The 57502-nt window shown below is 44.5% G+C and overlaps 1 long non-coding RNA gene across 1 annotated transcript; it reads left to right on the top strand.

The window, feature by feature from the left end:
* Window positions 1-6759: 6759 nt before the first annotated feature.
* On the top strand, window positions 6760-14644 carry LOC148054203 (uncharacterized). The gene is made up of 2 exons (XR_015707575.1): window positions 6760-7985; window positions 13824-14644. It is a non-coding gene; the product is annotated as an uncharacterized LOC148054203 (long non-coding RNA).
* The last annotated feature ends 42858 nt before the right edge of the window (window positions 14645-57502 follow it).

The raw sequence follows: 57502 nt of genomic DNA, 5'->3' as shown, positions 1-57502 counted from the left end.
CCAGGTCCTTTTACGCCAGGCAGCTCTCCAGCCACTCTTCCCCAAGCCTGTAGCATTGCCTGGGGTTGTTGTGACCCAAGTGCAGGATCCGGCACTGAGCCTTGTTGAACCTCATACAGTTGGCCTCAGCCCAACGATCCAGCCTGTCCAGATCCCTCTGTAGGGCCTTCCTACCCTCCAGCAGACCAACACTCCCACCCAGCTTGGTGTCATCTGCAAACTTACTGAGGGTGCAACTCAATCCCCTCATCCAGATCATTGATAAAGATATTGAACAGAACTGGCCCCACTACTGAGCCCTGGGGAACACCACTTGTGACCGGCTGCCAACTGGATTTAACTCCATTCACCACAACTCTTTGGGCCTGGCCATCCAGCCAGTTTTTTACCCAGCAAAGGGTACGCCCGTCCAAGCCATGAGCAGCCAGTTTCTCCAGGGGAATGCTGTGGGAAACGGTGTCAAAGGCCTTACTAAAGTCCAGGTAGACAACATCCACAGCCTTTCCCTCATCCACTAAGCGGGTCACCTTGTCATAGAAGGAGATCAGGTTAGTCAAGCAGGACCTGCCTTTCACAAACCCATGCTGACTGGGTCCGATCCCCTGGCTGTCCCGTACGTGCTGTGTGATGGTGCTCAGGATGATCTGCTCCATAACCTTCTCTAGAACTAAGGTGAGGCTGACAGGCCTGTAGTTTCCCAGATCCTCCTTCCAGCCCTTCTTGTAGAGGGGCATCACAGTTGCTAACCTCCAGTCGACTGAGACCTCCCAGGTTGGCCAGGACTGCTGATAGATGAGGGAAAGTGGCTTGGTCAGCACTTCCACCAGCTCCTTCAGTACCCTTGGGTGGATCCCATCCAGCCCCATAGACTTGTGTGTGTCTACATGGTGTAGCAGGTCGCTATCCATTTCCCCTTGGATTATGGGGGCTTCATTCTGCTCCCTGTCCCTGTCTTCCAGCTCAGGGGGCTGGGTACCCTGAGAACAACTGGTCTGACTATTAAAGACTGAGGCAAAGTCAGCATTAAGTACCTCAGCCTTTTCCTCACCCTTTGTCACTATGTTTCCCCCCGCATCCAATAAAGGATGGAGATTCTCCTTAGCCCTCCTTTTGTTGCTAATGTATTTGTAGAAACATTTTTTATTGTCTTTTACGGCAGTAGCCAGTTTATGTTCCAGCTGGGCTTTGGCTCTTTTAATTTTCTCCCTGCATGGCCTCACGACATCCTTGTAGTCCTCCTGAGTTGCCTGCCCCTTCTTCCAAAGGTCATAAACTCTCCTTTTATTCCTGAGTTCCTGCCAAAGCTCTCTGTTCAGCCAGGACAGTCTTCTTTCGTGCCAGCTCGTCTTTCGGCACATGCGGAAAGACTGCTCCTGCACCTTTAAGATTTCCTTCTTGAAGAATGTCCAGCCTTCCTGGACTCCCTTGCCCTTCAGGACTGCCTCCCAAGGGACTCTCTCAACCAGGCCCCTAAACAGGCCAAAGTCTGCCCTCCGGAAGTCCAAGGCAGCAGTTCTGCTAACTCCCCTCCTTACTTCTCTGAGAATCGAAAACTCTATCATTTCATGATCGCTGTGCCCAAGATGGCCTCCAGCCATCACATCACCCACCAGGCCTTCTCTGTTTGCAAACAACAAGTCCAGCGGGGCGCCTTCCCTAGTTGGCTCCCTCACCAGCTGTGTCAGGAAGTTATCGTCTTCCACACACTCCAGGAACCTCCTAGACTGTTTCCTCTCTGCTGTGTTGTATTTCTAGCAGGTATCTGGTAAGTTGAAGTCCCCCTCAAGAACAAGGGTTAGCGATCGTGAGACTTCTCCCAGCTGCTTAGAGAGTATTTCATCTGCCTCTTCATCCTGCTTGGGTGGTCTATAACAGACTCCCACCATGATATCTGCCTTGTTGGCCTTCCCCCTCATTCTTACCCATAAACACTCAACCCTGTCATCACCATTGTCAAGCTCTAGACAGTCAAAACAGTCCCTAACATACAGGGCTACCCCACTGCCTCTCCTTCCTTGCCTATCCCTTCTGAAGAGTTTATAGCCATCCATTGCAACACTCCATGTTTCCATGATTGCAACTATGTAATAGTTTTCCAGCTGCACAATGGCTTCCAGCTCCTCCTGTTTGTTGCCCATGCCGTGTTCATTGGCGTAGATGCACTTCAGTTGGGCTATTGATCCTGCCACCTTTTTTGAGGGAGAAGCCCTAATTCCCTATGTGACCATCCTCAGGTGCTTCCGTGGTTTCTAACACATCAATAACCCTTGCATCTTTGCTGCCACATGGATCTCCGTCCCCTCCCTCCACTGAGACAGCAGACCAAAGGACCTTGCTAGCACACCATCCCTCAAACATTGGTGTTCTGCTTATCTCTAGCAAGCCTGGTTTTCTCCCTTTCCCCCTTCACATCTAGTTTAAAGTTCTTTCAATGAGCCTGCTAACTCCTGTGCAAAGATCCTTTTCCCCCTTTGAGACAGGTGTACCCCGTCTGTCACCAGCAGACCTGGTGACGTGTAAACTGACCCATGATCAAAAACCCCAAAATTCTGCCGGTGACACCAGGCTCGGAGCCAGGTATTGATCTGCTGGCTCTTCCTGTTTCTTCCCTCATCATTCCCTGCAACTGGAAGGATAGAGGAGAGCACTACTTGTGCTCCTGATCCCTTAACCAGTCGTCCCAAGACCCTGAAGTCTCTCTTGATTGCCCTTGGACTTCTAGTTGCAACTTCATTGCTGCCTACCTGAATAACCAATAATGAATAATAATCCGAGGGCCTTACCAGGGTAGGAAGCTTTCTCTTCACATCTTTAACCTGGGCCCCAGGGAGGCAGCAGATTTCCCTAAGAAGTGGGTCCGGTCTGCATATTGGGCCTTCTGTTCCCCTCAGGAGAGAGTCTCCTATGACAATGACCCATCTTTTTTTCTTTATGGAAGCGGTTTTGATGCAGGGCGTAGGCTGACTTAACCTTGGTGACACCTCCGAGCTGGATGTACCATCGTCCCCTTACTTTATGTAAGGAGAGTAAGGTTTTAAAAAAGAGAAAGGCAGTATCAGTGAAAAGCTTTTTTATATCTTCTAAGGTATCCATTGTGAACAAATGGCATGTACATTGCCTGGTAAGTTGGCTGTATGTACATTTGCCTGAACTTAAATAAGCAGAACGCTCCCTAAGTCCTGTGTTTTTCTCCTTAACTGCCTGTAGAATATAAGGGGGAGATGATATCTCTCCCCAGTGTTGAGTGCCTCTGGATAATTTGAGGTGAAGGGCAGTCAGTTCCAAGGCCCCTACAAGGTTGGAAGATGTTCCTGATACAAAAGGGCAAACTGTGCCTGTGGGAAGAATCGGAGGGAAATAAATGGTATTTCCATGCTTGCTGTGTGGGTTTTTCCTGAAGATGGGAGTGCCAGAACTTGTAATTGTAAGCTTTGTAGACTGAAGACTTTCCTTGTATTGTGTCAGGCAGAACATAGCTTTGAAAAGCAGTATTCTGGAGCATTACCATAATGTATTTAGGGCCCCAAAATACAATATACCTATTATATTTAGACCTGTTTCAACTTTCCATGCTTTTAAAGCAGTGGATCTCCAGCCATACTGTCTCCACAGAGTATCTTGAGCTCTCAAGAACAGCTGTGTGGAAACTGCTATGCTACATTGTAGAACATGTCAGTAAGATGGTAAAGGCCATTTTGAGGCATGATGTCATCTGCTTTCAGTGCTCCTCTTTTTGTTCTCTTCTGAATACCTCCCCTCCACCCCTTTTAACTGTCAGACTTAAAAGTCCTTTCATCTCCTAGGATCCCAGCAGAAATTCTAATCAGAATGCAGAGCACTTTCAACCAGATCAAAGACCTGTAGTTTGCCTTACTTTGTCCTGTCTCACTCAGATGTCTTCTCACATCAGGGTGGTTTTTGGATGATAGAAACATTAGCATAATGGAGAGAGGTTTTGTGGTGAGGTAACTGCTGATTCTGTGTGTAGATTTTATGCCAATAAAGATTTTCAATGTGTTTGAATGCTATTGTGAAAGTTTTATGTTGAGATTCCTCGGGAAGTTTTTTTAATTGCATTAAACCCCTGACCACAGTGTAGAAAAAAGTATACACACTGTCTGTAAAATGTAAATGTTTGTGTGTGGATGTGCTCTCCAAATTCTTGCACAATCTACCTGGAATTTTTCATTGCCTTTCCTTCATTGCTAATTGTTTGTTGGAAATTGAGTTATTTCTGCAGATTTCAGTATTTATTGCCTGGGGTCAGTATTTGATTGTAATCACAAAATGGTACAATATCAAACTATTAGAAGTTCTTCTTAGATATGCTGTTATATCTTTCATGGCAGCAAGTTACATTTTTGAAGCCTGATTTCAGCCATTAAATCATTTTGGGACTATTGAGAAGTGAGCCTGTGTGAACCTCATGAGGTACAAGGTCCTGCACCTGGGTCAGGGCAATCCCCAGTATCGATACAGGCTGGGGGATGAAGGGATTGAGTGCAGCCCTGAGGAGAAGGACTTGGGGGTACTGGTAGATGAAAAGCTGGACATGAGCCAGCAATGTGCACTTGCAGCCCAGAAAGCCAACCGTATCTTGGGCTGCATCAAAAGAAGCGTGGCCAGCAGGTCAAGGGAGGTTATTCTGCCCCTCTCCTCTGCTCTGGTGAGACCCCACCTGGAGTACTGCGTCCAGCTCTGGGGTCCTCAGCACAGGAAGGACATGGACCTGTTGGAGCAGGTCCAGAGGAGGGCCACAAAAATGATCAGAGGGCTGGACCACCTCTGCTATGAGGAAAGGCTGAAAGAGCTGGGGTTGTTCAGCCTGGAGAAGAGAAGGCTGCGGGGAGTCCTTCTTGCAGCCTTTCGATACTTAAAGGGGGCCTACAAGAAAGCTGGGGATAGTCTTTTTAGCAAGGCCTGCTGCAACAGGACAAGGGGCAATGGTTTTAAACTAAAAGAGGGTAGATTCAGACTAAACACAATGAAAAAAATTTTCATGATGAGGTTGGTGAAACACTGGCACAGGTTGCCCAGAGAGGTGGCAGATGCCCCATCCTTGGAAACATTCAAGGTCAGGTTGGACGGGGCTCTGAGCAACCTGATCTAGTTGAAGATGTCCCTGCCCATTGCAGGGGGGATGGACTAGATGACCTTTAAAGGTTCCTTCCATCCCAAAGCATTCTATGATTCTATAGCGGTCTCCATATATATGAAATAATGCTTATTCCTTGCAATGCCAGTGTGTCAGTAGTTAGTCCAACATCACATGCAAAATAAGTTTCACCTGCACTGTATATCTGCATGTCTGTTTTTCAGGTGCAGAAGTTGCAGGTTTTGATATTTTCATGCCAATCAAGCAGTTTAACATTGTCTGAAAACGTTCAGTTACTCTAAAGTATTGCTTATAATAAATGATCACAACGGACCAAAAAAAATTTTGACTCCTAAAATATACTATGCATGTCTTTCATTCCAACTAATAAGATGATACCTTGTTTCTGTATATACATCTCCAAGATGTAATGAATGCCATTAACCTGTTCCAGCACAAATAGAAAAAGGAGAAGAAACATAGACACAATACTACAAGATGTTTAATTCTTCCTTTGAGGTGTTTTCATTGTCCTAAGGCTGTAGCTGACATAGACTTCATTAGTTCATCAGGTCTTGGCTTTTGCTCCCTCCACAGAAATATGTGGGTGAAAAAATAGATATATAGAAATAAATGAGTCAGAAATATCTGCCTATTATTCAAGTTATGTTTTGAAATTATATTGAGAAGTGGTGGAAGCGTCTGAGGGAAAAATACACTTTGTAGCCAGAATGATATGTTTTACCAGTCTGGACACCAGCCTCAGCTGAGCAATCAAAAATAACTTCATTTGCAAAAGATCTGAGCTGCTCTTTGGCAGGATGGGAGACACAAGGAAGGGAAGCACCAGAGAGGTTTACCTCATTAGAATGTTCAAGTGATTTGCAAGCGTGATATCCTACAGAAAGTGAAAATTTTCCACTGAGCAAAACTACGAACCACATGTGCTCTGGGAAAGGAATTTGGGAGGGAGCTAAAAGATATAAGAATAATTGTTTAATTAACGAACCGTGGAAAATCAACGACTATACCCTTGAAGAATTGCTACTGGACTGATAAAAGGGACCATCTTGGCACCAAAGAGTGGATGGTGGCCAGAGAAGCATGAAGTCTGATAAACCTGCAGTAACTGGGTGAAAGGTAAATGTGGCGAGGGGAGATGGTAACCACTGACTCAATTCAGGACCAAAAAGACTTGCCCCCACACACACCTGAAAGGAGCATGCGTGCTAATTTGCATAGCAAGTGAGGCTAATTTTAATATAGTAAACCAATAGTGTATGAAATGTTAATCACTAACCAATAAGTGTAAAATTAGGTGGGATTATACTAATCATGTAATAAAATAAATATGCTGTAGTTTTGTACGAAGGTGTGTTAGTTTTGTGGATTTACCACCTAGCACCCATCTCTGCGCAGACATGAAATAAAATACCACTGCTCTGTGTGTTAATTGGCGTCTGCGCGCCAGGCGAATGATCCTGCTTTTGGGACAACAAGCGAATGACAGAAATACCTGTTTTTAATGCCATTGCATTATGGTGGCCAGTGTGTGATGCTGCTTCATGGGAAGAACTGTTGGTCACTATCCAAGCCAGTGCTGTCAGGTGTAAGGGTTCTGGTCTTACAGACTCCACTGCTCTTCTGGCTCCAGCATTCACTCATTCCTGCACAGAGGGGCACACATGCTTACTCTCCCCATCATCTTTCATGGTTTGTCTGCTGTCATTGTCTGTCCATGGTTTGTCAGTCTGAGCTATAGGAATCTTTGGAGAAAATAACTAGCAACTACTCTTCAGAACCCAGAGCCAAAATTTCAGCAAGTCTAATCCTGTAACCATCTCTCATTTCAAGTAGGTGTATTCAGTCAGTGGAACTGCTCTGTCAAGTGGGGGAGAACCATCAATAAAAATATAACACTGAAAAGCATTCAGAAGGATCTCTTCCTGTAACACAGATCTTTTCAGTCATCTGCTTTTTATAGTTCATCTGTCCTTTTGTATAAGCTTTCCTTTAAGCTTGGCAGAAACTGGACAAGAATTTTCTGGGCACTGCATATAAAAGCAGAAAAAGCTGGAAGACTTTCCTTCAACACTAATCTTTTTTTCATGTTGGCAACACTAAAGGGATAAGCATTTGGATTTTTAAAACCTTTCATGTTTAAAACAAGGGGAAAAGAAAGATTCTTCTACAAACAGAACACATGTATCAACCTTAGGGGGTATCCTGGTTTCAGCTGGGACAGAGTTAATTTTCTTCCTAGTAGCTGGTAAAGTGCTGTGGTTTGGATTTAGGATGAGGATAACGTTGATAACACACTGATGTTTTGGTTGTTGCTGAGCAGAGTTTACACTAGTCAAGTGTAGCGTTCGTTACATACCAAGGTTATACCGGCAGGTCTCCAGCAGACCCGAGCTGGAGAAGGAACAATCAGCACGCACAGTGTGAGTGTTCAACTCCCACGTTTATTGCGCAGTAGTTTACCTTTATGCTCCCAGCAGTAGGCGTGTCATGTTATAAGGGGCGGAGACAAGGGAGGGTCGACCCTTAACTCCTTCCGTACAGCGCGTGATCTTCCGGTCGCCAGCCCTTATCTTACACCAGTCAAGGACTTTTCAGCTTCTCGCGCTCTGCCAGGTGCATAAGAAGCTGGGAGGGAGCACAGCCAGGACAGCTGACCCAGACTGGCCAAAGGGCTATTCCATACCATATGACGTCGTGCTCAGTATATAAGCTGGGGGAAGAAGAAGGAAGGGGGGGACGTTCGGAGCGATGGTGTTTGTCTTCCCAAGTAACCGTTATGCATGATGGAGCCCTGCTTTCCTGAGGATGGCTGAACACCTGCCTGCCGATGGGAAGTAGTGAATGAATTCCTTGTTTTGCTTTGTTTGTGCGTGCGGCTTTTGCTTTACCTATTAAACTGTCTTTATCTCAACCCACGAGTTTTCTCCCTTTTACCCTTCCGATTCTCTCCCCCATCCCATTGTTGGGGGAGTGAGCGAGCGGCTGCGTGGTGCTTAGTTGCTGGCTGGGTTTAAACCGTGACAGGGGGGAAAAAAACCCACAATATTTCTGGAGTAGATAGAAAGATAAAGCCAGACATTCAGAAATGGAAAGAACTGACTCAGTCTGCACCCTGTCTAGATGCATTTTTCATTTAGTATTGGGAGAAAGGCTTTCATTACCATTCTTGCAAAAAAAAGAATATTAGCAGAATTTTTGTATCTTTCAACCAGCATCTTTCTCGCCAACAGCTCAAAGCATTCTATATAGTAGATAGTATTGGAAATAGACTGAAGTACAATGTGAGTGGTAAGTATTTAGGACCAGATCTCAACAGAATGTTGTACTTCTTATATGTTGAAGGACAAAAGGCAGTTTTGTCTCAGGATTTGACTCATACTCACCTTAAAGTTAAATTTTGCTATATCCAGTGGCATTCTGAAGGTTGTTTCATAAGTTCCTGCACCAGCAAAAAGCCCGGCTGGAGACAGATCATGCATTATATTTTAGAAATATTGAAAGTCTAGACAGAGGTTAAGTTGCAGCCAAAAATGTAAAGAGTGAGCAGTTCATATGAATACAAATGAGCAGGATAGAGTAAAGCTTTTTATAAGTTTTAGAATTTAAAACACAAACATATGCAGATATTTTTATTCATTTTCTAGCTTTGATGACTAATAATTGTAAAGATACACTTGTGAATTAACCCCATTCAGCTTCCCCAGAAAGGAACTTCAGGTTCCACTATGGCCCCTGAGCAGTAATGGCAGTCAGCCAGGTGGCAGCTCCAAACCCATGTAAACAGAAGAAAAAAGCATATAAAGTTATCGTTTCGTTGAGTTCTCTCTGTTATAGCTTTCCTAAGTAGTGTGAACCAGTACAGCAATCTTTTCCCATTAAGTAATGTTGAAGATTGCAACTACTAGAAAAAAAACTGATTTTTTTTTTATTAGGCTTACGACCATACCCAGAGCTACCATGATCCCTTCATTTGGGAACTGCTAACTTTGTGGTTATTGTATCCGTCAACCTGAATCATTCCTTTATGGTGCAAGTATTTATTCCTTTTTGAATCAAAATAAACACAGCAGAAAAAATAATGATGAACTACATCTTTAAGGAATAATCTTGACATGCTGTAGACCATAGCTGTTTTACTACAGATAGGTTGATTATAATTAGAATTATTTGAATCGTTGAATTTGATCTCAGTTTAAATCAACAAGCAAGAAGCCTTAATTCAAATAAAATAATATTGTTTCATGTTTATAATTTTATTTATCTTTCTAAAGAAAGCCTTATTGTTGTTTTCTGGTAACCCTTTAAGCCATTTTGATTTTCTTTGGAATGATTATATGGAATTTGGAACCATTTTTTTGCTGACCAAGAAAACCATCATGTATGTACTTATAAGGTTAACAGGTATTTATTTACAGGTTTAATTTATATATTTGATTATCTTTTAAAAAAGAGAGAAGTGTTTGCCAGAGTACTATTTTTCACTGATGTACACAACTCTCTTGAGAAAGAAACTTGAATGAAAGTATTACTTTTCTGCAAATGTACACATTTTAATGATTTATGTAAATGTTAATTATATTAGATACAATATAGAAAGCATTTATCAGAACATGTTTTGCATTTAAAACTTATCAACTACAGGAAATCTTGTTTGCATTTGGTGAAATTAACAGATTCTCTATTTCAGGATTTTAGTATTTGTAGGTGCCAGTTTTTATTCCTCTTTTATTTAGAAGAGGTAAGCATGCATTCCTGCTGTTTTCAGTCACAAGTTACTCATTATTGAGCTGAACTAAACATAGCATAGGAGAATAAGGAATATATTATCATTGCAGCTGTAGAAGGGGCAACAGTCATTAAAAATTCTGGTTTCAGTTGCTTAGCTAGTAACTTTCTCTAGTCTATGGTATCCTGCTGGTAAAACTATCTGTAAAATACATGTTTCTCGAGGAAAGAAGATATTTAATACAAGCTGTTGAATTCAATTTTTTTGGTGAGCAATTTATTTCAAACAAATTCTGTTATTTTTTTATTAGCTTTAACTTACTGAGTCACACTACTCTAGCACAGGATTATGATGTGGGCAAAAGTGAAGTTAGCCATTGAAATGAAAAGGTTAGGCTACTTTAACTTTATCTTCATACATCATGTATAAAATAACAAAATAGGTTAAAATGAGAGAGGATTTATCCTTTAATAAAATATATTTTTGTGCCATTGCAACCAGTGTGTACTCAAAATGCTGAACAGTTTAAATGTCACAAGTTCAAAACAAAGAAATAAGTACAAAGTCAAAAGGTTTCCAGATCAGGCAGAAAATTTGCTGGGAATGTCAGTGGTTGTGAATAATTTACTGTATTCAGTAATAAAAGAGAGAGTGGAGGCAATTTATGAGATAAGTTATGGTGTTGATTCATTGCCATTAGCGATGGTTTTCTATGGGGTGAATCAGGGTGTTCATGGCTTTGGTAGAATATACAAGAAACTGTGGATGAGCTTCTCATAAGATGAGAACAAGTATTTTATTGAAAATGGATTTTTAAGAACAGGATGAATATTTAGAGCTTGGACATGTTTTTTTGACTCTGTCAATTTTATTCTGGAAAAATTTAAGTTAGGAGCTGGAAATGAAAGATACGCAGAAAGTAATGTTGGCTCTCTAATGTCCTGATGTTGGGTATAGGAGTTGCGTAGCCTGCCGCAGCTGTTAAGTTGAAAATACATGTTGGGTTGAGTGTACATGTGTGAGAAGGACAAAGTCACTAGAATCTTTTTTCCTGTGTTACCTCAGTCAACATATGAAATATAAGGCTCACGTGCACTTTTCAGTGAGAACTTCCCTTCTTTTTCTGTATACGAGGAAAAACCCATATGATCTTAATTTTAAATTTTAAGATTTGTTGGTAACGGCGAAGACATTCGGTTTAGTAATGAGATCCAATAGAGTATCTGTTGTGTTGTGCTCTGAGAATTTCTGTGGTTTTGATGTATGTTGCTGCATAGTATGTAGTAACAGATAGCAGATGTGATGCAGGTTCTAGAAGGTGAAAGCTTTTGGAAATGGAAAGAACATTAAGATGACCTTGATAAGGGATGAAATAATGCACTACAGGTATAGATCTGCTCTTCTTTTGCTCTGTTATACACTATTATAGACAAAATGGTTATAACAAAATCAAAATTAATGTGACGGGGAGGAGAGAGACCCACTTTAGCCTACATCTTTCTTTAGCATACAAATTATTGGGAATGTTCATTTTCAATAGCTGGCTGTTTTTATTTACAGAAATGGTTGTTTATGGTTTTGTAGGACTGAAAATGTTTGGTCAACAATCAGTTATTAAGATATTTCGAAAATTATCTGATTATATCCATCAGGCCATAGATTTCTTTTTGGTCCCAGTAGTAAAGAAATTTGAAAAGCAACTTATGTTGCTTCATTACGATGGTTCATTTTTTCTGAATACTTTTATAGAATCATAGAATCGTTTGGGTTGGAAGGGACCTTTAAAGGTCATCTAGTCCAACCCTCCTGCAATGGACAGGGACATCTTCAACTAGATCAGGTTGCTCAGAGCCCCATCCAGCCTGTCCTTGAATGTTTCCAAGGATGGGGCATCTACCACCTCTCTGGAGAACCCGTTCCAGTGTTTCACTACACTCACTGTAAAAAATTTCTTCCTTATCTCTAGTCTGAATCTACCCTCTTTTAGTTTAAAACCATTACCCCTTGTCCTATCGCTATTGGCCCTGCTAAAGAGTCTGTCCCCATCTTTCTTGTAGGCCCCCTTTAAGTATTGAAAGGCTGCAAGAAGGTCTCCCTGCAGCCTTCTCTTCTCCAGGCTGAACAACCCCAGCTCTTTCAGCCTTTCCTCATAGGAGAGGTGTTCCAGCCCTCTGATCATTTTTGTGGCCCTCCTCTGGACCTGCTCCAACAGGTCCATGTCCTTCCTGTGCTGAGGACCTCAGAGCTGGACGCAGTACTCCAGGTGGGGTCTCACCAGAGCAGAGGAGAGGGGCAGAATCACCTCCCTTGACCTGCTGGCCATGCTTCTTTTGATGCAGCCCAGGATACGGTTGGCTTTCTGGGCTGCAAGTGCACATTGCCAGCTCATGTCCAGCTTTTCATCTACCATACCCCCAAGTCCTTCTCCTCAGGGCTGCACTCAATCCCTTCATCCCCCAGCCTGTATTGATACCGGGGGTTGCTTCGACCCAGGTGCAGGGCCTTGCACTTGTCCTTGTTGAACCTCATGAGGTTCACACAGGCCCATTTCTCCAGCTTGTCCAGGTCCCTCTGGATGACATCCCATCCCTCAGATGTGTCGACTGCACCACTCAGCTTGGTGTCATCTGCAAACTTGCTGAGGGTGCACTCGATCCCACTATGTCATTGATGAAGATATTGAACAGCACTGGCCCCAGAATGGACCCCTGAGGGACACCACTCATCACTGTTCTCCATCTGGACATCGAGCTGTTGACCACTACCCTCTGGATGTGACCATCCAGCCAATTCCTTATCCACCAAACAGTCCACCCGTCAAATCCATATCCTTCCAATTTAGAGAGAAGGATATTGTGGGGGACTGTGTCAAAGGCCTTACAGAAGTCCAGATAGATGACATGCGTAGCTCTTCCCTTGTCCACTGATGCAGTCACTCCATCACAGAAGGCCACTAGGTTGGTCAGGCAGGACTTGCCCTTGGTGAAGCCGTGCTGGCTGTCTCGAATCACCTCCCTGTCCTCCATGTGCCTTAGCATAGCTCCTAGGAGGATCTGTTCCATGATCTTCCCAGGCACAGAGGTGAGGCTGCCAGGTCGGTAGTTCCCAGGGTCCTCCTTTTTACCCTTTTTAAAAATGGGTGCAATGCTTCCCTTTTTCCAGTCCCCAGGGACTTCACCTGACTGCCGACACTCATGGAGAGTTATTTTATGAATGAATAAAAGCATACACATACAAAAGCATAAACATCCATTTAATTTAATTTCATTTTATTCAGAAATGTCCAAAAGCATTGAAGTGCAGAACAGAAATGAAAATAAACGGGTACATTTATCCAACTTGTATGGCTACTTATTTCTATAGCATATATATTCCTGCCTGTGAAAAAGTGTTCTACTCCCTAAGGGGAGAAGAAGCTTGTGTTGCAAACAGACCTACAAAACAATGCTTTGCTGTAATTGAGTAGAGGTACTGATAAGCAAAGATCATAGCTTAACATTTTCCGGAGGTGATTTCTGAGGTTATTACTCTCTCTTTTCCAGAAATAGGAAATTAAGGTGCAAACTTCTGAATGTAAGATGCCCAGTAGCAAAGTGAAAAAACAGTGAATTCAGGGTGCCTACTTTTTTTTGATGTTTTAGTGCTACTTTAATAGTGAGCTATTTTTAAAGCTGAGTGCTCCAGATAACATACCTATACTGTCTGCTGGAATGAGGTTAGTTGCATTTTTCAGTGCTTCTCTGTACCAAGCACTCTAGTCACTCTGCTCAGCTACCTGTGACTGTGCCTTCTGGCAGAGTCCTGGTTACCTCTTTTTCTATTTCTGTCCTTTACTTGGTAAATCTTTGGTTCCCAGGCAGAATAATCTCTTACTCCTTTGGAGGGGTGGGGGAGGAGAGAGGGACGACGGGACGGGACAGGATTGTAGTCAGTACCCTGGAACTGACAGAAGTGGTTTAATGAGGAACTTCTAATTAGGAAGAAGAAACAAAAGACTGATAAAGAGGAGTCTTTCGGTCATGGGGCTGAGAAGTTGCCACACAAGGATTAAGTCAGCGGATTGTTGGAGACACCTGGCCTGAGAGAAGAAACAGGAGGACACCATAAAACAGTCAAGCAAGGAAATACCAAGATAAGCACGAGAAAACAAGGTCGCTGATAAAGCCGAAGTGAGAATCACTTGTACCATGAGTGAACTATCCTAATTAACATAGTAAAAACCACACCTCCAGTAATAAAGCCCCCGGCCCAAGCAAAGACCCTTACCCACTGAGCATGGGCTGTAAATTTAAAACACACTGTACCTTTAAGTGGAGACGAGGCTTGCGAGAACCAATAGAAGCAAGGCTGAATAAGTGGAATTGCAAAAACACTGATAACAGCTATTCAGAATGTATAAAATGTCACTGCATGTTAACCAAGGGGTGCTAGCTCTGTGGAGTTACCACCTAGCACCCATCTCTGCGCAGACAGGAAATAAATCTCGACTCTGTGTGTTATTCGGCTTTCTGCACACCGGGTAAAAGAACCCTGCTTTTGGGACAACAGTTTTGGCGACCCAGATGGGACGGCCGTGAAGCCTTGCCCGGATCGACTTGCCGGCTGCCGGTAGGGAGAAGCCGCTCTTCGGATTCCAGCGCGCACCGACCTGTTCGTTTGGGGACTCCGCGAGTGCTCTCCCCGTCTGGAGCGGGTAAGAGACTCAAAGGTGCAACGCGTGAATTAGAGACATTGCAAGGGGGGTATAAGACAGTGTTGCTGATGATCTGAAACCTGAAATAAACAAGCAATGTCTCTCCTGAGTGTGTGATTATTGGCCTATTGCACAGCGGGAAAGAATCTGCTTTTTGGACAACAGGATGGGGCAGGAGGAGCTTAGATAGAAGCCCAAGCCCCTCCTATCAGCTGATGATATCTCCTCATCATCATACCCCTTACCTATTTGCTAAAATCCTGGCGTGCCCCCTGTCCCTGAAGGAGAATGTCCCGAGGCTTTTCAGCTGCCTCACTGTCTCTCCCCTTTGCTATGCCAGTTCGAAAGCCTGAGGGGCTCTGTTAAATGTCAGGTTGGTCATTTCAGGAATAATGCTGCGGCGGCTGTCTTCTCAGCAGTTGGTTTCCATCTTCACCACCCTGACATATTTTGTGGGACACTGGACTGCACATCCTTGAAATGTGCTGGAGTTGTAGCCCTTGCCTCCCAGCTTTAGTCTAATTAATGATCCGTGTGCATGTGTGGTGTGCAAGGTTCTCAGCGGATTGAGGCAGGTCCCTGGTAGCTGGGGGAACCAGGCATTGTCTCTTTGAATCAGGTGAGGATTTGGCCCAGAATCTAGTTCAGGGAGCATTTGAACAGACAACAATGAATGTTTTTTGGGGTTTGTTGTTAAAATTGGAAAGGGGTATACAAGAGAGCAGCTGGTAGAAACTCCTGTTTTCTCAGCTGTAAATTTAGACACAATAAACACATTCCTTGTTGTTTCTCTTGCTGAAAAATTAACAGGGATTTTGATTCTTTCCCCCCTCCTTTCACTGTAGAGCTTGTCAAGATGAAAGCACATGGATTTTGGCTTTGCGAGCAGGTTTGCACCTTTATGAGTAATATCTTTTTTCCAAGAATTGGTGTGGATATAAAGCTGGCTTTACTGTCTAAAAAGTCAACTTTGTGATCATCCTCTTTAAATTGTCATTTATTTAATTCTGATTTCTCCTCTTTTACTTCTGTTTTCATTTAACGATGGAGAAAAAAATACTCCTTTCTTCAGTCTAATCAGCCACTTTCTACTTAGTTCCATTAGGGAGTGAACAGAGCAGGGCTAAATTCAGCCACAAGCAAAATAGATGGCCTCTGGCAGCAGGCAGCTGGGAGTAAAATGGACAAACCCCCCCTTTGCCTACATTGCCTGTGCCAAAGCTCTGGAGAACCAGACTGGCTGCTGGTGCTTCTAACTGAGGGGGTGGACAGGGTATAGCGGCTACTGTGAGAGCATGACAGAGGAGCCTTTGCAGCAGGAGCAGTAAACTCTCAGCTTTTTCTGCAAAGGGGTTCCTTTGTCTTCCATTGAAGTTACTATCCTGCAGTGATCACCCCTTTTCTCAGAGTTTCCCTTGTCCAGGTTAAATCGTAAAGAAGCAAGTTCATCTTATGTAAGATAGTGTTGTTTTGCTTTGAAAATCATGATTCTTTGGAGGAATAAAATAAAAAAAAACCACAACAAAAAACCCCCCAAAAACAACAGCCTGGAACACATCATGTACATAATTGCACATAGTTGTAGCGTTTTCCCCCCTCTTCTGTCTTCTCTGTTCTCCTGCGCAGTGGGTAACATGACATATATAAGCCTCCTATACTGTGAGTCCCTCAGAGAACTGGATGCTTGTAAATGTCAGTTCAGAGCCTGAATACAAGATCTGAGTATGTTGCACGTAATTGAGAAAACCCTCCAAACAAAAGACTAAAAGTCTAGTTTAGAGAGTGTTAAGAACAATTGTCTCAAAGCTTGCTTGTGTGTGTTTATCTGATAAGACCAGACAGCAGACCACTCTTTTGCCTGATAAGACCCGAGGGTAGACCATTCTTTGGCTTATCAAGTACCACCATCTGGCAAGGAAACTTGTGCAAACTTGATGAAGCAGCAGGCCATTCTTTGGCTTATCAGGCACCACCAAGAATAGGACACCAACTGGTATCCCGGTCAGGCTGCTTGCCCACCAGCAATATATTAGATGTGCATGTGTTGGGTACATGTGGTTGCCCTGGGTAACCACACGGAAATGAGAGGGCAAACTCCCTCTCCAACACCAGATAAAAGACAGCACAACGAAACCTGAGTGTGGCCATCTACCACTAAAAAACTGAAGACTGAGGACCAACGGGACGCCGCTGGATCCATGGTGGTGACTATCCTTTGCTTATCTCTCTGAATGCTTGCTTAATTTCCTCCTAATATTTCCTGCCTTTCCTATTGCTTTACTCTTTTATATTTACCCAATAAAACGTCTGATTGGTGGCATATGACCTTGTTTGTGTCTTAATTTCACTCTTGGGATCATTACAAACCTTCCCCGAGCCTGACAATCAGACCGGGACTTAACAGAGAGCCGACATTGCTTTATTCCGCGCAGGGTGCTCAGTGGTAATTCCACAAATCAAGCACACAGTCATACAAAACTACAGCATATTTATCAGGCTACATGATTAGTATAAACCTGGCTAATTTTACACTTATTGGTTAGTGATTAACATTTCATACACTATTGGTTTACTGTATTTAAATTAGCCTCGCTTGCTATGTAAATTAGCATGCATGCTCCTTTCGGGGGGGGGGGGGGGCAAGTCTTTTTGGTCCTGAATTGAGTCTGTGGTTGCAATCTCCCCTCGCCGCATTTACCTTTCACCCAGTTACTGCAGGTTTATCAGACTTCATGCTTCTCTGGCCACCATCCACTCTTTGGTGCCAAGATGTTCCCTTTTATCAGTTTGTTAGCTCTTTTTCAAGATTAGAGCCATTAGTTTTCCACAGTTCGTTACTTATACAAACACTTTCATATCTTTTAGCTCCCTCTCAAATTCCTTTCCCAAGGCACAAGTGGTTAGTAGTTTTGCTAATTGGAAAATTACTGTTTCTGCAGGACATCAAGTAGGCCACTGCAACAAGGCAAAGTGACAGGAACTACATGGGCTTGCATCATGCACTGATGCTCATCAGCAGTAGCAAAGCCAGTAGTGGGTTATATTTATAACTATCAGTCTCGGCTGTATTCCAAAAGGGAAGGAACTACAAAATATCCCTTTGCATTTTGAAATCCTTTGCCTGTTTTGAGTCACACAATCTCATTTAACTGCCCAGCTTGTACCTACCTACGGAAGGGAACATTTGTCCTACAGTTACATGCAGTACTTGAAGTGAGGTACCTACTGTCTCTCTCTTTAAATAACAGATCTGATAGTACAGTATTTTTCTGTAAAGAATTATCTAAGAGTAAAACAATCACAAAGCTGGTAAAAGCCTACAAATTTCAAACTGCCTGACAAAATGCTTGAGTCAGTTTTGCCATGTTTATCCTTAATTTGCTTGCTGGTCCATGTGTATGTCATCATACGCAATGGAATAAAGGACATTCCTGTCCCACTGGGCTTAGAAGAAGTTAGATACACTAAGAGCTACACTAATTAGAAGTTAGCCTCTGAAGTATTGTGATTGGATAACTTACTGTGATTATGGAGCAGTTAAAAAACATATCATGAAGCATGCCAGGATTTTTGTTTCTCATTGCTAAAAATATTTTCTCAGGAAAATGTATGATGGGAAGAGCAAAAAAATATCAACAAACTGTTGCTCATTGATGTTACATGAAATATAGACAGATTCATGGTAGACTGCTTGGTAGCCAAGACCTGGCTATGCACCTATGGTTTACTTTTTGGAAATGGTTGCCTTTTTGTCAGTGGCTGTGGCTGAAACTAGAGGTGAGCATCAGGTATTTTGTCCCCTCTGTTGCAGGTGTTTATGCTTCATATGAAAACATGTGCTGGTTTTGGCTGGGATAGAGTTAATTTTCTTCATAATAGCAGGGGGCTATGTTTGGGATTTGTCCTGGAAACAGTGTTGATAATACAGGGGTGTTTTAGTTATTGCTGAGCAGTGCTTACACAGAGTCAAGGCCTTTTCTGCTTCTCACATCACCCCACCAGTGAGCAGGCTGGGGGTGCCCAAGAAGTTGGGAGGGGACACAGCCAGGACAGCTGACCCCAACAGACCAAAGGGATATTCCATACCATATGTTATGCTCAGCATATAAAGCTGGGGGAAGAAGGAGGAAGGGGAGACGTTCAGAGTTATGGCATTTTGTCTTCCCAAGTAACCGTTATGCGTGATGGAGCCCTGTTTTCCTGGAGATGGCTGAACACCTGCCTGCCGATGGGAAGTAATGAAGGAATTCCTTGTTTTGCTTTGCTTGCATGCACAGCTTTTGCTTTCCCTATTAAACTGTCTTTATCTCAACCCACGATTTTCTCACTTCTAGTCTTCCGATTCTCTCCCCCATCCCATTGTTGGGGGAGTGAGCGAGTGGCTGTGTGGTGCTTAGTTGCCGGCTGGGGTTAAACCATGATAAAACTTCATTTGTTTTCCTTGACAGCTTATTGTGTAGCTCTGCCTCCCCTTTGCTCATGGTGTGCAGAAGGACAGCAATGCACAAGGAAATCAGACTATAGCAGTGAAGTATGAAAAGGGTGCAGGTAGTTGGTCAAAATTAGGTTAACTTGAACTGTGGGACTATGGCAGCAAATCTGAAAAGGTGAAACCTGAACTGTGCAAATCCAGTTTGTGAAGTGTTTGGCAGCAAATGTAAAGTTTGGCTCTTCCCTTGCTTAAATTGGCTAGTAAGATCTATTCAGTATTTGTATTCCTGCAGCACTCTCTTGCCAGCACCTTCTTTTTGCTTAGGTTGCATGTGGTGTGAAACCGAACAACTTTGCAAAATAAGTGGTTTGGCTCAGATGCTTCTGTATTGCAGTTTTTGATACTCAAACCAGAGGAATACATCACTTGTAATCTGTGCAAGTTCAACTGTGACCAAACTGAAAAGTGTCAAGGGTTGTGTCAGTGGGTGTAATGTTACACTAGTTTGAAGCTAGTGTGTGATGTATTTCTGGGAGATATTTTGTGAAGCATAAAGAATTTGAATAGAATAAATGGAAAATGCAACATTGTTACAATGTGGACTCCAGCTCTCAGTGAATTAGGTCTCTGACAAAATTATGTTAATTTTGTCTCAGGTTAAATTTAGGCTGTACATTAGACACCATTAAAAAGTTGCTGTTTGCAAATACTGTATATAGCAATGTCCAGTTAGTTACAGGCTGTTTTTTTCCTGCTCTTAGAATAAGAAGTCATTATTGGCTTTTGTTGACAGCATTTTTTATGCATATCCATAAAGCGTTCCTTTATATGTGAAAGGAGCGTGCTGTCATAGTTTAAGCTTAGCACTATGTATTGGGTCTGCCTGGGATGGAGTTAACTTTCCCCATAGAAGCCCTCATAGTGCTGAGCTTTGTATTGGTAGCTAGAAAGGTGTTGATAACACACCAGTGTTTTGGCTACTGCTGAGCAGTGCTCCCACAGCATCAGGGCTGTCTTTCCAGTATCCCTGCCCCAAAGGCCAGTAGGCTGGGGGTGGGCAAGAGGTTGGGAGGGGACAGAGCCAGGACAGCTGACCCAAAGTGACCAAAGGGATATTCCATACCATATGAAGTTGTGCTCAGCAATAAAAGCTAAGAGAAAGGAGGAGAAGGGGGGGCATTCGTTATTAAGGCATTTGTCTTCTGGAGCAACTGCTATGTGCACCAAGGCCCTACTTCCCAGGAAGTGGCTGGACATTGCCTGCTGATGGGAAGTAGAGAATAAACCTTTTTGTTTCCTTTGCTTCTGCACGCGGTCTTTGCTTTTCTTTATTAAACTGCCTTTATCTCAACCCATGAGTTTTTTTCATCTTATTTTCTCTCCCCTGTCCTCCTGAGGAAGGGAGTGATAGAGCGGCTTGGTGTATTACTGGAAAGCGACAAAATAATTCGCTCTCTAAAACTTAATTTTGGAGTTTTAGAAAGCAGGCATTCTTTATTGTGGCGCTGGGCAGCACTGGGGATAATTCCACCATAAGTGCTCCGAAGGCTTGATAGACTTTCAGTAATTATATACTATGAAAATATACATATTCATAGGATTTCCGAGAATTCGTCTACATAAACATGAGATTTCCTGTAACTTATTAACATATGTAAATGTCCAATCCGCATGAGCAATCATCTTCCGTGGTGGTCTTCAGGTGGTCTTTGGGGGTCTTCAGATGAAGGCTTGTAGTCTTCTTCACTGTGTTCGCTGACTGACCTTTACTTCTGTGCAAACTCAGTTCTGGGATCATGTATACTATGTCCTTCAAGGTCGGTTTGTTCTGGTCTAATGGTCATCTTGCAACTTTCTTATCCTCATGGCTCCGCATATCTGCTCTCCCAAGGCCTAGCTGTCTAAAGGGGAGTATTCAGGAGCTTCTTATCTTACAAGTGTCTTAACTATTCACAAAGATTTGCTTTTGTTTGGTAAAGGGGAGTATTCAGGAGCTTTTATCTATATTCTCAGGTATCAGGTGGGTACCTGGCAGCTAGCCAAGGTCAACCCACCACAGTCCTTTTTGATGCCCAATGTGGGGCTCAAGACAATGGCAGTTTTGAATTGAGCATGCTATAGCTATAGTCATTATTAAGTGGCAAGCTTCTGTGCAGGTCTGTCACAGAAGGAGTGAGAGTGCACTTCACTCTTAAGAGAGAAGCAGCAATATGTTTATTGATAACAAAGTTTGATAGTAAACGCGACAGTGGTTTAACAAGATTCAGTGGCAAGGTACGCTTGATTATTTACTGCATAGGGGACAGGGGCAGATAAGATTGTCAAGGAGACCCTCCTGTTGAGTCACGAGATTCAGAGAGGACCCCCTTGCTTTCTAAACTCCTTCCTCAGAGAGGAGTCTAGGTGCAGCTGGATCCAATCCTAGTTCCAGACTTGGTCAACAGTTTATGTCTAAAGGATTATATATGTGCAGTCAATCCTTTATATTACTTAGCTAAGATTACAAAGTTTCAGTGCTCTTGTTCCCAATTCGCTTACCGAGTATCTGATGTTATAAGGATTCTCTCAACCTCGAGAAGTAACCTTGAGAGGCATCCCTACTCAAGAGGAGATCCTGGCATGCAGCCTGCTGCCATGCAGGAGGGCTCTTGGGCTGCTCACTATTTATCGGGATAAGATGATTGACTCATAGTCGTATTTGCATACTGACTGCAGATGCCAGTTTCTTCCAAATCTGGCTTGAGTCGGGCACGGACCAGCACTGTGGTCAGGTGGGTGCATTACCATAAATTAGCCCTTGGCTGTTGTGTTATTGTGTTGTTATCTGTCCCCGTCCCCCCCTCCCCAATCCACCTTGAGCCAGATGCAGCCATCAAGACCAGATGCACCCATCATGGGCATCACTGGTGCTTATCACTTGATCAGAGTTACGGAAAAGGTCAGGTTGGGGGGGGCAGGGGGAGCACACTGCCACAAGGTCATGGAGTTTGCTGACTGCACTGCTTATCTCTTTATTTAGATGAGCTTGGGAACATGTTAATACAAACAACGGCTATGCACTTTACCCTGGTGTTGATGCCCTTGCTGTGCTGGGGGAGCTGTCTTGTGGAGAGCATGAGGGAATACACTTGATTTTAATGATGGCATGTTTTGGTGGCTAAGAGATGGAGGTTTTTTTAAAGGATCTGAAGGCATTTATTTATTTTTAGAAATGAAACATCTAACTAGCTTGGAAGCAATTTATTCCCTAAAATGACATCATCTTACAGATAGTCCTGATTAAAGAAAGCCCGTGACATAAGTACTATTTGGTACCCAGAAGATTCTAAACTTACTTCCAATATGCAGCTAGCACGTACTAGCTTTCTGCTAGAAACTGATTTTCTGGCACTCTTTAGCAGGGGATCTCTCTCACTCTGCACAGTGAACCAGGTACAAAGGTAATTTCAGCAATTACCAATTAAAAACAGGCTGTCACAAACATTTCTCTTTCATTTTGAAAAATTAATCTAGTCGATAACTTGTGTGCCAGCTTTCAAGCAGGTGGAGAATAGTTGAAGTAATGACGGGCATAGCTGGGCTAGTAAAATGGTAACAATCAAAACAGTACTTTACTTAAATATGCCATTTTTTACAGCCTTTGTGTTAATCAGTTTTCAGAGATGAATAAAGATTCTGGCAGAACTAACTCTTTGTTGAGCTTTAATACAGTAAATTTTAGCCTGACATACTTAGAAATCGCTGAGATTCAAAAATCTCCCTAAAGCAAGAAATCTAGTGTGTTGTACAGTTCTTTATTTCTCTATATATGTTTTTCTATGCCAGGATATGAGGAAAACATATGATTAATGCAAGTGTTGGTTTTAAATTAGACTTTATTGTGGTTGTACGGGGACAAGGAAAGGCACTAGAGAGTATCTTATCAGAATCACTATAGCAACAGCTCACCCCATCATACTCCATATTTTCCTCAGCCTATGATATTCTCTATTCAATCACGAGATTATTAATGGCATTTATATTCAAAACCAGTCATTTCAACTGTAAAAGCCCAGAAGTATTTTTAAGAGAGAGAAATCCTAGGAGCTGTGTCCTTTACAGTCAACAGTTTGGAGAAAAGTTGGGCTTTTTATTATTGTTTTTATTATTATGACAGGAGTTTTCCTTTTTTTGTTAACCGCTGCTCTTCGAGAAAATTTTGTCTTTATGGTGAAAGTAGTATGGATTTTTCATGCGTGTGAGAAGAAAATCTGTTTTTCCTGCCCATCTTTTCCAAAAGGAGTGGGAGAGGTGGAAGATGATGGGTAATGAGACACTCTATTCTTAGGAGGAGGAGAAAAACAGGAACACTATATTAAAGTGCCTGTTTATTTGGTTTCTTTCATTGGGGATATATCTCTAAGCAACAAGAAGTGAAGCAAATCTCCCATGCTATCTATCTCATCAGTCTATCTCATCATTCTCTCTTGATCATAAAGGAGTAAAGCCAAAAAGGGGGTTGCTTGTTTCATAGTTTGCATTTGAAATAAAACTTCTGAATGTTGATAAAATGACCTGGGTTTATTTTCTGCATGAAACTAAACCGGGCACCACCACCTTTTTTTGGTAGTAATATTTATACTGCCACAATGTTCTTTTCTCCACCAGTCACACTGGGGATCCCCAAATGGCCAGTTTTAGCTTCAGTGAGCTAGCTGGTGACCTTCCCTTTAATCTGACTTGTTTAATTATTATGCTTAAAACAAGGAACCATTTGATACAGGAATTTTAAATGTTAACGCCTTTAGTTTCTAGCTAGACAAGGCCTGTAACTGATGTCCTATTATGTCAGGTTGTGGCATACAGAGCACCTTGAACCAAGCTGATACAGAAGAAAACCTGAGTCGTGTTCTTTTGAGAAGTGAACTTTCATTGGTGTCCTGCTGGGGAGTACATAGTTCTGGAGTATTTTGAATCTGCATGGCTGTTAGAGGAGCTTTTTAGCAAACACATTTAACAGCCTGTAAGAGTATTCCCAGAGACAAAGAATTTCCTGAGAAGTAGTATGTTGCTTGAGCCTGGGGTCTGGCCTTTGCTTTTTCACTCTGGTTATGAACTAATAAGTATAAAGGTTCAAGGAATTCAAGGCAAGCCTGTCAGATACTTAGGTTGATCGAGTTGTGTGAAGGATTCTTCCTCAATGAGCTTTGCAAATGATTCTAGAGGGGTTCAAGGCTGCCTTTGTCTTTCTTCATGTAATATTTTAAAATGAGTCTTTATCTTGTTTATATCAGGTTCATTTTTCTGGTCTTGGTTTACATAAGCCCAGCAGTTATTGTTCAATAATGTACATACTCTGTCCTGTGCTACTAACAGGTAGTCTAAGGTTAATCAGTTCTGTAGTACCATTTGTGATAATAATTTGATTTCTTCCTGTAGGGCTATAATACTATCTGCAGTTTCATTAATGGCTTTTTCTAATTCTTTTGACACATTTACCATAGCTCTTTCTAGTTTTGCAACCCCTAACCATGGGATAAAAGCTCTTACAAACAGGTGGAACTTAGTGCCACATTCTATCAGAGGGTTGTAACACTTTTTTTCCATATATACCAGTAGTTATGAGCTACAGAGGCAGAAGAGATACTGGTTCTAACCTGTGCAGATGGTATTAATGCACTTAGAATATACTTTTCAGCTCAGGTTGAGGGTAAATACTTGAATGCCCTTTCTCCACCTATCCAACGTTGCCCTGGTAGTTGTGTAAACAGGGTAGTATAATCTTCAAATATATCTGAATCATATAAATTATTTCCTGTAAAAGGGTTAGCATGTGCTGGATTTGGTTGTTTAGGTAAACCAGTAAGGTTCAGACCCAGATTAGATGACTCAGAGCAATCAGGATCCTATAGGCCCGTAGTGGAAACCAATATTTTATAATTATCTTTGGTTTGATTATGGTTTCCTACAGAATACCAAGTTAATCTACCTGCAAATATCCACATTGTCTCGGAGTCTGCAGGGCCTGATAAACTCCATCCAGGAACAAATCTACAGCGTGATGTCTTATTATAATAGGTTTTATGTAAGGGCTTCTGGAGAATTTCCCTTTCATACTCAGTGGATGTAGAAGAATATTCCAGCCATAAGAATCCTTTTTTCATCTATATGGTCCCAAGATCTGAATTGTCCATTTCCATTAATTTTATTAATGTTAAAGATATATTGGCATTTTCAATTCCCAGCCCTTACAAAGTGAGCAAGCTTGTCAATAGGTTTGCTCTCCAAGCATACCCAGGGGTCTCCTTTCAAACTAGTGACAAACCCTTCTTGGCGGAAGGGTGGTATCCTTCCTTTTTTTAGTGAAAATTCATAATGTATATGCCCATCCTTGTACCATTGAGAATTCAATGGGACAGAAACCCAGGAGAGTTGATTTCCGGTAGAGGATAGGCTTTTAGCGCATATCCAACAGTCGGGCTTATCTGCTGCTGCCGTATTAGTTTGAACTGTTGCTATGGCCGAATTATGGAATGAATACGTATAATCAGTATTCCACCACAGGCTTATAAGAAAGGCTATCATATTAGAATCTAGGCTTCCAAACCACTATTAACAGGAAAAGCAAACAGACACAAATAGCAAAAATAATTATCCCTTGGTTGCACTCTAATTCTAAGCAAGGATATGGTTCAGTCCACATGCAATTCATAAGTATCAGATTACTTTCCACTTTCCTGTTGTCGAATTCTTATGCAAGATCAGTGGTGTCACAGCCAATCCGCTGGCTCTGCGTAAGTTCCCAGCTGCGGGTGAATCCGTCTCTGCAGCGGTGGATGTTCCCTTAGTGGCAGGAGGGTTTCCTGCTTCCGCTTCCAGACCAGCTGCAGCTTTTAGGTGGGAATGATGGATTCAAGTCGATTTTTCTTCCACCTTTACTGCTGAGAAAGGTTAGCAATACCAAAAATGGTCCCTACCACCGAGGAGATAAGTTATCTTTTCTTTTGTGTACTTTCATCCAAATGTAATTCCCTAGACTGAAGGGGTGCAGAGCCCCTTCTAGAGGTACTGGTTGTATTAGCTGTGCCTGGGCCTGATGGTATTTTAGTAATTTATGAATGTGTAAAATATACTGGGTCACATTTTCATTTCCTGCTAATAAACTTACATGAGCGGGTACATCAGTTCTGAGGAGTTGCACCAGTCTTTCAAATAGTATTTCATAGGGAGACAGTTTTGTTGTTTGTTGGGGTCTTTGTTAAATATTAATTAAAGCTACAGGTAGTGCATGCAAGACACAGTTACCTATTTGGCTGCAGCATAAATTTTTGGTGCGAACTAATTCTTCAGCACCGTGTGGGCTAGTGCAGCAGTCTCAAAATGCCTTAGATGGTGATACATTTTTGCTATGGGAATTGGGTATTGCTTAGGTAAAAAAGGAAGGCTTTCCATACTTGCTTTCCATATTCCCTGGGAATTTTTGGTCACTTCATATCTTTTCCTAGTGTCAATTTCTTCAGCAGGAACAGTCAAACATATCTTCAGGAGCAGGCAACACCAGGTTGGATCATTGGACTGTTTGTAAGCCCAGTGGTTCGTATGGCTGTTGTGCTGCAGCTTTAGTGGCAATATCTGTTAGACTATTATTTCTTATCTCTTTTGTTCCTTCCACTGGTATGGGCTGGCTGATGAATGATAGCAAGTTTCTCTGGCAATCTCATGGCTTTTAACAGTTCAGTAATTTCAGGAGCATTTGATATTTTATTTCCACTAGAAGTATAAACCCACACAGCTTCCATAACTGCCCAGTAGCGTGGTATACTCCAAATGCATATTGAGAATCAGTATAAATATTTACAGTCTTTTCTTTGGCCAGCTGATAGGCCTTTGTTAATGCAATTAATTCTGCTGCTTGTACACTCAGCTTCGGACTGAGTGGCGAAGCCTCCACTACTTCATTCACAGTAGTTATTGAATAATCCATAACACAGTTGTCATTCAGATAACAGGAGGACCCGCTTGTGGCCAGCAGGTCAAGGGAGGTGATTCTGCCCCTCTACTCTGCTCTCATGAGACCCCACCTGGAGTACTGCATCCAGCTCTGGAGTCCTCAGCACAGGAAGGACCTGGGCCTGTTGGAGCAGGTCCAGAGGAGGGCCACAAAAATGATCAGAGGGCTGGAACACCTCTCCTATGAGGAAAGGCTGAAAGAGCTGGGGTTGTTCAGCCTGGAGAAGAGAAGGCTGCAGGGAGACCTTCTTGCAGCCTTTCAATACTTAAAGGGGGCCTACAAGAAAGATGGGGATAGTCTTTTTAGCAAGGCCTGCTGCGACAGGACAAGGGGTAATGCTTTTAAACTAAAGGAGGGTAGATTCAGACTGGATATAAGGAAGAAATTTTTTACTATGAGGGTGGTGAGATACTGGAACAGGTTGCCCAGAGAGGCTGTAGATGCCCCATCCTTGGAAACGTTCAAGGTCAGGCTGGATGGGGCTTTGAGCAACCTGATCTAGTTGAAGATGTCCCTGCTCATAGCAGGGGGGTTGGACTAGATGACCTTTAAAGGTCCCTACCAATCCAAACCATTCTATGATTCTATAGTTTACAAATAGTTCTAGATTGGGATCTAGAAATGGCACATCTGTTAAATCTCCTTGAGTCTTTTCAGCTTCACGGGTTGTTACTACACAATCGTGATATGGAGTTCCTTCCCCAGCTAACGGGAATAGAGTAGCAGGGTTCAGTGTATTACATCGCTTAATTGTTATGCTTTCCATCATTAAGAGAATCAGCTCATAGTGATGTATTCGCTGTGGTGACATTGCCTGTGTAACGTGCTGTGACAGCAGCATTTCAACTTCATGTGGTACTTGTACCATCAGAGGGTGTCCGAGCACTAGATTTTTTTTACTAGCAGCGCTGCGGCAGCTATCGCACAGATGCAGGCAACGGATCCTTGAGCTACTGGATCTGGCTGAGCTGAATAATGTGCAATTGGACGTTGTCATCTCCCAAGGCTTTGAGTTAACATCCCCAAGGCTATTCCTTTCCCTTCATGTACAAACAAGGCAAATGGTTTACCGTAGTCTGACAATCCCAGAGCAGGTGCAGCTTGCTTCAAAAGCTTGAATGTCTTTACCTTGTCTGTTGTCCAGTGAATGGGTTCTCCAGCATCTTGAGCAGTAATCCGCTCTAGCGGATGCATTGGACCGAGAAAAAATCTTACGGTCTGAATTAGAAGAGAATGAGCGGGGGGTTTACAATCAAACAGATTGTGACTCAATTCCAGATATCGATCCGGGATTTTCAAGTTTGGCAAAGTTAGCCAAAAAGTCGTCATCCAATTCAAAACCTCTGCACCTGCTCAAGGAATTGGAAATTAGTCAAGAAATTTCTTACCCTGAAGCCGAAAAAGAGCAGGCAATTCTGAGACCATTAATCAAAACGGAGACCACTGAAGGCCAAGGTGGAGGAGCTCCGCAAGTCACCACCCGGATGGTGCCGTATTCGGCAACTGAACTAACAAAAATCCAGGAAAAATATACTAGACGGGCTCAAGAATCTGAGACTGAGTATGTATGGAGGGTGTCATTGTCTGGCGGAGACCGAATTTTATTGTCAGAAGATGAGGCGCAGGGATACTGGGGGCCTGGTGTATTTTTAACCACTGATGATCAAAGAGAGCTGTGGGCGTTAACTCAACGAGCCGCATATTGGGCAGGAGGTTTAGACCCCCTGGAATGAGGAGACCCGGCGTATATTGAGACCCCTGATATAAATCATTTAACCGAAAGTTTACAAAAGGCTGCTTGCCTCCAGTTGATGCATGACAGGCGTTTAGTCCCTCAACAGCCTTCCCCGATGTTGTTAATTGCACACCCTGATAGAATGACTCCCCTGATCCAGGGTCTTCCGGACTCACTGAATCTGTACACGGTACAGCTGCAGGACCGTCTAAGGGATATCCTGGCTCCGAGGGGAGGGGGGAGACGAAACCAACGGGAGAGAGGGGCCATGACTTCGGGGGAGGTAGCCCAGGAACTGATAAATTATGGTAGGAGAATAGGTCTCACTAGGGGGGCTATAAAATCAAGAACTGCTGTAAGGAGAGTGGAACAGCGAGAAAATCGGCCCCCTCCTCAGGCCTCAGGGGTGAGGAGAAACCTATTGTGGGCGGAGGGAATCGAGAAGGGGATTCCCCGGGAGTTAATGGATGGTATGCCTACTATAACCTTAGAGAAGCTCGTTCGAGCGTGGAAAAACAAACAGAAAGTACCCCTCCAAATTGACCAGCGCACTCGAGAGAGTATGAGGGCGGAGCCCCGATCTAATGACATTGCGGGAGTTACCTCTAAGGTACCTAACGCCCCCGAAAAGGATTTGATTGATCTTGGGACGGGAAACTGGACGCGCCGTCCCCAGTAAGTGAGCCGGGGGACGGCCAGTGGGTCCATTTGAGAAGGCTCACAGAAAATAATAAAGGGGACTTGTTAATTACTTTTCCCCTTGGTCCCTTTAAAACCCCAGTTAATTTCCTAGTTGACACGGGTGCTCAGATATCAGCACTTCGGGCGGATGTCGCTAATCGCAGTGGCATAGTTGCTGATAAAAAACAAATTTGGGTCACAGATGCTTTTGGAAACTCTAAGCCACAGCCAACGGCTCGAGTCAGATGCTGGTTACCAGGAGACACATCTCCTGTTGAGACCACGATGATATTGGGTACTTTGCCTATGAACATTTTAGGACTTGATTTATTGAAGGGGAGAGCATGGACAGACTCAAAAGGAAGGGAGTGGAAATTCGGGCTCCCCATGGTTTCTATAAGACTTTTACAACCGGCACCCGTGCTCCCTCCTTCCAAAATTGTTAATGTCAAACCGTACCCTCTTCCCTTAGGGGCTCGGGAGGGTATAACCCCTGTGATAACGGAGTTGCGAGAGCAAGGGATAATTATCCCAACTCACTCACCTTACAACTCCCCAGTATGGCCAGTCCGCAAACCAAATGGAAAATGGCGACTAACAATTGACTATCGGCGCCTAAATGCCAACACAGGCCCCTTGACGGCTGCAGTGCCTAACATAGCCGAATTGCTCGCGACCATACAGGAGCAAGCACATCAGATTTTAGCTACCATTGATGTGAAGGATATGTTTTTTTATGGTTCCCTTACAGGAAGCTGACAGAGACCGCTTTGCCTTCACATGGGAGGGTGTGCAATTCACTTTCACACGTCTTCCCCAGGGATACTGTCATTCACCGACCATTGCGCACTATGCACTAGCACAAGAGCTTGCTCAAGTCACTCCTGGAGAGGGCGTCAAGGTACATCAATACATCGATGATGTGTTGATAGGCGGCCCTGATGCTGCTGCAGTAGGACAGACCCAGACGGAGATAATCAGTCACCTAGAGAATTTAGGACTCCAAATCCCAGCAGAAAAGGTACAGCTTCCCTCTTCCGAAGTAAAATTCCTAGGCATTTGGTGGAGGGGAGGAATGGCGTGCATTCCCCCCGAAACTCTAACTACTCTTGAACAAGTAAAAATGCCTGGTAATAAAAAAGAACTGCAACATGCCCTAGGTCTGCTGGTATTTTGGAGAAAACACATTCCAGATTTTTCTATCATAGCCCATCCCTTATATGATCTAACACGCAAAAGAGTCACCTGGGATTGGACCCCCGTCCATGAAGAAGCCTTAAAGTTGTTGATTTTTGAAGCAGGCACGTATCAGGCTTTAGGGCCAATACACCCAACAGATCCACTCCACATTGAATGGGGTTTTGCAATTCACAGGCTATCCATACATATGTGGCAACGTGGGCCTGAAGGTCCAACTCGTCCCATAGGATTCTACTCGCGCAGTTTTAAAGATGCAGAAAAACGTTACTCAGTTTGGGAGAAGGGTCTTTTTGTGGTTAGTCTAGCTTTGCAGGAAGCCGAAAGGATCATACGGCAGCAACCAATCATCTTACGAGGGCCCTTTAAGGTTTTGAAGCCAGTGTTGTCCGGAACCCTACCTCCCATTGGGGTGGCACAGCGAGAAACAGTAAGGAAGTGGTATGCAAAGTTGGATCACTATTGCCACACACGGAAAATAGAGGAAGGAACGCCCAAAATACTCCAAATACAAGATCCACCCACCGATCACCCAGACACAGAACCCCCTCCCTCATGCATAAAACCTGCTCCTCCATTTGAGCCCCATCTGAAAAATGTGTGGTTCACTGACGCATCCTCTAGGAGGGAGGGAAAGGCGTGGAAGTACCGAGCAGTAGCACTACATGTTGACTCTGGGGACCAAATCATAACGGAGGGTGAGGGGAGTGCCCAAGTGGGCGAATTAGTTGCTGTGTGGAGTGTGGTCACCAGGGAAGCTGAGACCAGAGAACCAGTGTATATTTATACAGACTCGTATGCTGTGTTCAAGGGATGTACAGAGTGGCTCCCTTTTTGGGAACAAAATGGATGGGAGGTAAACCGAATACCAGTATGGCAGCGGGAAAAGTGGGAGGAAATTCTGAATATTTCCAAACAAAAATCCTTTCTGGTAGGATGGGTCGCTGCACATCAAGCAGGAGACAATCCAGTTCACCTTTTGAACAACCAAGTAGACTCGCTGACCCGCCTAGCAAATACAGCTGTAGAAAGTGAAGGGGAGAAATGGGAACATCTGTTAGAGTGGTTATATGTGAAACGCGGCCATTCAGGGGTTAAAGACCTCTTCAAAGAAGCCGGCAGCAGGGGCTGGCCTGTAACCCGAGAGCTGTGTAACAGGATCATTTCTGCTTGTAGTCAATGCCGTATAAGATTAGAACATGACCTTTTGAAAGACCCACCCTTACACTTGCGAGATAAGAAGGGGCTGTGGGAGACATGGCAAGTAGATTATATCGGTCCCTTTCGACTTTCAAATGGGAAAAGGTATGTATTAGTAGGGGTACAAGTGGTATCAGGGCTGACACAAGCAGAAGCGGTGCAGCGAGCTACTGGGGAAAGCACGGTAAAAGGTTCAAAACTCTGGTTCAGTTACCTACCCAAGCCCCAATCGATCCAATCAGATAATGGAAGTCATTTTACTGCAGGAATAGTTAAGGAGTGGGCGCAGAGAGAAGGGATTCAGTGGATCTTCCACACCCCTTATCACCCTCAAGCGAATGGAATTGTTGAATGCACAAATGGGCTTTTGAAATGTGCCCTGAGGCCTCACGATCCTAGGTGGGCAGAGAGACTGCTGGATGAAGTTTATAAAGTGAACAGTCGCTGGGGGATAAATGGATGTCCACGACTCACCGCTTTCTGTCCCCAACCTCCCACCATACTCCCAGGAAGAAGAGGAACCGAGGACCCCATTCACCCACGTCATTACCCAGGACAACCCGTGCTGGTGGAGCTTCCCACTGTGGGAACAGTTCCACTGGTTTTAACGAAACCTCTTGGAATGTATGCCTGGGAAGCTACTGACGCCCGTGGGAAGAATCACCGAATTCATACCCGATGGATTGTCCCATCCTATTAATCATTGTTCATCTTTATGTATATGTTTTACAGGTTGTCAGAAGCTCACCGTGGGACTTATGTTTTCTGTTGTCGGATGGGTCATTTTTTGCATTGTTGGTCTGATTTTATTAAGCATATTTTTCTTCTTTACTAGGGATAAATGGTGTGGGAGAAGTTTATATTCTTACTTTGTGCATGTATAATCTTGTCTCAGTCAACTGGGAATTTGAATAACCAACCCAATTTGGCATGGGAACTAATTACAGGTTTCATCCGGATCTGGAATCGAACAGACAAAGGTCTTTGTGTAGACCTCCCCACATCCGCGTCAGAGGGCTTTAAATTTGCCATCATTTGGCTAAATTTTTCACGAATTCTAAATTCAAAGCTAGAAATGTTAAACCAAAAATGTATTCAAAATGCACACTGGAAAGGAAAATGTTTGTGGGGAGCTGACTCACTCCCATTCCAAGAGTATAGCGGGACAACTTGGTACCAACCCTCTCCAGTGGCCTATCGATTTCCGGTTAATATACCCTGGAGAGATATGTGGAATGCCACCTGTTGGAAGCAACAGCTCTGCAGGGGAACTACAAGTGCCACCCTTGCAGCCCGAAATGTAGTAAAGATAAGGGCTGGCGACCGGAAGATCACGTGCTGTACGGAAAGAGTTAAGAGTCGACCCTCCCTTGTCTCCGCCCCTTATAACATGACACACCTACTGCTGGGGGCATAAAGCCCGTGTTGGCTGGAGATCTGGTGGGATAACCTTGATGTGTAGTGTTTGCTACACAGTGGTGACCCCGACGTGAGCTCGCGGAACTCATAAAGGTACTAAAGTCGGTAATGACAAGGGTGCTCAAGAGGGGGTTTGCGGCAAGGCGGCGCACACGTGGTGTGCTGATGGGGCATGAATCTCCTGGGAACGAAAAGCCAACAAGTTTAGTTTCGGAGGGGACACAGGCTGGCTGGGAAGGAGTGGCCTGTGGGACACAGATGGAACCGTTGTTACTGGGGGCTGAGCCAACGGAGGAAGGGGAGGTGCAGGGAGACTATGGCGCAGCGGGAACAAAGGAGTCGGGAAAGGTGTTCCCGATACAAGTGGGGAGTTTAGAGCGGCCACCCACGGAACCTTCGGCACCTCCTGCACCGGCGGATCTGCCACTTCCTCAATACCCCTGGGGCGAGTTGCAACAATGTGTGGAAAGGGAGCTGACTGATAGGTTGCTGGATTGGGTCCCGGGGGCCGATGTGGGATCCCAGCGGTATCGTGAACTACGTGAAGGAAGATGGCGGGAAGGAGAACAAGAAGGCAAAACACCTGAGGACGCCCCATTGTATCCCAGTGATCGACGAGTGCTGGACACGCAGAGAGCGGAGCGCAGGACATCGAGGGGGGGTGGTAGGGCTCCCCCGGCACTGTCAGTGATACCTGAGCCACCAGAGGGAACCCCTATTCCTGGGGCAATGGGAAATCAAACTGGTATTCCCTCACAGTGGAGGGAGCCTGTACACGATTACCCCATGAGCTCTGATAGCAGTGAGAGCGAAGGGGGTGACAAGGGGTCCTCGACTGTTGCTCATCCTCCCCCGCTTCCGAGACGGACTAACGAGGTTTCAAGGGAACTCGAGGCATTGATCAGCCGATTGAGAGGGGTGGTGGCAAATGCGGAAAGTCTTATGCCAGGGGGAATGCCGAAAGAGAGGGCAAACGGGACGGATTGGCAGATGATTGCAACAAATTGTGTCTTGGAAGGAGTGCGATTCCAGGCCCCTCCGATTCAAGCATTTCCTATCCGAGCAGCCCCAGGTGGAGGATATGAGTGGCAACCGTTAGATGCGAAGTTGGTGAAAGTATTGGTCACAACGGTGAAAAGTCATGGATTAAATTCCCCAGAAACCCAAGTCCTACTAGACTGTGTTTTTGCAACGCCGCTTGCACCTTTTGATATCATTCAGTTGATGCAGGCCGTATTGACCCCCTCGATGATGGTATTGTTTAGGGAGGAGTGGAGGAATCGGTGCACCCAAGTTGTTATCGAGGCGCAACAGGCCAACCATCCCATGGCAGGAGTGACTTTGGAGCAGTTGATGGGTGAAGGGCAGTTCGCAACTCCTCAGGCACAGGCTCAGCGAATGCGGGGGCGCGATTTTGCTGCATCTTCGAAAGCTGACCAGGAAGTGATATGCATCATCGCGGCTCTTGATAAAAGGGAGCCTCCATGGGTCCAAATACGGCAATCGTTAAGTGAGCCCTTCACAAAGTTTTTAGACCGGCTGCAAGCGGCGCTCCAGGTTGCTCGACTTCCTGAGCAGGCTAAGGAGGCGATATTGCTTGACTGTGCACGTACGCAAGCAAACCCACAAACCGCAGTGTTGCTAAGACAGTTACCCATAGGGACCACGCTTTCACAGATGATTCGTTACGTGCTGGAACAGGAACAGGCGCAAAGTATGCAACCGGTAGTGGCTACGGTCCGTGCAGCCTGCCGTGGCGCACGACTTACGTGCCGTAAGTGTGGGGGGCAAGGACACATGGCGCGACAATGCCCTTCAAAAATAAACACCCCCGGAACAGGGGAAGGAGAGACCTATGATGCTGGCGCTGCGGGCGACTAGGCCACAGAGCTCGACAGTGCAAAGCGGGGAATCAGCAAAGGAGACCGGGCTGGGGAAACGAGAAGAGGGGATGGCTGAGGGCCGTGCCATCCCCACCTGCCCCAGTGATCAGCTCAACAGGCCCGACGACAGCAGCGCAATGTATGGCACAGGGAGTCTCTCCTTCCCCGGGACCAGCACAGTCGCCTGCGGTTCGAATGATGCAATATCCAACTCAGCTGCCTTGGGGAGATGGGAGCACGCAATAGAGGAGGCTAGGGATAGAGCCTCGCCATATGTGGCACTCACTCTAAACATGACCACACGACCAGAAGTAGATATTATAGTTACCCCATGGCTCCCAGAGTTGGGGGGACCACCACGCCTCGTATTAAGAGCCCTTTTGGATACAGGAGTGGACGTTACAGTAATCCCATCACATCTATGGCCAGATGATTGGCCACTCGAACCGAGAGGTTCGCTGCAAGGCGTGGGAGGCATGCAGACCTCGCATCAAAGCAGGAACCCAATGCAAATTATGTTGAAGGATCCGGAATCCGGACAAGCTAGGGTAGCATGGTGTAACCCCGTCATTGCTGAGTTACCCATTGTCATCTTGGGACAATGTTGCTTGCAGAAGATGAATATAGTGCTGCGTACAAATTTATCATAATGGCCACTGCCTGTGTCCGCCCATTAAAACTCACCTGGTTGACAGATAAACCAGTGTGTGTAGAGCAGTGGCCATAGACAGAGGAAAAGAGGGCGGCTGTTCGACAACTGGTACAACGAGAACTTGACACAGGACACATCGAACCCTCTACAAGTCCCTGGAACACCCCCATTTTCGTGATAAAGAAAAAATCGGGAGCGTGGCGACTGCTACATGATCTACGCGCAGTTAATGCATGTATACAAGACATGGGTCCGCTACAAGCGGGCCTCCCTTCTCCGGCCATGATTCCACCTGACTATCAAATAGTGGTTATAGATATTAGAGATTGCTTTTTTAGTGTTCCCTTGCATGAAGAAGATAGAGTACGCTTTGCCTTTACTGTTCCTGAGCCTAACAATCAACACCCGTGCGCCAGGTATCAATGGAAGGTGTTACCCCAGGGCATGAAAAACTCACCAGTCTTGTGTCAAATTGCTGTAGCCGCTGCGATACGCCCTATTCGAGAAAATTTCCCTACGGTCATCATTTTCCATTACATGGATGATGTGTTATTGGCGTCCAACCAAGAGGAGTTACTGGAAAAGGCACGCGTGCAGCTGATAGTCAGTTTGGAGCGACATGGGTTACACATTGAGCCTCGGAAAACACAGGTAGGGCGTGCAGTAAAGTATTTAGGTACTCAACTGAGGCCACGAAGCGTGACAGCGCAATCATTTGAAATTAATTGGACAACTCTTGTGGCTTAGAAACTTTATTCCAATATCTGAGGCAGAAATGACTACCTTATATCAACTCCTGAAAGGAGGAGATTCCCCCCTAGCTCCAAGGACTCTTTCAAGAAACCATCAGGAGATTCTTAGGACAATTATGGAGAGGGCCCAGCATTGGGGTCTCGCTCGATTTACACCTGAACAACCGGTCACTGCCCTGATTTACATGACAGATACCGCTGGCCATGGTTTACTAATTCAAAATAATGGTGAAAAAGGCTGGCCTTTTGCTTGGTTGTATCAAGGCAAACCAAAGACGGCTTTAATTTCTTGGCCAACATTATTATCCCAGCTTATTCTCCGCTGTCGGAGGCAAACTCAACACTTAACAGGGAAGGACCCGGAGGTCATCGCATTGCCCTGTTCTTTGGCACAGTGGGAGTTGGTACTTCCGCAAGTGGGGCTCCTGCAAGCGGCGATAGCTGAATTTACGGGTCGTATTGAAGGTCTAAGACCACACCCCTGTGGGGAGATAATCCAGGTACTCCATTTTTTGCCAGCTAGTGCCATAGTTGAACAACCCACCGGAGGCTGCATGGTTTTTACTGACGCGTCATCGATTACTGGGAAAGCTGTCGTTACATGGCAGGAGGATGGTCAGTGGACCCACATTAGTTATCAAGATCAAGGGCAATCCGTGCAGTATCTTGAGGCCAAAGCGGTATGGATGGCTCTCACTCAATGGCCCGAAGAGGCCTTAGATCTAATCACAGACTCTTGCTATGTATATAAGTTACTGAAGAAGTGCCGATGGGCACTTGGGGCAACGTCAGAGATTGCCGGAATGTTGCTCACCGCACCGCAAATGAGAACCGCTCCTGTCTGTCCTATCCATGTTAATAGTCATAGTTCCATACCGAGTTTTCTTTCTGCTGGGAATGAAGTAGCGGACAGCTTAGCAAGGAGCATACTGGCGGTTGAAGAAACTTCTAACCTAAGGCGAGCTTTCCGCCTGCATGAGCTGCTCCACTGTGGAGTGCTCGGTTTAGCTAGGCTCGCTGGCATTACGTTGCAAGATGCTCGCTCTGTGATTGCTGCTTGTCCTGTGTGTTCCAAAGGTCCCCTCTGGGAGGCAGGGGTAAACCCTCGAGGGTTGCAGCCCAACCAAATATGGCAGTCTGATGTTACGATTTATGAACCCTTTAATCCACGTAAGTATCTGCATGTCACAGTTGATACCTGCAGTGGAGTTATTTTAGCCACTATGCATGCTAAACAAAATGCTCTCGCAGTTATTTTACATTGGCAGGACTGTATGGCGCAACTTGACATCCCACAAAAAATTAAAACAGATAATGGAGCGGCATATGTCAGCAAGAAGACAAAGGACTTTTGCGCGCGCTGGGATATTCAGTTGAGTCATGGTATTCCCTATAACAGTACGGGCCAAAGCATTGTAGAACGCGCGCACCGCACATTAAAAGAGTTACTCGACCGACTAAGGGAGGGGGAAAAGATAAGCCCAGGAACAGGGGTTCCCCCTCCCCTTGACCCTCCCTTATTTCGGGCACAGCATCTGTTGACGACGGCACTAATTACCTTAAATCATACCATTCGAGGGAACACCTATAAAACCCAGACTGCAACACAGGCACATTTCCGGCTCGATGAGAACGAAGGGCCTTACCCTTTGGTTCAAGTACGGGACCTGCAAACCCGTGAATGGGGGGGCCCTTATTCCCTCCATTGCCTGGGACGTGGGTATGCGTGTGTGCAAACCGAGAAAGGGACGCTAGAATGGGTACCAAGTCGAAATATTCGACCGTATAGACATTAATCAATCTATTGAGTCTTATCTTGACAGGTTACCATTTCCCTATGCATCCTGATGGTGTGGGGGAGTAATGAGGGAGCCGCGACGAACTACTGGCTGGACTGGGCAAAATCCATGAACGTAACGGATGCATGTCTGTATAAGTCTTACCATATATCGATTATTTTACACGCAGCTTCCCCAGCAAGATCCAGAACTACTGGAGCTAAGGGAGGGGGAAATGTAGTAAAGATAAGGGCTGGCGACCGGAAGATCACGTGCTGTACGGAAAGAGTTAAGGGTCGACCCTCCCTTGTCTCCGCCTCTTATAACATGACACGCCTACTGCTGGGGGTATAAAGCCCGTGTTGGCTGGAGATCTGGCGGGATAACCTTGATGTGTAGTGTTTGCTACACCGAAAAAATTGGACATTGTGTCCAATGGATCTCCAGGATCCCCAGGTGGAGATCCCTTGTAATCTTGTACTGAATTGGACGTGGTGTCCCCGGGAGGCGGAGATCCCTTGAAATCTTGTACGTTGGTGGGACCCTCCCTCTCACGGTGAACCCTTGCAACATGAATATAATGTCCCATTTTCCCTGGGTTGGTGTATTCAGATTCCTAACAAACGGGGTGGCTATGCTCACCATAGCTGCTCTCGTTATGAATATGCTTGGTCCCTTAAGCATTTTTTGTCCAACCCAGATAGTACAATTGATGCAGAAGAAATAAATCCCCTACCCTATGAGGATACCCCTCTAATGACATGTTCACGAACAGTTAGTTGTGGATTGCTAACGTGGGACCCCATAGAAACATGGTATATCCCCGAACTGTGCGTCTTTATTCGGGATATGTGCATTTGTTGGGGTTTTCCGGTAACAGGGTTTAAACCTGGAGATCCCATGTGTAATGGAACCATTACTAATCCAGAAATTGCGATTAAATGTGGAATGTTAAATCTCACCGATGGAGAATGCTGTCTCACCATTCACGACGTGACTACCACCATAGAAGCAGCACGAAAGAAGATGAGAGAGGTATCTGAGCAGACTGGAGAACTTTTCCGAGCAATGCAACCGAAGGACTGGTTTAACAGCTGGAGCCCTGGACCCTGGTTCAAGTGTCTCCTGAAGTCTCTTGGACTCACGGGGTGGGGAAAATGGCTTGTAGATATTGGTATTATGATTTTAACGATATTTCTGTCAGTGGTAATAGGCCTTGCAGTAGTTAGGTGTATGATTTCTAAACTCCTGTCCTCTCTTTCTCCTTCTATCCGCTATATTCAAATCACCACCGAAGATGAAGATGTAGAGTATGGAACTCGAATCGCACCACTGTTTGAGCCACGGAGTGGTGTAGAGAACTGCTAATGTAAAACAACAAGATGTCTCAAACAGCCTGGGTGCTAAAACCACAATGCAGAGCGATGGTCGCTAGGACCCAGGACCGGACAGTACCCTGGAGTGAGGGTGAGGGAGGGAGTCCTGTGGAGACAGGATGGCCTTGCCTCGGCCCCATTCCCCGTGGTCTGTGAAGCGTCTTACTCCCCCCCACCCCCCTACTGCCTGGGGGACAGTCCTGGTATCACTCCTCTTGGTTTTAACTGGTCGCTGATGTAATTTTCCAATTAGCAAAACTACTAACCACTTGTGCCTTGGGGAAGGAATTTGGGAGGGAGCTAAAAGACAACAAACTGTGGAAAACTAACGGCTCTAACCTTGAAGAAGAGCTAACAAGCTGACAAAAGTGAACATCTTGGCACCAAAGACTGGACCGTGGCCAGAGAAGATAAAACTGCAGAAAGTAGGTGAAAGGTAAATGTGGCGAGGGGAGATCACAACCACCGACTCGATTCAGGACTGAAGAGACTTGCCCCCTCCCGCACCTGAAAGGAGCATGCGTGCTAATTTACATAGCAAGCGAGGCTAATTTAAATACAGTAAACCAATAGTGTACGAAATGTTAATCACTAACCAATAAGTGTAAATTTAGGCAGGTTTATACTAATCATGTAGCCTGATAAATGTGCTGTAGTTTGTGTGTGTTGTGTGCTCGTGTGTGTACCGGTACTCGTGTTTACGTTCGTGCTCATGCTCGTGCGTGTGTGATTTATGGAATTATTCTCATCGAGCACCCTGCGCAGAATCAACATCTCTATAAGAACCTTCACTTCTCCTCACTCTTCTTCTTCCCTCACCGAATACCCTTGTTGGCAGGACCAACGCTGGATCCAGGACTGGTGATTTTCTCTCTCTCTCTCTCTTTTTGTTTCACTTTTCCTAAGGTCATTAAGTTATTGAAGTTGTTAAATTGAAGTCAAGTACTGCATAGCCTACCTTGATTTTCTGTAAAACCGCATAGCTGGGGTGAATATAACTGTGAGAGGGTTGGCGGGTATCGAATATTTGTCCTCAATATTTGTCTCTATAGAAGCTTTCTATTAAAGCTGGTGTATGTGTACGGACCTTGAGTGTTGGCCCACCTTAATCCACACTGAGAGGAGTTACGAATCTTTGTCACTCCTCCCCCATCCTCCCCAGGTGGGACGTGACACAACTGCACCACTCAGCCTGGTGTCATCTGCAAACTTGCTGAGGGTGCACTCGATCCTGCTATGTCATTGATGAAGATATTGAACAGCACTGGCCCCAGAACGGACCCCTGAGGGACACCACTCATCACTGATCTCCATCCGGACATTGAACCATTGACCACTACCCTCTGGATGCGACCATCCAGCCAATTCCTCATCCACCAAACAGTCCACCCATCAAATCCATATCTCTCCAATTTAGGGAGAAGGATGTTGTGGGGGACCGTGTCAAAGGCCTTACAGAAGTCCAGGTAGATGACATCCATAGCTCTTCCCTTGTCCACTGATGTAGTTACTCCATCATAGAAGGCCACTAGGTTGGTCAGGCAGGACTTGCCCTTGGTGAAGCCGTGCTGGCTGTCTTGAATCACCTCCCTGTCCTCCATGTGCCTTAGCATAGCTTCTAGGAGGATCTGTTCCATGATCTTCCCAGGCACAGAGGTGAGGCTGCCAGGTCGGTAGTTCCCAGGGTCCTCCTTTTTACCCTTTTTAAAAATGGGTGCAATGCTTCCCTTTTTCCAGTCCCCAGGGACTTCATCTGACTGCCATGACTTTTCAAGTATCATGGAGAGTGGCTTAGCAACTACATCAGCCAATTCCCTCAGGACTCTGGGATGCATCTCATCAGGACCCATAGACTTATGTATGTTCAGGTTCCTCAGGTGGTCTCAAATCTGATCGTCACTTACAGTGGGAGGACCTTTGCCCCCCTGGTCCCCGTCAAATGGCCCATTGACTTGGAAGGTGTGATGAGAGAGGTTGCCAGTGAAGACTGAGTCAAAGAAGTCGTTGAGTACCTCAGCCTTCCCCTCGTCTGTTGTTACCAGCTCTCCACTTCTGCCAGTGTGTGATCACTGCAGCTGAGGCTGCCTCCAATCCTGACATCACCAATGAGCTCACTTGCATTGGTGACCACCAGGTCCAGTGCTGCATCCCCTCTGGTAGGGCTATCTATTACCTGGCTTAGGAAGTTGTCCTCCATGCACTCCAGGAGTCTCCTAGATTGCCTACCGCCTGCCGTGTTACTTTCCCAGCAGATATTAGGGTGGTTGAAATCCCCCAGCAGGACAAGAGCCTGTGAGCGTGAAGCTTCCTGTAGTTGCAGAAAAAAGGCTTCATCAATAGGCTCCCCTTGATCAGGCGGCCTGTAGTAGACCCCAACCACGAGGTTCCCTTTGTTGCCTTGGTCTCTAATTCTTACCCATAAACTTTCAACCTGCTCGTGGCCATTCTTCAGGGACAGCTCTTCACACTCTATCCATTTCTTGAGGTAGAGGGCAATGCCTCTGCCCCTCCTTCCTCTCCTGTCCCTTCTGAACAGCCTGTAGCCTTCAATAGCTGCACTCCAGTCATGGGATTCGTCCCACCAAGTTTCAGTGATGGCAGCTAGGTCGTAGCTTTTTAGCAGCACGGTAGCTTCCAGCTCCTCCTGTTTGTTGCCCATGCTGCATGCATTGGTACAGAGGCACTTCAGCTGGGCTGTTGTCCTTGTCACCTTCTTGGAGGAACACCCCTTGGTTCCCTTGAGGAATTTCTCTGATATTTCCCTGTTGGCTCCTATTACCTCAAGAGTGCCCCGCTCATCCCCATAAGACTTTGACCGTGCTGCAGTGTCTCCAGCACGCCTCAGATCAACAGGCTGAGGGCCCCTGCTAGCATACCATCCCCAGCTAGTAACCACAGCGTGCCATCCCACCCCTTGTCACAGGCAAACCTGATATCAACCTCCTCCCCCTTCAAATCTAGTTTAAAGCCCTATCAACAAGCTCTGCAAGCTCCTGAGCAAAGACCCTCTTCCCCCCTTGAGAAAGGTGAATCCAATCGGATGCCAGCAAGCCTGGTGCCGTGTAGGCCATCCCATTGTTGAAAAACCCAAATATATGCTGATATACTGATTTAAGGTAGAAAAAGTTGCCCCTGTATGTATTAGACAGGGGTAATTATGTTCATTAATTAAAAGGTTTAAGACCAGATTTTCATCAGAAGTAGGGGAAAATATTTTGTATTCAGAGGCTCCGGTAGTGACTGCACAATAGGTCCCTGCTATTTGTCAGTCTTGGGTAAAATCTAGCTGCCCCTGTTGCATAGAACAGGGAAGGATTGCACCGTAAGATTGAGAGGTCCTTTTGGGAAGCCCTTTGGTCATACTGGGCATTCCTGTTTTCAATGACCTTGTTGTCCACAATAATTACAACAGCTTCCTGTTCCTTGAGGCCCATTGTTCCTAAAATTTTCTCCTCTTCTTCTGCCTCGAACACCTCTGTATCCCCATCCCCTTAGTCTACGATTGCTATTCAGTGTTGCTGCCAATAGACTAGCTTTCTGTTCCTGTTTTTTTTCTTTTTTTTTTTTTCTTCAGCTGTCTTTCATCTCTTCCATTAAACATGAACATAGCAATGTTGACTATTTAATCCAATTCTTTGCCCTGCCATCCAGGTATATGTTTAGAAAAACTTTTTTAATATCTGGGGCTGACTGATCTACAAAGAAAGATACTATTAGAGTCCAATTTTCTTCATTTTCAGGGTTGACCTCTCCAGCTATTCTCACTTGTTCAACCAATTGGGCATAATATTCAGAAGGATGTTCAGCATTTCCTTGCTGGCATTCTTGGACCTTAGCCCAATTTACAGTCTTCCTTCCTGCCAGATCTAAGGATTCTAACAATTCCCCTCTCATTCTTTGCAGCATATCTCTATTGGCTGGTAAATTTGGGGGACTGACCTGGGTCATTGGCTGGTCATGGGGTTCTGCCCTATGCTTCCCCAGGCCATCTGTGATTTGTTTCCCAGATTTTAATTTTTTTCATCAGGAGTAAAGACAGTCTCAAATAGTTGCTGCATTTCATCCCACATAGGGTTATAAATGTGAAAGATGCCATATATAGTTTGTATCACCTTCTCTGGATTATTCCACAGTCTGGGCACTTCTTGTTGCCCCAAAACCAAATCAGCGGGTGTCAATGGTATGTGGACTGTTCCCAAAGAAAGCTGGCTAGGTTCCAGTCCTGGCCATATATTTTTTGTCGGAGAGTTGCTTACAAACCAGAAGCAGTAGTAATAGCTGAAGCAGAAACCACAGTAAAAGCAGAAAAAAAAAAAAGAGCAGTGGGATAGGCAGGTAGAGCTCAATGTAGAACGTCCCTGATTTTCCTTTTCAGCCGGAGATTTTACTCAATTTCCAACCCGAAGGGGAAACTTCTCTCTGTTATCTATAAATCCAGAATGTAAAGAGATCCTATTTTTCCCTTTCATTCAGAGATCCTTACTTATTCTCTGCCGCGGAGGGGAATTTTTTTTTATTATTCCTGATATACCAATAGTCCAGTAATTATCCCAGATATACCAATAGTCCATTTGTGATGGGAACCAATCTTCCAATTCCTGGCATAAATAGCTCAGCTTAATATCATTAAAAGAACCAGACTGTGGTCACATTTGGTACGCTTCACCGAAGACAGTCACTTCTGGCCAAATTTCCTGACACAGGGCTTGGACTTTTGACGACCCAGCCATCCCATCAATAAATTTCCAGTGTTGCAACAATTCATCTACTGGTGACCTCTTCACTATACTTTGTCCGCCTCCTATTATTACAAAAAAATCACCTCCTTACTGACAAATAAGATCCACGGCTCACTCTCCCCGTGCCTGAGTATCTTGATGTGAACTCACCCACAAGCTGGCAGTGCAGATCATCAGGGTCCAGGTGGTAGTGAGACATTGGATCAAGTGAGTCGGCTACGTCCCTTTGTGGTTGCCAAACCATTATGAAACTTTCACAACTGGCCAGTGCCATCGAGGAGAGAGACTAGGACGCAAAGTATAGAATTACAAGAGTAATTCTTTATTCATGTGCATGAGGGGTCCCATTCAAATTGGGGCACCCCAAATGCAGTTTTAAACAGGGTTCTTATACCTTTCAAGCGTTCAGGTACAACGTGATTTGACCAATCGCTACTTAACACACACTACTGTTTTGCAAAGCAACTATAATTCTATGGTGTCATCATCCATCTGCTTCTTTCTTGATCTAAATGTCCCTGGAGTCGGTCTTGCTACAGTTACTTATCTATGATTCCAGATAACAGGAGGGTTTCACAGAGGTGTCGGAGAGGCTGGGATGCTGGCGTGATCTGGGTAGTCCAGAAGTACTCTTTATTCTTCAGGGTGGGGGCTGTCGTTTTCCTCCTTGCAATGAGCTGGGGTCCTTTAGTTATGCTTACTTAACCGTGACTGCAGTATACAATGTAAACTATATATATCTTAAGAAAGTTCATACAATTTCATACTATAAAGACTAATTGGTACAATGGTTAGGGAATGAGATTTTTCCTAACATTCTTCTGTCTATTTATGTATAAACAAAGCATTTATTTTGTGCTGCTGTAAACTACTTCTCCATTCATATATTGTTTTGAAATTTATAAAATGTATCTAGGATTTTGCAAATATTTGATGATACTGTTTTTCTGTTGAACATAATAAGGTCGTTCCTTGTATTTTACTTACAAAGGTACCTTAAATCCATCAAAAGGAAGAAGAGAATTTAGCGATATAGTGCTGGAGATTGACAACAATGGGCAGAAATGCCTGTTGTATGAGAAATTCAGCTTGTCATTTGTTATAATAACTGGCTGTCAAAAAAAAGTAGGTAGGTCAGTAAAAGATAAACTAGATCCTAGCTGCCATATGGTTGATTGCTGTATGTGTGTGGTGGATTGACCCTGGCTGAACGCCAGGTGCCCACCAAAGCTGCTCTATCACTCCCCCTCCTCAGCTGGACAAGGGAGAGAAAATATAGCAAAAGCCTCATGGGTCAAGATAAGGACAGGGAGAGATCATTCACCAGTTAACGTCATGGGCAAAACACACTCGACTCGGGGAAATTAGTTTAATTTATTACCAATCCAATCAGAGTAAGGTAATGAGAAAATAAAAACCAAATCTTAAAACACCTTCCCCCCACCCCTCCCTTCTTCCTGGGCTCAACTTCACTCTCGATTTCTCTACCTCCTCCTCCTCCCCCCCCCCCCCCCCCCCCCCCGAGTGGCGCAGGGGGACGGGGAATGGGGATTGCAGTCAGTTCATCACACGTTTTTTCTGCTGCTCCTTCCTCCTCAGGGGGAGGACTCCTCACACTTTTCCCCTGCTCCAGCGTGGGGTCCCTCCCACGGGAGACAGTCCTCCACAAACTTCTCCATTGTGAGTCCTTCAGATAGGCTGCAGTTCTTCACTAACTGCTCCAGCGTGGGTTCCTTCCATGGGATGCAGTCCTTCAGGAACAGACTGCTCCAGCGTGGGTCCCCTGCAGGGTCACAAGTCCTGCCAGCAAACCTGCTCCAACGTGGGCTCCTCTTTCCACAGGTCCACAGGTCCTGCCAGGAGCCTGCTCCAGCGTGGGCTTCCCACGGGGTCACAGCCTCCTTTGGGTGCATCCACCTGCTCTGGAGTGAGGTCCTCCATGGGCTGCAGGTGGATATCTGCTCCACCGTTAACCTCCATGGTCTGCAGGAGGGCAGCCTGCCTCACCACGGTCTTCACCATGGGCTGCAGGGGAATCTCTGCTCCAGTTCCTGGAGCACCTCCTCCCCCTCCTTCTTCATTGACCTTGGTGTCTGCAGGGCTGTTTCTCTCACATACTCTCACTCCTCTCTCCAGCTGCAATTGCACAGTTTTGGTTTTTTTTTTCCCCCTTCTTAAATATGTTATCACAGATTGGCTCGGCCTTGGCCAGTGGTGGGTCCGTCTTGGAGATGGCTGGCATTGACTCTATCGGACAGAGGGGAAGCTTCTGGCATCTTCTCACAGAAGCCACCCCTGCTACCAAAACCTTGCCATGCAAACCCAATACAATGTGATAGTCATTGTTAGAAAGAGACTTTGCAAAGCTGAGCTTTCTGTGGAGAAGAGTGGCTTTGAGCAATGCGCTAGCTACTTTGAGACTACTGAATGGTGAATTCTGTCCCTTCAGTTGTTAGGAGAGGGTGATATCCTGAGACTTCCTAAATGACTGTGTAGTATGTACTTCTACCAGAAATATCTCCTCTCCCAGATCTGGTCCTTTTACCAAGCATAATGGTTAAGAAAGAAATAAAAAAGTTGAATGTGGTGTAATCAGAAAGCAAGGCTAGATATGAAAAGCATTCTTTAAGTAAGTCTCCTGTTCAGCCTTGGTGTTTGACTATGCTTCTGTACTGTAGTTGCACCATATCTAAAAACTGATTTTTTAGGCCTGTTTTGAGGCTGCATTCATCAGTGGTGTTAGAGCTCTGTGCAACTCCTGAACAAAATATGCTGTGCAAGAAATATGCATTCATATGGAGGTAGAATGAACCTAATTTTGAAGAATTAATTTTAAAGCCAAAGCAATCAAGAGCTAAATTAGTTTCAAATCAAAGATTGGGGAAAGTCAATAAAAATTGAAACAGAAGAAGGACTGAATGTGGGCTTTCTTCAGAGAGTCTGCAGACTGCTTCTTTTCTTGTGTAAGAGCATAGTTCTGCCTCAGCGTTAGACTATCCTCCGTTATAGTTGACTCATCTAATTTTTTTAACCTGTCCTGTTGCTACTTTTGATAATTGATTTCTTATACTACATATGCTAGTTGAGTTTTTTTATTTCACCACAAAAGGAAAGTGTTCCCTCTGGTTTTGCTTGAGTATCGGCAGTTAATGCATGAGGTATTTCTTATAGGACGGATATGATTATACGTGAAATTTTTAAAGGGATGCATACAAAGACAGGTGTAGGCCCAGATGCAGGTAAAGAAGAGATGGAAAAATAAAGTTTCTTTCATGTTTAAAAGGAAATTACAATCAACAAAGATTTTTTTCAGAGATGTTGACTTTGATGCTGACACATGAGCAATGCCTCTGGGTCCATTTAAAATGCAGAGGAATTTTCCCAAGGCCTGTGAAGAAGAAATTCATTGCAGTGACTACCACTAGATAGGTTCCTTCCTTTCCTGGACTAGATCCTACAAGTGGAGTAGCAGTATATGAAACCTTATTGGTTTTAACTCTGAGGAAAGCAGAGTAACATGTCTAAATGATCTATATTAGAAATAATGAAAGAATGGAGACTGCTCAGTGTCCTTCTGTTGTTAATTTCTCCACTTCCTTGCAATATATCAGAAGACGGTATATGAATCTCTAACACATAAGAACAGAGAACAGCATTATTGTACAAGAGGTTTTATTTAAGGAAATGGTTTTATATATGGAAATGCAAAATTAGCGAAGCAAAATTTAGGTTAAATTTAGAAAGTCTTAAAGAAATCTGGAGGCCTAAGAGATCATACAGTTCTGTGCACTGGATGTGTAGATCATAACAAAATACTTTCTCATTAGGTCAGACAATGTTGGAGAAAGAAAGGGACTCTTCCTCCTGTTTTACAGATGGGGGGGGAAGAAAAAGAGTATATTGCACAAGGATAGCCTCTGGCAGTACCAGAAATTGAATCCACCTTTAAGAAAGCTACATAATACAAGGTATGTGAAAGCAGCACTAGAGTGTATCACAACTTGATGACACCAAACAAATTTGAAAGGCCATTTAAAATAAATAAAGGGAAGCAACTCAGCTTCTCTGCAGTGTGGGAGGGCACCAATAGAAGTAAGTCAAGCTTGCTGTGATAGTAGAGCATTCCATAAAACACTCCCAGCATTTGATAAACTTTTCCATTGTTCAGTTTCTTTAACACAGCGTGAATACTTCACCACTGCTGTAAATAATCAGCAATAGGGCCTTGTGCAGGAAATTAGTAAACTAAAAATGTATTCTTAGCCCAATACACTGGCCAGTTTGTGAGCAAGAGAGAGTGTGTACTTGCTTGGCTAAAAATGTTCTGATTGCCTTGTACTGAGGTTGTACACTCACTGTATTCTTCCAAGTTATTATAATAATCATTTTGCAAGTACGAAGCAATGGTTTAATGAAAATCAAGTTTCTGGACTGGATCATTTGAACAATTTTCCAAAATAAGGGGAATTCTAGTACCATTGCACTGTGCTGTTAGATTCATAATGATCTTGATAGTTCAGGAACTCCTCGTCTTACAGATATTCCTCCTCTTGTTCCCTGTGGGGACAGATGTTCTCAGTTCAGTGACTAGGAGGATCACCATATTGATTCTTTATCCATTAACATTAAAGTGTACCAACAGGGAGCTCCCCTAATACTGTTATGGATGCTTCTTGTTGTCTTTTCTGAATGCATTATAAGAATCTTGTGCTTCTCAGTTTTTTATTAGTTCTCAGAAAAATGAGTTTCGGCAGCAGACATCTGCAAGATAACCTCCTGGTCTTTCCATTTTAATGGAAATTGCTAGAGGCTTCCTTTATTTAATTCATTCTGAATCTTCTGCTTTCTGTAGTTTTAGCTTCCTTCTGTCTTTTCATCTGTCCCTGAATATATTGCCTTGCTTAATTATATCCTGTTTTGTATTTTGTGGAGAAAGAGAAGGAGGAAGATGTTAATGCTTGTCAAAATGACCAACAATCTCCTTTCCCTGATTCCCTTTCAAATAAAAATGTCTGCCACAATGTTTGGTTAGTTTGTCTAGGTTAGCTGTAAAAACAGATATTCTGTTGGCTTCTCTTCTCAGCTAGTAGAACAGAGACAGAGCTCATCCCAGCATTATATAGATCAGAAACAATTAAAGACTGCAGTGTGCCTGTTTATCCTTCACTTCCGATTCTCCTTCTACCACATCATGGATTAATGGAAGCGTGTAGTGCTGAGGGAGCATGTATATGCACATGTATTGCATTCATGTTGACATGGAGCCAGAGCAATTTTGGCACCAGTCTCCTCTCTTCATTCCCACACAACTGTTTTGAAATTAATTATTAGAATTAACTAGAAAATTCTTTGGCTGAGAAGCTGTTTGTTCTTTGTTTGTATAGTAGCTAGCACAGTGGAAACCTGGTCCGAGAGTAAGGATCTTAATAGTAACATACAGTAATTATATCTGATAAATCCCATGGTTGTCCATAACACACACACACAAATCAGTCCCAGCCCTACAAAGCTCATGCAAAGATTTTTTTAAAGAGTTTTTATAATATGCCTCTGAATAATGGGGAGATTTCTTCTGCCACTTAAGAAACAGTATATTTAGACTTTGTGTAGTTGTTTAGCTCTGCTTTTGGCACTGATGTCTTCTGCATTCTGAAGGCTCTATAGGCAGCAGTACTTTTCCAGGCTTGGTCATCTGTGTAGCCCTCAGCCGTGGGATACAATACATAGAGATTCACTGGGGGGGAAAGAATTAGTGGCTATGTTAATCTGATAAAAGTTCTGGAAACCATGCTTGCTCATATGGAAGAGCCAACCCTGCCTCTAAATGGTGCTGCAGCTTGGCTCAAGGCTGCAAATATCTGTACATGAGCCCAGCTCAGTCATGGGTGTTTTCTACAGGAAGTGGCAGTCACTTCTGTGCTGGGGACTGAGCCCATTTTTCATGCATACAATTTGAATTGAGAAAGGTTGCATGCATCTCTTCACACTGGGGTGTGAAATTCAGCCCAGGATCAAGGGAGCAGCTCCTAACACTGGACTCTTAATTGGTTTTTGAGTCTTTGCCAAAGGTAAAGCTGTCGTGGTGCATTCCCCCCCCCCCCCCCCGGACCGCTTTACGATCTCAGGAATTCCCAAGACTTGGCCTTTGTACAATGAGTCTGGTGGTTAAGCGTCCCTTGACCATACCAGGAACTCTTGCATGGCTAAGGTGGGGAGCAGCACTGACCGTATCAGGAACTCCGGTTGCCTGGCCAAGGTGGAGAATGAGAGCGCCTTGACCATACTAGGAATAATCGGTCATCCCCTGACAGCCTTGGAACATCTCTTATCTGAATCGTAACTCAGGCGGGTTGGTACCAGCATTACTGGAATTTTTGAAAACTCCAGTAATTACCAACCGGGATTGTGGCCAGGATGGAAATTCATAGAATCATAGAATCGTTAAGGTTGGAAAAGACCCTTAAGATCGCTGAGTCCAACTGTTAACCTAGCACTGCCAAGTCCACCACTAAACCATGTCCTCAAGCATCACATCTACCCATCTTTTAAATACCTCCAGGGATGGGGACTCAACCACTTCCCTGGGCAGCCTGTTCCAATGCCTGACTTTCAGTGAAGAAGTTTTTCCTAATATCCAACCTAAACCTCCCCTGGCACAGCTTGAGGCCATTTCCTCTTGTCCTGTCCCTTGTTCCTTGGGAGAAGAGACTGACCCCCACCTCGCTACAACCTCCTTTCAGGTAGTTGTAGAGAGCCATAAGGTCTCCCCTCAGCCTCCTTTTCTCCAGACTAAACAACCCCAGTTCCCTCAGCCGCTCCTCATAAGACTTGTTCTCTAGACCCTTCACCAGCTTTGTTGCCCTTCTTTGGACACGTTCCAGCACCTCGATGTCCTTCTTGTAGTGAGGGGCCCAAAACTGAACACAGTACTCGAGGTGCAGCCTCACCAGTGCTGAGTACAGGGGCACTATCACCTCCCTGGTCCTGCTGGCCACACTATTCCTGATACAGGCCAGGATGTCATTGGCCCCCTTGGCCCACTCTCTGGGCTCGGCCATTTTGCCAGTTTATAACCCAGCAGAGAGTGCACTTATCCAAGCTGTGAGCAGTCAGCTTCTCCAGGGGAATGCTGTGGGAGACAGTGTCAAAGGCCTTACTAAAGTCCAAGCAGACAACATCCACAGCCTTCCCCTCATCCACTAAACAGGTCACCTTGTCATAGGAGGAGATCAGATTAGTGAAGCAGGACCTCCCTTTCATAAACCCATGCTGGCTGGGCCTGATCCCCCAGTTGTCCCGCACGTGCAGTGTAATGGCACTCAAGATGATCTGCTCCATGACCTTCCCTGGCACCGAGGTCAGGCTGACAGGCCTGTAGTTCCCTGGATCCTCCTTCCGACCCTTCTTGTAGAGGGGCATCACATTTGCTAACTTCCAGTCATCTGGGACCTCCCCGGTTGACCAGGACTGCTGATTGATAGATGATGGAGAGTGGCTTGGCAAGCTCCTCTGCCAGCTCCCTCAGTATCCTCGGGTGGATCCTGTCTGGCCCCATGGACTTGTGAGCATCCAGGTGGAGGAGCAGGTCGGTGACTGCCACCTCTTCAACAAATGGGGCTTCATTCTGCATCCTATCTCCATCTCCCAGCTCAGGGGCCTGAAAACCCCAAGGATGACCAGTCTGACTATTAAAGACTGAGGTAAAGAAGGCATTAAGTACCTCAGCCTTCTCCTCATCCTTCGTGGCAATGTTTTCCTTCACATCCAACAAAGGAGGGAGATTCTCCCTGGCCCTCTTTTTGTCACTGATATATTTGTAAAAACATTTTTTGTTATCTTTAACTGCAGTGGCCAGTTTAAGTTCTAGCTGGGCCTTTGCCTTTCTGATCTTCTCCCTGCATAACCTGACAACATCCTTGTAGTCCTCCTGAATTGCCTACCCCTTCTTCCAAAGGTGGTAAGCTCTCCTTTTTTTCCTGAGTTCCAGCCAAACCTCTAAAGTGAAACATCTCGTGTCCCTATAAACAGCGGTACCTAGTGAGACCCTTTGAGCTCTCCTGGACTGCAGCAGGCTGCACCCAGTATCTCCGTCTGAGTGGGACGCCTCTCAGAGTTTGCGAACTCTTAAGTTTGCAAAGTACAGAGGCCTGGCGACAGGACCTGGGCTGAACTCCAGTCCCCCTCCACTACTTGAGGCTCAACCTTCGCCGGTTGAGACAATCATTTGAAGTGAGTATTTCACTGAACTCGAGGGGAATTTTTAACAGATACCTTTATATGCATATTGTGTGTGTGTGAGAATCAATTCAAATATTGTAGTAAATCCGCTCTAATCACTTTGTAGATGCTAAATTAATCATTGTTTAATTGCTGCTAAATTCCTGTGATTCTCTCTTTGTGAATAGACCTTAAACTGCTGCTAGCTATTTTCTTTTTTCTTTATATATATTCCATTCATTTAATAAGTAATAGAGTGAACCTTGCTTGGGGAGAGAATTGGAAGGGTGAAAGTGAGAAAACTTGTTGGTTGAGATAAGAACAGTTTAATAATGGAAGTAAAATAAAATGGAATAGTAGAAGTAGTAGTAGTAATAATAATAGTAATAATAGTAATAATAATAATATACAAAGCAAGTGATACACAGTATAATTGCTCACCACCCGCCGACTAATGCCCAGCACGTCCCTGAGCAACGGTGTTGCTTCCACTGTTGCTGTCACGACCTTTGGACAGTTGTTCTGGATACAGACAGTTCTTCTAAAGAAATTTCAGAAGTTAAAAGGCTAGTATCCTATGGTTTCACCTCACCAATACACACTTTTCCCTTGTTTAATTTTTATTTACATAAATTATTTGCCACTAATCTTTAGATATTAAACTTGTTTTGTAGGCACTTACTTAGAACTTTCTAATTAAAGTGTTTGGGAATCAGTGAGTGCTCAGCACATGATAATTAATGCCTGGATGAATTACAGTGAGTTAGGTAAACACAAGTGCCCTTTGAAGGAGGGATTGAGACATTTTTATGAGTCTCTCATTGTCCATCCATTGTCTACCCTTGAATAAAATAATGCAGAGTGCTCAAAACAAGGCCTAAATGTCAAATTGGGAACAGACTGGTGACAAGAGGGTAGTTTTCTCATCACCTCAACCTTTCCAGAAATTCCATAATTAACCCCAGTTCAGGCATTCCCTGGTGTGGTAGTGAGTGTCCTGACATTGAGCCAACAAACCAGTCTCCATCCTTAGCTCTAAGGTCTCACCAGAAAAGTCTGAAGATAAGGAAAGACATAGCCCTTGTGTGAAGTCTAGGCATCCAACAGTAATTTAGATATAAACAAGCCACGATTTCTGGTTGTCTGGATGAGAAAAGGAGTTCTCAAGTCAGAATGCCATTTCAGCTAAGCCTGGAAGAGCTCTCAGACTCGTCTCTCAAATCCATTAGGCCAGCAGCAGCTAGTCTTCCCAGCTGAACCCCTGGACACCTACAGGTGTAGTTTAGAGGGCAGAGATAGATGTTCACTAAAAATCCATGTAAGTCTGAGGGAAGGTGGCAGCTCTGAAGCAACCTGGTGATGTTGGCATTCACAGCCACTGTCCCAGCACATTATCTGCCCCTTGTGTGATGTAGCCCCAACACAGAATCTGCACTTCTGCTGCTGAAAACACTTCTGTTGCACTTTGTCTAGCCCTGCATTAGCCAGCATGTCCCAGTCTTTCTCCTGGTGCTCAAAACCAATTGCTTCTGTCTCGTGCTTGCCCAGTTCCCTTTCACAAGTTATACACCTGGGTATGTGAGGAAAAGCATGTGGATTTGCTCCAGACATACAGTTCCTGCCTAGAACTGTAGCTTGTTCTGCATGGCTTTTGTACACATACTTGGACTTCATGTCTAATACCAACCTTCAGAACAACCATTTGTAGAAGTACCTGAAAAAGCCACGGCAGCCTGACTAAACAGATATGTGTGAGAGGCAGCATGTCCTTCACTTCCACTAAAACAAACAGGACTTGAGGGCATTTGACTCTTTCCAGATAAAGCCTTTAGAGCTGTGAAGGGAATGAGACATGGACTCCGCATATGAGTTCAGGCGAAGACAAGCGAAGACCCTTTATTTTTACAATCTATCCCTTTTATAATATGATCTAGTGTTCACGAGCAAGCAAAACTTATTTCATTGGTTACTGTCTTACATTCACGCGTCTCTTCCACGCTGCTTATTGGTTCCTCAAGTTGGTGCATGCGACTTTTCTCTTTCAGAAACGTATCTAATCACATCCTTATTTTGCTGCCTCTAGGTTTTCGCAAACTTGTTTGTAACAAGCCTCAAGGGCACAGCTGCATCTCGTCAAAGTCAAACACAGCCTCATTTATTCCCACAATTCCCCCTTTTTGTTTTTCTACCACAAAAGCTTGTTTACTTATTATAGTAATTAAAAAAAAGATCACAAATCCACAACACCGTTTACAGACGGGACAAAGAGACACTCCTGGTCTCCAACGATGGACACAAACTGCTCTCACGTTCGCGTGGGGGTCATTCCCCATCAGTCTTCTCAGAGTTCATTTTCTTCTGCTGCTCATTCCTGTTATCCGATGCAAGAGCCGGTCTTACGCACCTTGCAGGTACCCACTTAGGTCCTACATCTGTTGAGACACAAGCATACCCTCGACCCCAAGTTAGTAGCCGATATGGCCCTTCCCAACACCCAGTATTTAAATTTTTCATCATTACCATCGCCTTCTCCTGTGATATATGTGCCATTCCCGACTCCATAGCTTTAAAATGTTTGACTATGGGTGTGACATCTTCATGTTGAAAAGGCAGCGATAAATGGTTTAGTACATATATAGCTTTTCCTAATCTGTTTTGGGAAGATTCCTGAGCTTCCCCCTCTTTTTGTTTTTGCAATAGAGTTTTTAAGGTTCTCTGTGCACGTTCTATAATAGCTTGCCCTGTGGGGGAATGGGGTATCCCTGTTTTATGAGTGATACCCCATGTGTGGAAAAACTTTTGTGTCGCATGGCTGACATACGCCGGGCCATTATCTGTTTTTATTTCTTTTGGAATACCAAGCGCTGCAAAGGCAGCTCGGAAGTGGCTTTGTACGTGCCGGCTAGTTTCACCTGTCATTGCAGTGGCCCAGATTGCATGGGAGTAGGTATCTATGGAAACGTGAACATATCTCTGCCGACCAAAGTCGGGTACATGAGTCACGTCAGTTTGCCAGAGCTGAAGGGAGGAGAGTCCCCTAGGGTTTGTCGCAAACAATGGGCGGGATGGTTGTTGTTGACAGTCTGGACATGTTTGCACAACGAGTTTTGCATCCCCCATAGAGATTGCAAATTGTTTCACAAGAGCTTTGGCAGATTGGTGGAAAAATTGATGCGATAATTGAGCTTGAGAAAGTGTGTTTGGTACTGGGGTATGTAATGCAATGTTCGTTAGTTAATCGGCTCGTGCATTTCCTTCTGTAAAGAACCCGGGTAAGTTTGTATGGCTTCTAATGTGGATTACACAATAGGGATGTTTTCGTTGTTCTATTAAGAATAATAGCTCCTTAAACTTCAAAACCAAGGCTTCTTTCAGTATATGTTTTAGTTGTGCCCTTTCAATGCGTTGCACAATTCCTACAGCATATAGTGAGTCTGACACAATATTTAGTGGAGTTAGAGGCCATTCTCTAAAAGCCATGGTAATGGCGTGCAACTCGACTAATTGAGGTGAACCCTCAATTTGTTCTATTTTGTGTTGCCATTGACCTTCTTTTTGCCATGTGATGACGGCTTTTCCTGTTTTCCCTGAGCCATCGGTGAACACCGTTTGACCCTTAACCGGTTGCCACTGGTATAGTGGCGCCTCTTCAATTTTTACATCATTATTGTAAAAGGTGAACATTTTATGGGGGGGTGATGAGCATCAATTCTTCCACTAAACCCTGCTAAGGCCATTTGAAGTTCTAGACTATTTTGTAAGCACCAATCTAAGTAGTCCTTTACGACAGGAAGGACAATGAGATGAGGCTCTTCTCCAGCCATTTCTACAATTCGTTCTCTGCCCTTTTTTATCAAGGCGGCGAACATTTCTATACGAGTAGCCAGGGTTTTCGCAGGTTGATGTGGCAAAAACACCCATTCCAACATTATGAGAGGGTCTATTCCTTTGTTCTCCCATTGTCCGATGATTGCTAGAGGCTGTTGTTTTTGGTTGCAGATATATAATTGTATGGGTAAATTTTCAAGTCGTCGGTGACATTGTTGCAGTGAGAGTTTTTCATTTATGATTCTCAGTGCGTTTTTTGCTTCGGTCATCCATTGGCGTGGTGCGTTAATATCGGTATCGCCTTTAAGTAGCTCAAATAAGGGTGTTAATGTGTAGTTATCGATACCACACTGTGCTCTAATCCAATTTATGTTTCCCAGTAGTTTTTGTACATCATTCAAGGTTTTTATGTCTGCTGAAATGATCACATTTTGGGGTTGGATACTTTGTTGTAAGATTTTCCACCCAAGATATTTCCATGGTGCTTCCATTTGAATTTTTTCTGGTGCGATTTGCAGTCCTTTGCTTTGCAATGCATATTTTAAAACAGGTAGTGCTTCACGCACCATGGTGTTCGTGGGGCCTGCTAGTAAAATGTCGTCCATATAGTGATAGATATACATTTCTGGGAATTTTAGTCGTACAGGACGTATGGCTTTAGCCACATATGTTTGACAGATTGTTGGAGAATTCTTCATTCCTTGAGGCAGGACAGTCCAGTGGTATCTATCCATTGGCTCGCCTCGGTTAATTTTTGGTACCGAAAACGCAAAACGCGGTGCATCCGTAGGATGTAGTGGGATAGTAAAGAAGCAGTCTTTTAAGTCTACTATGATTATGTCCCAATTTCGGGGTATCATTGTTGGCGAGGGCAAGCCGGGTTGGAGCGCTCCCATTTCTTCCATAGCTTCGTTTATTTGTCTCAAGTCAGGTAGCAGTCGCCATTTTCCACTCTTCTTTTTTATAACAAATACAGGAGAATTCCAGGGGCTGGTTGTAGGAGTGATATGTCCTTGTTGCAGTTGTTCTTTGACCAGTTCTTGAAGGGCGGCGACCTTTTCTTTGGGGAGTGGCCATTGATCTAT

This window comes from Nipponia nippon, unplaced genomic scaffold (genome assembly GCF_047370975.1).
Source record: "Nipponia nippon isolate SJK-2023a ecotype South Korea unplaced genomic scaffold, ASM4737097v1 scaffold_33, whole genome shotgun sequence".
In the NCBI taxonomy this organism is placed as follows: Eukaryota; Metazoa; Chordata; class Aves; order Pelecaniformes; family Threskiornithidae; genus Nipponia; species Nipponia nippon.
Note: the sequence above shows the minus strand (reverse complement) of the source record. Positions and strands in the feature narration are given on the sequence as shown.